The 71,728-nt window shown below is 47.7% G+C and overlaps 1 protein-coding gene and 1 pseudogene across 1 annotated transcript; one reads left to right on the top strand and one right to left on the bottom strand.

Moving 5' to 3' along the window:
• Positions 1-35,420: 35,420 nt before the first annotated feature.
• On the bottom strand, positions 35,421-41,801 carry LOC8051143 (monocarboxylate transporter 12). Its single transcript, XM_029981263.4, has 3 exons — positions 41,660-41,801; positions 39,950-40,795; positions 35,421-35,611 (listed from the first exon to the last, which is right to left on the bottom strand). The coding sequence occupies exons 1-3, from the start codon at positions 41,694-41,696 to the stop codon at positions 35,421-35,423; spliced, it is 1,074 nt and encodes a 357-aa protein (XP_029837123.4). The 5' UTR covers positions 41,697-41,801.
• A 17,215-nt stretch (positions 41,802-59,016) lies between these two features.
• Positions 59,017-59,792, top strand: LOC115321009 (annotated as a pseudogene).
• Positions 59,793-71,728: the final 11,936 nt, after the last annotated feature.

Below are 71,728 nucleotides of genomic sequence, written 5' to 3'. Positions count from 1 at the left end.
AAGACACGTGCTGATGATGTAGTGATCGCTGCCAAGTGTGTGTGGTGTTGTGGATGTGTGAAGGGTGAGTCGTCCGGTGCTAAAGGTGAGGTCGGGAGTGGTATCGCGCTGGGCACTGTTGCCAATGCGTGTGGGGGAGGAAGGGTTGGTGTGAAGGGTGAGGTTCAGGGAATGGGTGAGTTCAGAGAGTAGGCGGCCTTTGCGTGTGGTATAAGAGTAGCCCCACTCTATGTTAGGGTTCTTTGAAGTCACCTACAATTAGGAGAGGGTCACGTTTAGTGAAAGCGAGTGCCTGCTGGAAGATGTATTTGAAGGATATGTGTTTGGATTTAGGGGGGCTATAGATATTAAGAACATGCAGGCGTGTGACAAGGGATTTGGGAAGGTGGAGTGTGGTTAGTATATGTGGGATCGGTGAGGCGAAAGTTACGTGCTGGGTGGCAATATTGCGATGTACAAGGGTGGCTATCTGGGGGAAATCCGATGGGGAGTGAGATGCATAGTCTTTGAGCTTGGGTGAGTGGTATGTTTCCTGTAGTGCTATGAGGATGGGGGGGTTGGGTATGGATGCAATGTGTGCTTGGAGGTTGGCTCTTTTAGTTCGAAAACCGCGGCAGTTCCATTGCCAGATGTATTGTGTGTTAGAGGTCCGGGTCATTTTCGTGGGTTATAGGTAAGGGTGCGGTAGCTGGGGCGGCAAGGTGCATCCATTGTAGGACTTCTTGATGTAGGGAATGTACCGATTCCTGGATTGCATTGATTTGGGCAGAGGTGTGTTGGCGGTGGTTATCGAAAGCCGTTTCTATTTCGGCGCGTAGGGTGTCTATTTCTGCGTTGCCTGAGGATGTGGGGGGAGGGTCAGTATTGGGGGGCAGTGCCCGTTTCTTATTCGGGGGGCAGGTGGTTAGCTGATCGGGTGACGGGGCTGGAGGGTTGTGGGAGGTTTGGAGTTGCTGTTTAAGGAGACGGTTTTCCGCTTGTAGACGCTCATTTTCTGCGCGAAGGAGGGTAATAGTGTTACGCAGTTGCTGCATTTCCTGGCGCATTTCGCGCATTTCGTTTTGCCATGTGGAGGGCGGGGGTGGGGGTGGGTGAATTGGAGGATTTGGGAGCAGAGCTGCGCGCACCTGGCCCTGAGCGGCTTGGCTGTAGGTGAGTCCGGGTGTTGTGAAGGTCGTGGTGTTGCGGTCAGGTCCGGTCTCGGGGGTGAAGGGGGGTATGTTGGGTAGGGTTTTCGGTAGGGTGCGGCGAGGCTGGAAGCGTTTAGGGCATCCCGCTGCACCTGTCAGGTGATCTTGTCCACACAGGATGCAGCGAGGCTGGCATGGGTGATTTGGTGTGGGGCCCGGTGTACCACAAATTGTACATTGGGGTTTCGGTGAGGGTTTGGGGCAGACGTCTCGCCTGTGGCCAGCTGACCAACAGGCCATGCATGCTTCGGTTTTCCTCTTGTAGGGGTAGCAACGAAGAATAACCGCACGGTACCGCACCCAGAAGGGTACATGCGGCCCCAAAAAGAGGACTTGCACGATGCCCGTGTCTTTGATGCGACGGGCGTCGAGGACTGTTATGGTGGGGTTATGACGCGTGAGGCTTTCCATGATTAGTGGTTCGGAGTCTTCAGCTGGTATCTGGAATATTGCTCCTGGCGTGGTGGTGCTGGGTGGGGGTATGTGGCTTTGGACGGGGTAGTGGGTAGCGTTCTAAGTGATTGCATTGAGGTCCATGTATTGTTGGGCTCTGCGTTCATCGGGGGTACTTACTACGATGAAGTTTGAACGGGTGTTTATGCGTACTTGGTCTTGAGCAAAGTCTGTTATCTTGGCTTGGTGGAAGATGCAGTCGGCTAGCTGGGCTGCATTAGTTGTGCTGAGGTCCAGACCGCCCTGAGGACGAATGACAACCTTGAAGTCATCAGGGGGGAGCGGGTCTTCTGGGAGGGTGGTAGGTTTCTTGCGATGTTGCCGGCGTTTTTGTTGGGGCTTGGTGGGTTCAGCAGCGGGTGTGGTGGTGGCTGAAGTAGCGGTTGTTGCTGCGATGCGGGAGCGAATTGTCTTCCATCCAGGTTCACGTAGGATGTCGGGATCGATTTCGTCCCCTTCAACCATGTATTCGACACGCGTTGGCGTGATTAGAATGGCGGTGTTAGTCGGAGAAGTTGGGAGCTGCTGCGGCGGCGAGTTGGTGGTAGGCGGCGGCGGAGAGTTTGAAGTTCCCGCGTCGGCAGCTGGTTGGGAGGCGCTCATGTCGGTGCGTTGAGTGGAGCGAACCGCACGTGCGCAGGTGGTTGCTGCCTCTGTCGCTAAGGGCTGACGTCAAGCCGGCGGCCTCCTCGCCAAGCGAAGGCGACGTTAGGCTTAGCGAAGAGTGCCGGCGTGGCTGGTCATAATTCGGTGGTGATTCACGTACCCGGTATCGATGGGCGAAGTTGTTGGCACCGATGTGGTCCTGGTGACGTTAGGAACACTTTGGTATCAATTCGACTGGTGTGGTTGCGATGATACAAAGCTATAACCAGGTGGAAGCGGAGCCCATGCGGAGCACGTCCAGCCGGGGCGTGAATCTTTAATCCATCCCTTTACAGGAGGTGTGCGCACTGCATCCTCTCTCGAGAGAGGCAACAAAATGGAGCACCTGCTCTGAAGCTTATGTGGTGCTCCTGTAGTTTGTTCAGGTCTTCCCAGATTCGAAGATCATTCGAGAAACGTTAGCAATTCCTCAACGTGTTTACATAAAAATAATAACAAACAAGCAGTGTTGGGAAGTACTTTAAGTACAGGGTACTTAAAGTACTACTTTAAGAGTGTTTAGAAAACTTGTACTTTACTTGAAGTACATTTCCTAAGCATGTAGTACTTTACTAAACTTTTTCTCAGGTGCTTTCCGAGGAAAGTACAGCCCCCGACTTCAAACTACATTTCCCAAATTTGAAAGCAAATAAGAGGGCGTATCGTCATGTGAAAACGCGCTATCATCTTTCGAGATGTCATCTGGTCATTTCTCTGAGTTAAGTATTGGCGGCTATAACACCGACACAAATAAGTGCCTTATAAATTAATCGTGTTAAATAGTTCGTCAGCTACAGTAAAATAGCTTCTTTGCGGCAACTTGACTTTATGAAATATTTGCCGCCATTTCCGAAAAAGTTAATGCACCTCTGTTTGCCCCTCGAGCGAGGCATACCAGTTAAAAAAAGCACAAAAAAAACTTTATTTAGGTTATGTACTTAACTACATAACCTATAATTTACTTTGTACTTTACTTTAAGTACCTTTAAAATGTACTTTGCGTAACAATCTAAACAATCAATAACTGTCGGCAAAACCAAGCTCAGACAGTACTAAACCTCAAAGTATAAATGATGCATCCACATTGCATCATTGTCGAAAAAACAGTTCATAATTATTAGGCACACACAAGCAGAACCAGCTATTGAAGCATTTTTGTCAAAACACCAGCCACCTTATATTTGTGCACTTTCGTTTTACCACAAAGAAATATAAAAGTAACCTCAGAAGTAATGCGCTAATTTTTACTGTAATTAGTAATTTGCTCAGTTACTTTCAATTTCAGTAATTTCTACTCTACTCAAATTACTTTTAAAGCCAATGCTCAGTAACTTAACTTGATTACTTTTTGTTAGTAACTTGTACATGTCTGATTTAAAGTAAGATAAAAAACAAACATAAAAAACCGAATTAATCTATTTGTAGCAAGGAAGAATTTGTACTAGCTGTTTGTTCTCCAAAATGGATAAATATAGCTACAAAATAGCTAAATTGGCAACACTGCTCCAGCCACCCTGGAATCAAAAGTGTTTCATTGTATATAAAATCACGTGCGAGGTGCAGTTTAAATGGCTTATAATTAAAGAGTTTAAGTCGTCAAAACAGATATGTATCACTGCGACAATGAGCCTCTGGCCAGAGCTAGTAGAGTGCTCAGGGTGCCTACGGCGCGCACATTAGCTTAGCAAGTATCTATAACTATTGCCCCCCATGCATGATCCAACCAAAGCATCAACACGAGGAACTGATTACACCTCACTAAAGAAAAAAACCAACACTGTTAGACATTTGTGCTTAGACAGCGTAAGGTGCCCCTTTGAGGTATGGCGACACTGATTTACGCTGTAGATATCATATTTGACAAATGGAGATGACTCCAAGCCAAGGATTTGCAACGTGCATCACGCAGCTGCACGAAAGCACACCGGTACGACGCTCTTCTAGATCGAAGCACGGGCAGGGGTGGGGATGGGACACAGCTCCGGGGTCCTGCAGGGTGAGCTCTTTTTCCACGTGCTCCGAGCAGGGTGCACTGACACTCTTGGTCACTGATGATATTTTTGTTGTCATCATTGGGTTTGTCAGTAATCCCAAAATCACAGTTAAAGACACACACCACTTTGGCATATAAGCAAATATTGAGCGCCTCATTGAAGTTCTCTCCTTGCTGTGTGTTGTCTTGCGTCTCACCCAAGTGCTGTTTAATGTCTCACGTAGGGCGCATAGTTTCTGGTGCATGTCAGTCTATGCTTAAACGGATCCCAGTGTAGCAAGCCACCGGCGCCTGCCACGACAGGTACCGAACGCCGTCCCTGGTTGGTTAAGCGGCACTTTCTTTACTCACTCGTTTTACTGGGAAGAAGGGCCAAGAAAGAATGGACATGATAAGAAACATACAGGTCAATCGCTGTTCGTTTCTTCCAGTTGGTCGTTGCGTCCTGGTGGTCCTATCTTTTCCAAGTTCTTCTAGTCACACCAAATAGCCCTCTCTATTCCACCAGTTTCATACGCAGAGAACGTTGCTTGGATTGCACGGACGCGACGTATTTAAAATAAAGATCTTATAAAACGATTCAATATTTTTGTCGTCACCTAAAAGAAACAACAAGATATATGAAAATATCTGTTAATTTTGATTGATTTTCAGCCTAGCTTAGGGCCGTTAATATTTTTCTGTTGTCAGATCTATGTTGAGTGCCTTAGTTTATTGTCCGTTGGACCCGAAAAAAACAACAAAAAACAACAATATTTGGTTCCCCTCTGTCATACTTTATGCCGAAAACGTTAGTAATTGGGAGGATGAAGTTTGTCGATCATCTGGGCATTATAAGTAATAACTTACACGTTGTACCTTCAAAAAAGAATGTGAATCGAAAGACCGGCAAACACAGCGCAATAGGGCCTGTTGTCTGTATTGTGTGTACACTGACTCTGAATTGCCGATTAAACTTGCAGTTAAAATTCGTCCTGCACTTTAATTTATAGCAGAAATTACTCCTCGCGGACGCCGTGCGCGCTGTACGCATTTACATCATAAAGAAAATTCAGCTTTGAGATGTTAACAATTTATTTGTAAATATACGCTCCAAACCTAATTTGACATGGGTTACCGGTTAATTTTAAACGTTCCGCTTCCGGTTACGATTCATGACAAAAAAAATCGGTTTAATTCCGATTACGGTTTCCAAACAAGTGTATCTCCCATAGGCACTGGAGCTTGCAGGCCGGCGAGCAGCCAGAAAGGGAGAAACTCTCTCAATTAATATTTTTCGATTGAGAAAGATTGAGACCCTCCTCCTTTATGCGGGACCCGCGACTGTATGGAGAAGAAAGACGATTGCGAGGGAGAATGAAAATGAAGAAACTAGGAACCGGTTTTCTACCCGGCAGGAGACGATTATGTAGGCCGGCTTTTAAGGGAAGCATTGGCGTCTAATCGAACTTTTTCAGCTAGACATATTTTCTGAAAGAGCGCAAGAAACTAAGCCTAGAGCAGCAAGTAAATTTCCCCAAAACTTCCAAAATATTTTTTAATTGTAGAAACACGATAAAACCAAAACCGAAACCGAAACTACCCTCCAGATTTATTATAGTCGGTGACGGGTCAAGAAACCAGGACGAATGAAAGGTAGGCCGTGAAGGAGGAACCAGATAGAATTCTGGAGAGGAGAGGATCGATCAACATCTCCATTTTCCAGCATTTCGGCTGTTTCCTCCTCTTCATTCTGCCTTTCCGTTGCCCTGGGTTCTTGATCAGTTACCGACTATCCTCGCCATCTTGTTGCGAAGTGAAGTGCTGTGTGAACATGAACATAAAGTAAAGTTGCCTGATTACCTAAGTTCTGAGACTCCCACGAAAAAGGGTACCCCCCCCCCCCCTCACCCGCCCCTTCCCGCCTCCCGTAGTTTGATGCACCATTAAACGTCTAGTTTCAAAACTGGGATCCATAGAGCATGTTAAATTGCTATCGAGACGTTGCATTTTAGAACATACGTATTCTATAGAAAATACTGCAGCTTTCCCCCTTAAAACGTTGGCTTGTCGAAAGTCGGGACGTCAGCTGGGGGGTTGGGGGCGGGGGAGGGAAGGGGGGAGTACTGCTCCTGTTTTCTGCGTCTATGGGCAGTTCCGTAACTGAGCTAGTCTAGTAACCTTGGCACATAGACAATCTCTCTGACAATTGCTGGTTCGCGCTCCACCTTGCTAGTCACGTGGCATGCTGCTTCAGCAGGAACCGTGAGAGCCTGCATTCCAGCCTTCCAGCCAGATCCTTGGTCAGTGCCTTTTTTGTGTCGTACACCATCCACTGTGTTTGACCGTGTGTTGCTGGAAGGTACGGGGCGCTGGTGACATGTTTAATGACGTTGTTCCTAAAGAACTACTGTGTTTCCTGTGAAACAAAAAAAAGTCCCGTTATCCGTTACCACCTTCAGTGTCACTCGAAAGGTTGCAAAGATACTTCGCGGTTCTTGAATTAATGGAGACGACCATATGTTCGTTATTTGGCTATTTCGAGCCACTTGCTCTATGAGTCAACCATAATCAACAACATTATGCCTTCGAGTGGTCTAGCGAAGTCTAGGTGAATTACTCTCCATGGTCCTGCTGCTTGCTGTCATTCCGTAGAAGGTACGCTTGGTGCCGCTCCTTGGTGTTGTTGACACGGGGTGCAAGATTTTGCCGTATATATGTTCGAGGTATTTGTCCAATCCTGGCCGCCAGAAGTACCCGTGAGCTCGTGGCTTCATAGCAACAATGCCTCTGTGACCGGCATGCATAAGGGTCAAAGTTTCTGGCTGTGCTTCTCTGGGAATGATAACTCTAGAACCAAAAAATAGGCAACCTTGCCGTGTTGATAATTATGTGATCATCCTGGACTAGGGGGTAATTTTACCCCCTTTTAATTTTTGGAGTGTGCCTTGTTGAACAGCCTTGTAAATCTGCGCCAGCATTGAGTCCTGTTGCGTGAGTTAAGCAATTTGCTGTAACGACAGTTGCGGAACAGGGTTGCACGCCAACATCAGTACGTCTCCGGGTGAACGAGATTCATCCTCAGTTGACAGTAGTGGTAGCCTGCTGAGAGCGTCAACATTTTGATGACGTTGCCTTGTCTGGATAACAAATCGTAGTCATACACGGCCAGCTTGACGCACTAGCGTGTCATTTTTGGTGACAATACCGGAGGTATTGACTTGATGGCTCCGAGAATACCATGCAGTGTCCATGATGCGAATGCAATTGGCGCTTTTCGCCCCTAAGCGTCTTCCTGAGCCAATACATCTCCCCCACCATATGAAGAGGCTTCGCACAGCAGCAGGAGACGTTTGCTTTCATCGTAATCCGCCAAGACGGTTGATTCTCGAATCAAACTCCTGAGTCTCCTGGAAGCTTTGCTGTGCTCGTCCTCCCATTTACAGTGAACGTTATTTTCAAGAAGTTGTACAAGACCGAAACGACGGTCGCTCGGTTCCTGAAAGAGCAGTAACTGAAAACAAGAAGGCATCAGAACACTTGTAAATACTATTTGTCTTCCGACTCTGGTGCCTCAGGGATTGCCTGGACATTCTCCTATGTGGTGTGAACGCCAGATGCGTTGTTGAGATGTCTCAGAAATCTGACGTTGCTGACCCCAAACTTGCACTTTCTCATTTCAGTCGCAATCCTGCCTTGTCTAGCGTGGACAGTAGTTGTTTGAGGCGATTTGCGTTTTCGCGGCTGTCCTTTCCACTTACGATGATGTCATCTAAGTAGACGCTCACACCGGGAAGACCAGCCAAAGTGGTACCCATGACACGTTGAAAAATTGCCGGAGCAACAGAAATTCCAAAAAGACAAGCAATTTACTTTGTAAAAACCTTTGATCGCGTTGATGGTCAAGACCTTGGCAGCTGCTTCAGTGACATTCAGCTGTTGATAGGTCTGGTATAAATCCAGAGTGGCAATAACTGTTCTTCCCCGGAGATTTGCCATCACTTCACTTGTCGTGGGCAGCGGGCACGACGCTTTTTTTGAAGCTGCGTGCACCGTTGAACAGAAACCTCCGAAAATTCGGATTGTGCCATCTTACTTGCGCACTAACACAAGTAGGGTAGCCCAGCCCGGGTGCGAATCTGATTCGATTATGTCTTAAGTTTCCAGGCGATGTAATTCTACTGCTGCACGGAGCGCAAGCGGAATCGCTCCCTGGATCAGTTCCAAGTCAACTGGCTGTCGTATGTAGCCGGAAATATCATCGTCGAAGATTTCTCGGTGTTTTTCGAGGACCTATTGTATCTCCGGCGTCATGACTGCTGTTAAAGTTGGCTGCATTTGGTTTATGCCACATACGCGAATCCGGAGTTCTTGAAACCAATCTCTGCCGAGAAAGCTGCATGCAGCCCATTGCATGAAGGGTAGTGGCACAATAAATCTTTTGTCTTGAAGCTAACGCACACTTGCGCTGAACCCAGCAATCGCGGGCCTTTTGAAGCCCAGGTGCGCAACTTCAAGTTGTCCTGTAGAGCTGAGGAGGGTTGCGGGGCCACACCTTGCGGTGCGTTTCCTCGCCGGTCAGCATACTAGAGGCACAGGAATCCACCTCAAATTCTAGTGATATCCCTTTAATCTTCAATGTCGCAATAACATTTGGACATGGTCCATGCCGTGTAACCCTGTTCAGCTTATGGTAAAAATCTCCATGTTCCTGTTGCTGCCGGTCGAGTCCTGGGGGTATGAAGTTCACGTTATGCTGACTGCTTCTGTGATTTGCACTTTTCGTTTGGTTTCTCTTCGTGATGCAGGCTTTTTCGATGTGTCTACGCTTGTGACAGTAACGGCGCTCCTCGTTGCGGAATCTGGAAGTCAAAGGACTCTGCTGGCCTTCAAGTCGAAAACAAGGTCGAGTGTACGATCGCCGAGAGTTTTCAACTTTCCCCTTCGATGTCTTATAAACTAGGGAGAGGTCAGCCTTGAGCTTGATAATCTGTTGCTGTTGTGAAGCGCATTGGACTCTGCTCGCGAGCTCGAAAGTCTTGTCGAAAGTGGATCCATTTCCGCAAACAGTCGCTGCTGAAGGAACTCGTCCTTTATTCCACAAACAAACCTGCCATGTAGCATGACGTCCAGTGGGAGTTTGGTGGCACGTATGGACGTCGTCGTGGCTGCCGGACCCGACGAACCCGTTGTCGTTACGGCAGTCGTGGTCGCTGTTGTCAACATTCCAAAATTGCAGTTGGCTGCAAGTTTCTTTAGTGCCGCGACGTAGCTGCTAGTCGACTCGCCTTGCTGTTGATCTCGACTCAGGCATTTGTAGCGACTGTAGAGTTCAGACGGTCGATGATCTATGTGCGTTTTCAGGCTGAGATCCGTTCTTCAAAAGTGACATCTCCTTGTGTCCTTGCTGCAACTAGAGCACGATTCGCATCGAACGTCTCCGCGCCACACGAGGTTAGTAAAAGTGCGCGTTTCTTCACCGGATCGACGATCGAGTCGGCCACGAAGTAGAAGCTCAGCCGCTCGCTCCAGGATGCCCAGCACTTGTCCGTGAAGAAGTGAACAGTGAACATCCATAAAATGGGACAATCATATATTTCCCACGAAATAAATGGAAGAAGGGCGCGCCGTACGTCTGTCTCTGGGCCGCTCCAAGCATTAAGTGTACCGTGATCTCCTGAGCGTGCATCGCCAGAAGGGTACGTCTTAGGAGCCCGACGAGAGCGGATGTTATTCTTGCATCATACGGAAAAACAACCCTTGAACGTAACTCGTGCTACATCAGCCGTGTGCACACTCGTCCGTTGTAAATCAGCCGTGGGTACATCTCAGTTCTTCGACGGCTAAGCCTCGGCGTCCCAGAGGTGGGCAGCCCGTGTAAAATTCCTGTCGGTTCCACCTCGGCTGTACTGAGGCCCAATTTACGAAGATGGTGGCTTCATGGCGGAGAAACGTGTGCATGACCAACTTGGGCTCCCCATGTAAAACCCCCGCGGGTTCCACCTCGGCTCTGCGGGGGTCAATTGAGCAACGGTGTAGGCTCCACTTCGAGAAAGCGTGGCATACCCGACTTGGTCTGCGTAAGTAAAACCACCGCGGGACCCACCTCGGTTGCATAAAGGCCAAGTTCGCATTTCTGTGGTGTGGGCTTCACGGTTGCAAAGCGTGGAAATGACTAGCTTGGGGTGCCCGTGCAATGCCCTCGTGGGTCCCACCTCGGTTATGCGGGGGCAGGGTTAGCAACGACATAGGCGCCACAGGGACACAGCGTGGGTATACCCATCTTGGGTTGCCTATGCAATGCCCCCGTTGGTCCCATTTCGGCTATACAGGAGCAGAGATGTATAAAAGAGTGGGGCTTGGGGCGTGCCCATTTGCGCTGCCCATGCAATGCCCCCGTGGGTCTTCTTTCGGCTATACAGGAGCAGAGATGTGCAGGGTATCACAAAAGAAAATTTACACAGTCTTTTTTACCGCAAAAATAAACTAGGCATCGGCAAACGCTCATTCTCCTCCCAAAGGTAGAGCTGGAGGTCACAACCAGACGCCAAAGTTTCAGCCTGATCCGATAACTTAATCAAAAGTTATAAGTGATTTTCTGAAAATTTCAATGGGAAAATGGAACCTATTTTTGCCCGTTTTCGGTTTCTGGTGCCATAGAGCCCCATGTTTTTGAAAACTCTGTCGGCCGCCATTTTCCCATTGAAATTTTCAGAAAATCCCTCATAACTTTTGATTAAGTTATCAGATCGGGCTGAAACTTTGGCATCTGGTTGTGACCTCTAGCGCTACCTTCGGGCGGAGAATGAGCGTTCGGCGATGCCTAGTTTATTTTTGCGGTAAAAAAGACCGTGTAAATTTTCTTTTGTGACACCCTGTATAAGAGAGTGGGGTTTGGGGCATATCCCACTTAGGCTGCCCATGCAATCCCCCCGTGGGTTCCATTTTGGCTTTACAGGAGCAGAGATGTATAAGAGAGTGGGGCTTGGGGCATGCCCCATTTAGGCTGCCCATGCAATCCCCCAGTGGGTTCCGTTTTGGCTATAGACTGACACGCTGTTCGCAAACAAGCCAGCGTTTGCCTACACAGATTTGGACAGTGCGCAAGGGCAGAAACTAGAATCGCGTGAGGCAGTGTTGTACATGTTCCTCAACAAAATAAACGAAAGCTCATTCCTCGTTCCTTCTGACTTTTGGAACGCGTTCCCGTTACAAGTTACATCTGTGAAAAAGGAACTCGTTCTCGTTACAGTTTAAAAAATGGAACGTACCGTTACATATACGTTACATTCGTATTTTGCTAATTACCATATTTAGTTTAATCAAGCACAGTTTTTTTTAGAGCGCAGCTCTTAGGCGCCCGTTTCCGGCTTGAGCGGTATCGGCGTCGGCGTCGCCGTCGGCGTCGGCGTAACCGCAAGGTCACGTGACCCTCCAAGGTCATGTGACCCCCCCCCCCCTCTGCGCCTTCCCCCCTCCTCAAGAGCTGCGCTCTAATTCGGCGTTACAGGGAGTTGTAAACGGCTTTCATTTTTTTTATCTTTTTAGTAGTCAACATACGAGTTTGTATGTTGTAATGGAAGGGCAACAGGAGCAGAAACCAAGCGAAAGCAGGGTTTCATTTGTTGATATATTCAAGTTAACAATCTCAGCTTGTAACCATATTCATGTTTGTAGTGGAGGATTTAGATGAGCCGAATGTACTTTTACCCAACATTGTACGAGCGTTTTACAGCAACCTCACACGTTTCAATTGAGCAAAGTCCCGTGTTCGAACTTCACAACAGTTGCTTCTCGATGTTGCTGTCTGCAAGACGAGCAAGTCGAGGGGAGGGTACGGCTTTTGGAAGGTCAGTCTTAAAAACTACAAATACTTCTTTGTAAGGTTGGCTTTGTTGTTCCTTTTGAAGGTGGGGTTGACAAGAGAAGAAATAATGATCATTTTCTTTTGTGTATGTTTTAAGTGACCAATTTTCGGGATACAATGGCGCGATCGATCTCTGGCAATCTGTGATCTTGTTGTAACTGTAGGTCTCGTTACGGAAGTTCACAAGTGGCTGTAGTCGTCCTTAGATTTCTGGGTGTATGAGGATTCGTGGAACCAAAGAAAGTAGCTGAGCTTGAAACAACCCTCTTTCTTTGTCTTTTCCTACGACTAAAAGTCTTGCTTTCTGTACCGCAGTTTCGGGCACTCAAAAAAGAATCAATCTCCACCAGCTCTCCTGCACACGAAACTGTTAGCAAGCGAGAACCACACAAAATAATCCACAAGATTAGTAGCCAAAAAGGTAACAAGATTCTGCACTTCGTAAAGATATTGTTTTTGTACTTTCAAAATTTCCCTGTTCGAAACAAAATAAAAATTACCCCACTGGACGAAAAAAAGGAACGCCGTTACTCTTTCCGTTCCAGTAGAAATGTAACGCGTTCCCGTTCCAGTTCCAGCGATAGATAATGGAACGGCGGCGTTCCTTCGTTCCTCCGAAAAGGAACGCGTTCCAGGAACGCCGCTCCTTAGAACGCCGTTCCGTACAACACTGGCATGAGGTGAAGCTTCTGCGCATGCGCCGGGGCTAAAACAGCACCACAGCAGAGGCGTGACGTCACAGCCGCGTTTTGGCCTATACAGGAGCAGAGACGTATAAGAGAGTCGGGCTCGGGCCATGCCCAACTTGGGGTGCCCGTGCATTGCCCCCGTGGATTCCTCTACGGCTCTGCGGGGGCAGAGATTTATATTTATTTATTTATTAATACTATTATTTCCAATATAAAAGATAATAGGAGTGGCATAACATTCAAGCACAAATACAAAAGAAACTTGTATTCCAAAAAACAAAAAAAAAACATTGGACTCCAGTCAACCGGCAATTATTCACATAAAAAGCACCACAGCGATAACAAAACATGAAAAATACGGTTCATTGAGTGTTAAAAAGTTTCAAGCAAAACTTGCTCTGACAGTGATGCGCCGATTTTAAAAAGATTAACATATTTATACAGTTGATAAGTGTTGCCCAAGAAACCTGGAAACACTGTCCCATTCAACTGCCTTTCTTTAACTCTTTTCTTCCCTACGACGGGCTAAAGGCAAAAGCTACGGACCGCCAGATCCAATCACGAGCCACTTAGAAACTGCGTGATATCTTTCTTCGAGGCACGTACCGGTGCCCGCGTCTCAGACCACTGATGGGGGTAAGGGTCAGTGCTTTGAATCGAATAAGACTGGGCGACTCATAAGTTTGACATTGCAAAGAAAGCCATGACATACAGAGTTTTTGCAGTGTCGTGGTGGGACCTGCAGGGGATCAAGATGACTCCCTGCATGCCCCACGAGGGGGGCCTATGTGGGCTGCTCAAGTAGGCGCGCTGTGGCTCCCACGAGGGAAGCCCGGTGGACGGTTCAAGTCGGGCCGATTTGAGCCCGAGTTGCAACACCGACGTGGGACCCACGTAGGCTGCCCACGTGGAACCCGCTTTGGCTCCCTTTTTGGCTCCCACTTTGTGCTACTTGGGCGGTTATCAGCTCGGCCACTTGGCATCGTCACCCCTCCACAACCTTGCCGTTTTTTCAGTTACCCCTCCACGCTCGGCGCACGAGTTGAGTAGGCCTAGAGAGAAGCGAAATCCGGCTCGACAGGACTCGCGCGCACTCATGCTTGCCGCCGCATTTCCGCGGAGCTGCTCTGCTTTGAAGTGCAAAGTGACGGAACGGAATTCGGTTCATTTCTTTTAAACAATATCTCGGTGCCTTTTCGAACAAGAAAGTGGTGTCGCTGGGGTGTGGCCAGAACGTGGTTGGCATTTGTACGATAAAATGGGCAGTAGCATTTTGTTGCAGTATCTGTTTCAGACCATATTGCCGCGCGCCAAGTTGGCAGCGCGGCCGTGGCCTAACGGTTATCGCGCTTGCCTCCCGCGCGGAGAGCCCGGGTTCGATTCCCGGAAGTTACGCGTCCTTTTGTTTATTCTTGCAGTTTAATGTTCTGGTAAATTCGAGAACTCTGTCGCCAGTTCGAGGTGCGAATGTTCTAGTCGCCGAACCTTCCAGGTCGATTGTTCCAGTAGCCGAACGCGTGTACATAAGGGGCTCCGCGTTGCGATCTGCAGTCAGTCTCGTCCCAGCGCTCGAACCTGCTCTTACGCCGACTTTGACGCCCGCGACGCTTTGTTCTCAGCTTGTGTTTTTTCCTTTTTGTTTTGGACACAAGTTCGCCTCATTAAACGTTTAGTTTCTTCAGTTATTCTTCGCCTCAGAATTTGTCATTCGCGACGATATGGCGTCTCAAGTCTCCAGCATATCACTGTCGATTCGTGGTTAATTAGATTACAACACCAGTCGATGATAACTCTAAGCAACGAATCCCAAAGCAAGAAGCGATAGCATGATAGGCTACACCTTGCGTTTCCTAAACTATCAGTGCCCAGAATCGGATTTCGGTTCTGGTTATTGTTACGAGTGCCTGCTTTAAAGAACGCGCGTTAGGAGATAAAGATGTTGAAGTTCTGGAAGATAATAAAGTTTATTAATGTCACCGACAACTTAAGAAATGCGGGGCGCGCCGCGTAGAGTGCGTCTTTTTATCGCTTCCCAGCTGAGAAAGTTTGAGGCATCAGGTGATAAGAATTCAAAAAGACCAATCGCAATGTGAATTGGTAATTAATGAGAAAGATAGGAGAAGAAATAGAAAATAAAATGCTACGGAGAAAGGAACGCATAAGGGAGAAACTTATACAAGTTAGGAAAAAAGTAAAGAAATCAGCAATTACTTGTCCTGCAGTTGTGTTGATACGTGAACCGTTCTCTTTACTGCTAAATCTAGTGGAGAAGCTGAATTTTGTTATTGTTCACGTGACATGCTTGCACGCAACGTCAAATGTTTCGCTAAATTTAGCGGAAAACTGATTTTGTGTATAAGTCACTTATATGGACTAACCTGACAGAATTTCCCTGCTAAATAAACCGCGGAAAATGACTTGGCGTTAATGTCACGTGACGTCAATCGTGACGTCAATTTTCCCACAAAATCTAGCTCGGTAACTGAATTTGTGTAAATTTTAGGTGACACGAAGTCATGTGACGTCATTTTTCCCGTTAAATTTAACGGGGAAACTTAATTCGTGCTAGGTCACGTGACGTCCATTTTCCCTCTAAATCTAGCGGGGCACCTAAAGTAATCTGACATCACAGGCCACGGCTTCATGAAATGCGGCGTCAAGAAACGCGGCTTCACGAATTCCGCACGGCTAGTCAAAGAACGTTTCACGTCCAACAAGACAAAGAGATGAAAGTAGCACAGGGGGCATCTTGGATGCGGTGTTTTCCGTTCGCCTGGTTGACCTGTAAATTTAAACCTACCTTTTACGAAGGGGCTAACCTTTTCCCCAGAGCCGTTGAATCGCAGTTCAAATGTGCGTTTCGCTAAAACCAACCGTCAGGGACGAAAGTTCCCTTACCTCTGATGAGAACAGTTAAACAGAGTGCACACTTTTTAAAAATAATGCACGTGCAGCCGCAAAAACAAAAAGGAAACTATAAACACAGTACGTTGTTTTAATCTTTTTATCAGCTGTATATGTAGGACTGGTAGTGTTCAACGTAAACGAAGTGATTTTTTCTAAAATTATGAACTCTTCCAAAACAGCTTTTCCCAAAACGACTGTATCTTTAAAGGGGCGATGCAGCAATTTTTGTACTTTGCGCAAATAGCGCTTAAAACGGATCCCTGACGTTAATGACATATGAAATACGCCTTCGTTTTTCACCCTACACGATAGAAGTTCCGTAAAAATTTAAAGAAAAACAACTGCATCTCCACGTGGTGAACGATGTTGATCAGGGCGAAGCTCTGGTGGTGCTTGTCTGCGTAGACGCTGAGCCGCAGCATGCCGAGCCTTTCGTTCGTTTTCATCCATGTCACGCTGAGGTCAAATGCTCAAATGCGTATATAACCACGTTCCATACCACACATTCTCTTTCTGACTTGGATGAAACGAACATGCTGCGGCTCACCGTCTACGCAGACAAGCACCACCACCGCTTCGCCCCAATCAACATCGTTCACCAGATGGAGATGCGCTTTTTTTTTTGCCCTACACGAGTACGGGGGCACGTGCTCACGTGCTCGTGACCCGACGGCGGACGGACATACGGACATGGCTAGCCCCTAAGGAGCTTCGCCCCTAAAACGAGCACCGTTCACCCCCTCAACTCGCTGCCAGAACAAGCGGCCACGTGATCTGGAGCCAATTATATGCCGCCAATATTGATCATAGTCACGCGCTGGGGTTGGCAAAGCGCAGGACACGCGCTGAGTTCCAGACATTGTTATGGCTCGGCTATTGTCGTCATTGCAGCGATTGGACACGGGCCACTACCCGAATGCATGTAAAGGCATCGATTGTCACGAGCCCAGATCGAATGCGTACGCAGTCTTCGCGTCGACTGTGTGAGCAGCATTTGAATATCGTCACCGCAAAGCTCGATGACGCATTCCCGGGGATCGCACTGTTGCCATTGTCCGCACAGCTCCGTCATCAAATTTCGCGAAAGAGCAAAAGGCGGCTTTGGAAGGAGATACTGAAAGTGAGTGAGAATACGTTTATTTCAGAATGGGGACACCGGATATTTTGACGAAAGTCATCTTTTCCGGTGGGGGATATAGAGGGTAGGGGTTGGGATGTTGGGAAAAAGGGAAGTGGTTATATATATTGGGCTGGGCCCGCCTTCTTGACGAAGTCAAGAAGGGTGTCGAGGATTAGCTTCGTGTCTAGAGGACCTCTGTTGGGGGTAACCCAGTCTTCTTAGTTTTGTGGTGTGAGTTCGCCGGCAAGTCTTGAGATCGCTTCCTGTCGTTTTCTTGCTGTCGCTTGACATTACCAAATAAGGTGTCTGTAGGTACCCGGTACATGGCATACTGTGCAGTTAGGGTCAGGGCCCGGGTCGTCTTCTGATGTTGGTTTGTGAAAACGCTTTCGTAGAACTGGTGTAATAGCCGTGTTGGCAGCGAGGCGCCGGAGGCACACCCGGTCCCACCGTGAGTATTTTGATGGGAGCGGGTGTTCCTCCGTTGGCAGTAGAGCTGTCAGCCTCGCTTTCCGCTCTTGGCTTGCGAGTGTCTTTATTTCATCGGGATCGGGGTCCTCGGTGGGGATTGTGGCGGAGAAGTCCAGGAGGCCTTGTACGGAGCAGGTTGCTTGTAGCATGCTCCGCGCGGCCTCGTGGGTTCCTTCGTTTCCCGGGATATCTTGGTGTCCCGGGATCTATGCAATATTGAGGGTGATTCCTTTAGTTCGGAGATAGCGCGCTGCGGCTTTGATTTCATTCGCAGTCTTGTTACTGCTGCTAGATTTCCTGCGTTCTCTAACAGCCTCTTGGGAGTCAGTGTAGATGAAGATTTCTGTGGGGTGCTCATCCTCTTGGGCGTTTTCTAAGGTCTAAAAGATTGCTTGGAGTTCAGCGGTTTTGGCACTGGGGGTATAAGGGAGGATTTTAGCGCATGTTTCGCCGGAGCGGAAGGAACACCAAGCAATGGCTGTCCGTCCTGCCGTCCTCGTTTCGCGACGCGTCTGTATAAATGGCTCTATTGGTCTTACATTGAAGGAGATGTTCTATCTCTTTTATGTGTCTTTTAGCAACATTTGTTCTTCTATTACGGTGCTCTTTGCTCTGATTTTGGGGTATAGGCTTGATCGATCTCTGTTATGTATTCGTTTTCCCATAGAGGAGGAGAAGTGGCTATAGCTGGAATATCAAAGTCCGTCACTCCGAGGTACTTAAGGATGATTCTTCCCGGTTCGGTTCTCTTGAGGCAGTCTCTCTGACTGTTTTGTGCTTCTTTTGCTAGTTCTTTGATTGTGTTTATTTGAGCCACTTTGTGTAGGTCGGGAATGCGGGTTATCTTGGGCAAACCCGTGATAACTCTCATAGCTGCCTTGTTCAGGGTTTCAACTTGATCTTGCCGGGTCTTGGTAAGACGAAAATAGTTATAGCCGTAAATGGCTTTGGAGACGAGCAGTGATCGCACCAATAGTTTTAAAGGTTTTTCTTCTGCCCCCCATGCTTTGGCTGTTGTTATCTTGTTAAGGTTAAGGCCGCGTCTCCACTGTATTTTAATCTGGTTCAACCAGCTCCGTGCTCCCCCATCCTCGTCGATTGTGAGACCGAGGATCTTTTCACTTGGTTGTCTTTGAATTTTGGTGCCGTCAACATGCAAGTTAGTGGTGTCTCCAATGTTTTACTTCCTAGCCCTCTTTGAGGCGACGACTGTGTAGGTGGTCTTTTCGGCTGAGATTATCATATTTGTTTCCTGCATAAAGTTCTTGGTAACATTCAGGGATTCCTAAAGTCGCCTGTCTTGAATGTTGGGTGTGCCTTTGCTGATCCATAAGGTGACATCGTCAGCGTATCACTGTAACGTACGTCTCGAAATGCCTCCAGGTAGAATGCTAGGTCAGCCATGGCCATGTTAAATAATACTGGGGAGATGACAGCTCCTTGGAGAACTCCTGCCGAGTTTTTTGTGAGGGGGCTCGTGGTACCTCCAACGTGAACTTGGAATTGGCGTCAATGAAGGAAGGATTTGATGAAGTTTAGTATTCGTCTACGTAGGTCTCGATTTTTTGCTCCTCGAATGACTGTTTCATGTGGGATGGAGTCGAACGCTTTTTTGATGTCGATGGCCAATATTGTACGAGGCTGTACTGTAGGTTGAAATTCGGTTATGTCATTGTGAATCATGGCTAGACTGTCTTGTGTGGGCAGGTGTGGACGGAATCCAGATTGCATGGGGTGTAGTTTGTTGTGTAAATCTAGGATCCAGGTTATTCTGGCCAGGACCATACGTTCCATTACTTTACATAGGTTGGAGGTTAGCGAGATGGGTCTGAGGTTCTGAATGTCATTGTTGGGTTTGCCTGATTTTGGAATGGGAATTACCGGTGGATACCTTCCAGTCATTGGGAAGTTGACCGGATTCCCATATCTCGTTGTACTTGACTAGGAGCTCACGCATTTCTTCATCCGGAAGGTTTCGGAGTGCTGTGATGGTAATGTGCTCCAGGCCTGAAGCTGTGTTGCTTTTTGCTTTTGCTAGAGCATCCAAGAGCTCACCTATGGTGAAGGGGGAGTGTTTTGGGAGCAATGCGTTTATGGGTTCTGGCGCATAGCAAGTATCCGGTGGTTTTTTGACTGGCTCAGAGAAAAAACTCTCTCCCACTGCTTTTGCTAGCTCTTCTGTTATGCTTAGCCGTAATGCGAGGTTGTAGCCGGTGTTTTTTCTTTTGGTTTTGCAGCTCATTCCTCGATATGTGTTCCATACCTTCTTTATTCCAGTCTTTTCACCAAAGCAGCGGCAGTGTGCCCACCATATGTTTCGTCTAAGTTCGAGGTGTACCTTTCGGCCCTTGCCGTGGTTAAGTTAAGTTTGGTCCCAAGTGCTCGATTTTGTTTATTTTTTCGGTATCTCTGGAGCTCTTTGAGACGGCTAGCCCAGAGATTGAGGAGATGAAGGTCGGGTATAGGAGAATCTTCTTTAATCTGGTATATTGTCTTTGCAACCTTAAGGGCTCGCTGGATACGGGTGGCAAGGTGTCCTTCCTTGTTTGCGGCTATGGCGGTGCGGAAGACATCCCATTTAATGAATTTCGCCTGATGTTGGGCTGGAGTGGTTGTTTTAAGTCAAATTACTATGGGCAGATGGTCGCTGCCAATGGGATCCAGCAAGGTATGCCAGGAGGCTTTGAGTTCTTCGTGGCCCAGGTGAGGTCCGGGATTGTGTCGTTGTGCCTGGTGCTTGTCGCGATCCTTGTAGGGGTGTCAGGCTCGTTAAGAAGGACCAGCCTCAATTGCTTGCATTTGCTGGTTATATTCCGTCCTCGTTTGTTAGCTTTTTTGTACCCCCATTGTGGGTGTTGGGCGTTCATATACCCAGCGTTGAGTGTGGGTGTGGTGCCTTACACTGTGGCATCGAACCAGTCTGCGTCGTCTCCTCCTTTCTGTCCCGGTCTAATGTAGACTTTGTAGATGTCGAATTGTTTATTGCCTATGCGTAACTTAACTCCCACAACTTCTCTGGCTACGTTACATACTTGCGAGGTATCTATTTGTGATTGTGTTGTACTGTTCAAGACGAGGGTGGTTGCTTGGCCATAGGTTGTACCAGTGGATTGTTGGCTTTGGTAGTTGCGGGATCGTCGGACGATGATGAAATGAATGCATATAGTGTACCCTCGAATATTGAGGTTTTCGACGTTTGCTTCCTGAAGGAGGATGACGTGTGGTTTGTCTTCCCTCATTTTCTCTAATCTTTCTTTAAGTTCCGCTGCCTTGTTATTAAATCGCCTGCAGTTCCATTGTCGAATCCTAGGAAATATCGCCTTACGTTTTGGTTTGTTTTCTTTGTGGTGTTTGGGCAAGTTAATCATTTAGTCGTTTGAGCATATCTCATAGGGTTTGCGAGATGTTCTCGAGGGATTTTTTGACTCTGTCCACGCGTTGTTCCATTGCTCTTAGACGTTGCTCGCAGCAGGTGTGATTATGTGGTTGTTGCCAGTTTGAGTTTCCGCAATTTGTGACTGGAGAAATTTGCAGGTTTTGTACGGTTGATGTGGTGACATCTCATACTTTTCCGAACACCGTGGGTGGACCGTATGGATTGACATTGCAAGGTGTTGCCCATGCTGCTTGGGGGGGGGGGGGGGGGGGGAGGGGGGGGTTAGTCCATGACTGTGAAGAGTTTGATGCGGGGGGTACTAGGTTCATTTTTGTCATATTGAGAGGGGGTCTTTTTTCCTGGGGTGTCTGAGCCGGGAGTCTCTTTGAAGAAACTTTCCGCTTGAGGCAGTCTTTACTCGTGGCGAAGTGGGGACCACCGCAGCTTATGCATTTAGGCTGTAGTTCACATCCGGACTCGCTATCATGAGTGTGTCCGCATCGGTCACAGCGCTTGATGCCGCTAGGGCACACGTCCGATTTGTGGCCTATTTCATGAAATGAGTAACAGACGAGAGGTCTTGGTCGATAGTCGGTTGCTCTGAATATTTCACAGAGGAAACGAACGTGCTTTGCAATAGATTTCCCATCGAAAATGATCAAGATGGTCCTGCCCGACCGCCCAATGGGACGAGCTGCGACGATCGTGTGTGCTCTGCAGTCAAGACTTTCCATGAGGGTTTCTGGAGTTTCTTGCACGTCGTGTCCGGAAAGGTAGATAACTCCGCGGATTTGATCATTTGAAACTGCCATGTAGGGTTTCATCTTGTAGCTTTGTTCGCCCTTACGATTTGATTGATGTTGAGTAGTTTATTCGTAAGGAGGGGGTTATTTGTTGTGATCGCAATAGTCTTAGATTTCTGGTTGCGGTGGACGGAGAAGTCACCTTTGTCTTGAATTTCTGCCTTTTCCATGGCCCCAACAATATCTCTGCCGGTGAAGTTGTCTACGCGCTCTTTGCACGTTTGTTTCAGAACGACCATATGCCTGGGTGTTCTCTGTGTTGCTCGCGAGACTTTCTGTTGATGGTAAGTAAAGTTGGCACGTTGTCTTTTTTGTCTTTTTTGTGAACCTTGAAATTAAAATCCATCATCTTTCATATTCTCGACCTCTGTCAATGAATTACGATTCGAGGTGGTTGATGTGGAAGGCATGTTATGCCTTGCCGTCATGGTGGACCGAGTCAGCGATTCTTTCTCAACCGTTTCGCCTAGGTGAAATGGTGTCTGGGAATTTCGCGAGCTCGGAAAGTCTCGAATTCCTTCTTGTGCGTGAAGTACTCTGGAAAAGCGATACCATTCGTGATCGTTTCTTCGTAGGCTCCACTGTTGGAGCGGAGTGACTAAGTAAGTTCTTTAGTCCTTATGTAGAACTCGATAGGTACTTGATTCTGCATACATTCTTCGATCGCTTGGCGTTCTTGGGTACATGGCACTGAAAACTGGCTGTCCCGTGGTGAGAGTGTTGAAAAATCTAACTGGCCTTGTTGGGTAGGAGGGTGTCCTGTGACGTTGCTTGGAGCCGGGTAGGGGCTCGCGTTCGTCTGCAGCATGGAGAGGGCCTTCGTGCCAAAGCGTCTTTTGCCAGCTGGCGTCGTCAAAGTGGTCTCCAAAAAACGGATGGTTTGGTGTCCGGGCCCCCGGGCAGTGCGGGTTGGCTTTCTGGTGTCTTCTCCCGGGTGCAGAGTCCTGAAGGGCCCCTCGGGGCAAGGAGTGCCGGTAAAACTGACATGTAAGGCCAAATTTTTAGGTTTATCAGAGCGCTGAGAAAACACGTCCTTCATGGACGATCTTCGTCGTTGTCTCCAGAGACTGAAAGAAAAGGTCCGCTTTCATCCTTGGAATTCTGCCGCGACGAAGACGCTTCTTGGTCAGTGGTGTTGCGTTCGAGCATTCTTGGGTCCCAATAGTGCCAAGAAGCTGGTGTAAAGTAAGAAATATTCTTACCCAACGTCATTGCACAGCCCCTTTAAAAAGCCAGTGAAAAGCGGTTTAGGAGAAGAGCGTTCATGTGCTTTCAAGCTGTGTCTTTAAAAGAATGTCAGGCTGACCTGCGTGGCCTGCCCTCGTTTTCTAAACTATTTTCGATGTGATGTTACGATCTGTTAACGCAGACGAGAACGAAATACTACCACTTAACTGGTGATCCTCTATTTCGTAAGAGTATATTAGAACTAGGATCTAATTGTGTTATTCTCGCAGCGTAAGTTATTCTGTTAAACTATAAAGTATTTTGATACTGCCTTTAAATGCTGGCGCTAATTTGAAGGAGTACGTCCCACGACATGAGAGTCAAGACTTTAGCGAAGTGGACTATTTTTTTTGTTGTTGTCAGAACGTGTCCTTCGAGCGGTCGAAGCGATGTTAGAGTTCTGCCTTCATTTTGATGCTTTTTCGATTCAATGTTACTTTTCTTTGGCTTACAGATTTCCTTACTCTTGTCCGGTAAGCACACATCCGGGAGCCTCTATGATTGACGCGCCTGCTTTTAGTCGGCTCGCAGATTTTCTTACTGACAAAGAGTAAACAAATCTGGGGAGAGCGGCTAAAGGCTGAAGGCTAAAGGCGTGTAAATCATAAAGGCGTGTTTACCTAAGCCTCTGCCTTCCCTCCTCCTCTCCCACCGTAAGGAAGGCCATGTGTTTTCAGCGGAAAGGTGCTAATCAGAGTGCTGAGATTAACCTGTTGACTTGTTCTACAAGCTTTTAAACCTATACGTAACCGGGACGCGTCGTGGTGCCAACAGAAATGGCGGCCGTGTAACCGAACCAGCTCAAGGTTCCTTTGTCTAAGTCTACAGGCAGCGCGCTCATCAAGTATACTAATTTCGTGTCAAGCGCCTGGGGCCAAAATCGCTCCAGTCAATCACCGAAATCAATAAACACAAACGAAATTGTCGGCGAACAGCACACGGATCTTGCCCGTCGAACGAGTTGTAAATACTATATAGGGGTTGTGGAGGTGAACCCCTTTCTTTTTCTCGGGCTTCGGAAACAATGGTGTCGGATTGGTACGCCGATTTGTCTTACCATTCATGTGCTGATTTAATTTTGAGACGTTCTTCTAAATATAGTCAGCAGTTTTTGTTCTTTCAGGACCGTTATATGCCACACAGTGTGTGCAGTTGTGAGTGACATGGTAACTTAACGCTTTTAAGGAAACTAAAGGTGCAAAAATGTTTCACTTGAATGCTCAGAAGGCGAAAGAGACAGGTGCAACATTGTCGGAAACATTTAGGAAAAAAACCCGTTACAAGAACTTTGCGCGGGATTCCCATTGTGTACTTTCATACGCCAAAACTTAAAAAAAGCGAGGCTAATCTTACTAAAAGTTCAGAAATCGTGCAATGCGCGTTTGAAGATTTTATTTTTCTACTAATTAAAATCTACTTAAAATAAAATATGCAGACTATGAAGCGTCCACTAGAGCGAAAAATGGCACCCATGAGTGGAACCGCCGCCAAACCTGCAATCTTTTTTTTTTGTTATCAGTTTTATTGAACAAAAACTGAGCAGTTGTTCAAGATTAAAAAAATTGGAGTGGTTGTATATAGTAAAAAAAAAGAAAAAAAGGAGAAAAAACGAACTTGTAAGAAAGCTTTTAATGCCATGAAACGATGTCATGCGGAATCTTCAGAAGTTGCTCGGTTGAATTGCAGCGTCTAACTGTCCTATCTTGGTGCCCAGACATCATTTGAGGGGGGGGGGGGGGGGGGAGGGAAGGAAGGGGGCTTTTTTAACACAGAAAGGTCGGAGGAAAGCTCCAGAAATAAACCGCAGTATTGCTCTATATATCCTGTACAGGTTATCGTAACATTCTCCTCGAAATCTCGAAAGAACCCTGGAAGTCAAACAGAAACAATGACACAAGAACTACGGTTATTCAATCTGTTTAAGTTGTTCCACGGACAAGAACGACACATATTGCCTGCAGATATGGCAGCCGCACTGCACACACGAAGGTTTGATATATGGGTATTTACCGTAACATAGCAAACTTTTTATCTAGAACACCCGTGAGCCTATTCTCTCTCACTGGAGGCGTGGAGTGAGCCATCGCGGCACAAAAAGGTGACCAGAAAATCACATCATGCAGTTGCAGTCAAGAATACCACTTTCGCAGTGTTGCGAATAATTCAAACGCATACATGCTCACTTTCAAAGCGGAGCTTATGTCAGTTTGGTCCTTTCGCAAACCGTTCAATAACTGAATACGGCGCGCTGTGTGGGAATATAAACGCCCGGGCCATCTTCATCTCGAGGATATCCGTTTGAAGGATTCCTTAGTTCACTTAGATCAGATAGACAAATTAGGTCTTCATACGCGAGCAGTGCATCTCCCGACTGGTGTGATGAGGTGCCCTCCGGGGGTTCGTATTTGAGGTCCATCCCACGGCGTCGTGACCTTTCGAAGGCGGCGGGAGAGCCTCTCACTCAAGACTGAGTAGTCTGCTACGGTGTCTACGAGTGCTGATGCGTCGTGGCCATCGATGACGACGTTTAAGTTGTTGGACACCGTTTCAGGAGCGCCGTTTCGGTCTCCTGGTAGCGTTCGAGTGGGGGCCCTCCGACGTTCGTGGAGGATCTTGGCGTCGGTCGTCTTCGGCAACTCCACCTCCAGTGGTTGCCACACCTAGTTTCCCCGGCTTGGAGCGAGGGGCTACAGGCTTTCACGTCGGGGTCGGTGCATCGGCGAAGCTGGACGTCGTGGCGAAGGCGACCGGAACTCTCGGCGGGACGCAGGCTCGGGGGACTGAGGTCGTCGCAGGTAATCGTCGATCTTCCGAGGGCGTTCACCATACCGGGGGCGCAGGTCGTTTGGGTGGAATCCGCGCAGCCCGAGTCGTCGGTATGGGCATCGGCTGTACACGTGGTCAGCTTCCCCGCAGTGGTAACAAAGCAGGCGTCGGTCGGCCGTCCTCCAGACGTCGGTCTTCCTCGGCGTAGGTTGGTCTGGGTGAACGTGCGCCTGATCTTCTTGTCGTGGGGGCTACTGCGAGGTAGGGCGTCTCTTCGGGGTGGCGCCGTGGCTTGGCGGGGAGCTTGCGGCGGTCGTCGGGTTATGGCAGCGTAGCTCAACGTCGGTTTTTCCGGTGCCACCGTGGTGACGGGAACCTCTGGTTGGAGCGCCCGATGCACTTCTTCTCGGACAGCGTCGGCGATGGAAAGGGTTGGCGGACGGCTGGTGGTTGGCAGCAACCTTCGCAGTTCCTCCCGGACGACCTCCCGGATAATTTCGCGGATGTCCGTACCAGGAGCGTTTTGCCGCTAAGCAGCGCGGTTGCAGTGACGCTTGGATGCCGCTGGTAGTGGGAAGCGCGCGCTTGGAGGGCGCGCTCGATGTTTGTCGCCTCGGTGACGAAGGCGTCGACGGTTGCCGGCGCGTTGCGGACAAGGCCTCCGAAGATGTCGTGTCTCACCCCGCGCATGAGGATTCGTAGCTTCTTCTCGTCTCTAGCCCGAGGGTCGGCGCGGGCGCTCAGGCGAAGAACATCCTCTACGAAGCCGGTGACGCTCTCGTTGGGGCCCTGGGTCCTGGTTCGCAGTAGGTCCTCGGCTCGTTCTCGGCGGTGGTGGTTGACGAATGTAGCTTTCAGATCGGTCTTGAAAATGTCCCACGACGTCAAAGAGGACTCATGGTTCTCGTACCAGTGCTTGGCGGTCCCCTCAAGGGAGAAATTGACGTTGTGCAGGCACTGCTCGTCGGTCCAACCATTGTGGCGGGCAACGCGTTCATACTGGACAATCCAGTCCTCGACGTCTTCGTAGAGTTCACCGTGGAAGGGGCAGCCGTCCGCGGTGCGACGGGCATGTAGATTGCGGGCATCTTCTAGCTCCGATTCCCACAGACCCTGTCCCCGGATGAATATGACACTTCAATACTTCGCTCTCGGCAAAAGGGTTTATTCACTCACTCATTGCCGGGGGGGTTTCGGGATCGGGGGACGGTCAACAGCGAGGCCGGGGGAGAGTCCGCTGCCACAGCAGCTTCTCCGAGTCCCAGCGGTGGTCGTCCACACCGCGTCATGGGGACGTCGTCGTCCAGGGTCGCTGTCCGGTCCGCTTGTCGAGTCCGCTACTCGACGTAGTGCCCGCACTCCCTGCGCCAGCGTCCAGCGCCGTCCGAGCTCGCCTCCATGACCGGTCCCTTGTCTAGTCGGCAGCCCAAGCCTTCTTCCTTTGTCTCCGTTCCCCTTTTGAGACCTTCCCAAGTCCTTGTCCTGCCGACCGTCCAATCGGGAACCTTGCTGCGAGCCGACCCTCCGACGTCAGCGCTGGGTGAGGGGGCGCTTGCCCCGTTCCTCCCGGAGAGCTCGGACGTTCCGCGACCGGACGGCGACTGGAAACGGGAAGGTCACAGGGAACGAAGGAGCGCCCGACAATACGGCGGCGGGGACCGGCAAGGTCACGGAGAGCGGAGGAGCCAGGGAGAGGGTCCCCACACCTCCCCTCCCTCAAGGCTCGGACCCCGGGGGGCTTGAGGTTGCGTGGTCCCCAGGACCCTTGGCAGGGAGCTCGTTCAGCTGAGTGTCACCGATGACGACGAGCACCCTGGATGATGATGATGGCATCAAACCAAGCAGGTCAGCGGTGAACGTCCATTCGCTGGGAAGCTCGTCACCAACGGAGCACGGTCCACCAACTGGTACGGAGCACCACAGCTCACAACACGGACGGGCACTCAGGCACACACAACACGCCGGCTCTTAAAGTTCGCTTCCGTCCCTAATGTAACAGACAGCGAATCGCGCAAAAACGAATACCGGCGCGCTATATCAGACAGCGCGACGAAACCAAAATCTTTCGATCGTTGGACATGCCACGAGATAAAAACAAAACTCTTAATTTCAATACCAACAGGCAGGCAATCATCAAGAACGTCACGCTACACGTTCAAGAGGTACATAAGAGGAAATCTATTCCTGAACTAAAAAGCGTGAGCACTCATTGTATACTCAAATCGTACATACGCCCACTATACAACATTTGCTCCTATCAAACTCAACCGCATTCTTTTAAAACAGTAAGCAATCTACCAGAGCGTCAGAACCGCACACCTCCGACAAGATTATTAATCTCCAACACATTCGCGAAGAACGCACAAAACCTCAAAAACTAAGAATAACCTTCCGTAAAACAGGAACGGTCACAAATCCAGTCCCGTTCGCGAGGTGCGACTCGAAAAAACACGCTGCCAACAACCCATGACGGGCACTCATGCACTCGGCGTTCACGCTACCCGAGCTACAAACACGCTACAGCCAAGCTACGCAACACGCCTTCATCAGAAGGGGTAATCACCTTACTGAGAGGCCGTTGTTCCGTGGTACCGGCCACTTACACCAGTACAAAAGGAACAGTACCTGGATCGTGCGAACAGCAGATCTCATTGGACAGCCTATTAACAAAGCTATGTCCGTAACGTCTGGGCATCTACCAGACGTTACCGCTTCACCGCTCGGAGGTGACCACCCAACAGGAGCGACGAGCGCGTAACGGCGGTCCGCACCGAACCCCGCACGGGCTCGATAACCGCGACAAGCGCATCGACGCACGTTAGAGCTCTCCCTCGGCCAAACTCCGACACCGCATAACTAAAAAGTCTTCCAGCTGATGTCAAGGCCGGCCGGGATCGAGCAATGAAAGTACGCCGTTAACGCATCTCGCGACTCTTCGACGTTCTCGAATCGAGCAACGTGTACAGATACAAACGCAGTAGGTTACGCACAAAGCTCGCCCCCAGCCAAGTCAACATGCCGCATGACTGAAAAGTCTTCTTGCGACTGTAAGGACAGGCAGGGTTCGAACAATGTAAGTATCCCACACGCGCACCTCTCAACTTCCGCGCAACGAGCGCGATACCAAAATGCCAAATTATCTAACCGGCCAGTCTTGGAGATGGACGAGCTAATAAACTATATTTGCTCTGCATAAACAGTTTCCGCAGCGTCGAAGTGTCTACAGCATTTACCGCCGCATTCCAACACCCGCTACCCATTCATGCAAAGGCTGCAGTTAGTACAGCGACGGGCTGACCCAACGCACAACAGTTATAGGCCGCCGACGGCCATGCCACTGCCATAATTTCTAGGCTTCCCGGGCGCGTACCCGCCGACGTGAACCGTACGTTTTCCCGGGCCAACCGCGCATCTGTACAGGATAAAACTATGAACAACTCGTCACATCATCGCAAGACCGCCACTCCCCTCGTGCAGGTTTTGACTGCACGAGCCCAGCTCTATTCCCACCTAGCTGTCTCTTCTCCCCTAAATTTATAACTTATCTCTAATCCAGGCCTCTGCACGACCAATTACGCTCTCTACGCCCTCGCGTCCCAACGCGAACCCAACCACGGCCGAGAGCCGTACTGTATCCGGCGGCAGCGCAAAGCGCGCGCTTGCCGCCGCTCCTCCGGAGACGGAGAAAACGAAATGAAAGAGTAACTCCCGCCGCGAGGCTCAACCCTCGATATGGCGGTGTGAGGATCCGGAACCAACTGTGCGCACAATTAAACGGAATCAACCTCACGACTCTACAACCAGATACGCACGGGTCATGCCCATCGCGTCAGACTGGACTCCACGGAGCATTACACACGCACAGCCACTGATAAAGTGAAAACGAAAACTCTGTGGTTTTCGGGATTCCGATGCCCACGCACCGGACATCGCGTACCCGGCACGATTTAGTGGGCTTAGCCCCTAAATGTAGCCTCTGGCCACAAGGTACTCGTTCAAAGCGATCTTGGTCGGAACCACAAGAGCGCATCCGTACCTTGAGACGCTGTCAACTAACGAAGCTCAAAACCGCGCTGACAGCTCAAGCAAGGCCAACTGGGAGCTAGCATGCGGCCAAACCGAGACGCTAGTCTCCTCACGGACAAAATGCAATGCGGGAATAATTTCCAAACACAGTACATGCAACCGCCATCCGCAATGGGAGCCTTCTCCACCCAAAGCGATGCCTCTTTAACGCGTCCGATCAGTAACAAGCGTTACAAACCATTACATCGATACGCGAACAAAGGCGGTTAGGCGCGTCACATCCCCCAAACCGGGAGCTGGCATCTTTCCCAGCGGACGTGAACGGCCGGAGGCGTAGGTGGGGTGACGCCCGACGCTACTTGCCTCGGGAAGTGCGGTAATTTCGACGCACACAGCGCTCTTGCGTAGCAGGATCAACCTGCCAGCATCCAACGGTGCGCTGGACAGCAAATACTCATGGTGCTTCTCGTAACGGGGGATAAGTAAATTCCTGACAGGCTGGGCAAAAGGGTGAATCCCTTAAAACAGCGGTGAAAATCCGCGCCTCCTAGTCAGACAGGCGATAATGTCAGGGCCTCCGTGCGGCGTGCCCGCAACGAAACTTCGTGCGGCGCTCCCGCGACAAAGATGACCCCCAAAAAGAGCGCGAAACAGTGCCCCAATTCAACCGGAAACAGGTTAGAAATCGGAATGCCTGCCTGATCAAAAATCAGGCCTTACGTTGCGGCGCCAGTTTATGCGGGCATCTTCTAGCTCCGATTCCCACAGACCCTGTCCCCGGATGAATATGACACTTCAATACTTCGCTCTCGGCAAAAGGGTTTATTCACTCACTCATTAGGGAGTTTTCGTAGACCGCATTGCCCCCTCCGCTAAGCGTTCCGCAACGAAGAAGTTGCTACTGCGCCTGCGCGCCGATAGCCTTGACCGTGGAGTTCCCGCTATCGTAGCGAGTTGCGGAGGGCCTTGCGGGACGGCGAAAACGATCTACGAAAACTCCCTATTGCCTGGGGGGGTTTCGGGATCGGGGGACGGTCAACAGCGAGGCCGGGGGAGAGTCCGCTGCCACAGCAGCTTCTCCGAGTCCCAGCGGTGGTCGTCCACACCGCGTCATGGGGACGTCGTCGTCCAGGGTCGCTGTCCGGTCCGCTTGTCGAGTCCGCTACTCGACGTAGTGCCCGCACTCCCTGCGCCAGCGTCCAGCGCCGTCTGAGCTCGCCTCCATGACCGGTCCCTTGTCTAGTCGGCAGCCCAAGCCTTCTTCCTTTGTCTCCGTTCCCCTTTTGAGACCTTCCCAAGTCCTTGTCCCGCCGACCGTCCAATCGGGAACCTTGCTGCGAGCCGACCCTCCGACGTCAGCGCTGGGTGAGGGGGCGCTTGCCCCGTTCTTCCCGGAGAGCTCGGACGTTCCGCGACCGGACGGCGACTGGAAACGGGAAGGTCACAGGGAACGAAGGAGCGCCCGACAATACGGCGGCGGGGACCGGCAAGGTCACGGAGAGCGGAGGAGCCAGGGAGAGGGTCCCCACAAGATGACGGGAGAAGCGGCGGGGGCTTGCGACTGGTTGGCCATCGTCGTCTTCTTCGGCCTGGGCTTGTCCGGCAGCAGACCTCTGGTACGACGGCTTCTTCGGACTCCGGCATCTTCGGCGAAGGGTAGCCTTCCGGGGCTGAGCACGTCGCTTGGCCGGGATGTCCTTGGAGGGGTATACGAATAGAATGGAGTACCCCGCACCTCCACAAAAATATCAGGGGTGGTGACCAAAAGAACAATAAATAAACAGGAAGAAATAAACGTTTAATGTGGCGAACGTGTACCAAAAATGAAAGGGTACAAAGGATAATAACAGAGCGTCGCGGGCGTCGAAGTCGGCATAACAGTAGAGTCGAACGGTGGGGCGAGACTGACTGTGGCTCGCCACGCGGAGCCCCTTATGTACATGCGTGGGCTTCTGTAATAGTCGGCGTAGGCAGTTCGACGCGTAGAACATTCGGACCTCGAACATGCCCAACAGGATTCTCAAATTTACCAAAATACTAGTCTGCAGGAATAAACAAAAAGATGCGCCGCTGCCAGGAATCGAACCCTTGCTTTTCGCATGGGAGCCAGGTACGATAACATTCAATGGGCGTTGGGCGTAATTCACTGGCGGAGCCGTATAGTCGAAGAGTTCGGTCAATAATTGGTAAGAATAGGGCGAAAATAAAGGCGCGTAATTGGCCGAAATCGTTTTAATAAACTTGGGCGCCTTGATTGACAACTCTTGTGACCCAGCACCAACCACGAATGGGCCCCTAGCGGAAGATATGAGGTTAACTTATATCTTGCAATCACGATTTCTAGGTAAGGATGTATTCAAGTATCTTATTACAGCAGGCAAGAGTTCAAGGTTGCCTGCCTTAGTAACTGAAAAGGCCACGCGAGTGGCGTTGTCGTCACGGCTGCATTTAGAATGCACTCTATATTTCTTTTGATCGCAGTCGCAGTCGCGGTCAACACCGAGTGGACAGTAAGAACCGTGGACACGGCTCCGTCGGTATTTTGACCCTGACATCGAACACGCGCCCCAGGTTCGGAGTTTCGCCTCATGTTTCAGGAAACATTTCACGTCAATTGACCCCGTAAGTACGAAGTCACCGCTCGAAACAAACAGTTGCCAGTGGCGTTTCTTTGAGTACGAATACATGGGACTAGATTTCGCTCCGAAAGAACGAGCGGTCAAAAATGGAACGTGGAATTGAAACGCCTGAAAATAATAGATATGGCGAGCCTAGATTTCACACTTAGCACGAACGAATAAGTTTGCCGAGCGTCGGCTGTTTCTGAAATATTTGCGACGGCAACTTCGTGTCCTTCAGACGTCTCGAGATGCGTGCTACAGACGACAAACGCATGACGAACGCACACAGAATAATAGAAGTACACCGTCTGCAAGAGTTCCAATCGTTTGCACAATAGTACGATTTTAATTTTGTAGTTATATGATATTTACGAGGTTTATAAGACAAATTTTTTTTTTTTTTTTGCGTGCGATAGGATAATGTCTGGTTAAAATCATCACACAGATGGAGATCTGCTGAAAATACAGCAAGAAAAATTATGTATTAAGAACGTAATATCAAATTCGTTAGGTCCTTTTTTTATTTTGCGGGTGAGTTCGTTGTAATGAAGGTGCAATTATTTTGACTCTAATAGGAGCAGTTTGAGAACCCAAACTTTTTTTTTTTAGGATCGCAATATTCGCAATATAGGTGTGTGTCTTGTACCTGTTTGTAATTATCACACTGAGAAAAATATCCTACCGATTCTTCAGTTTTAAGTATGAACCTCAATAGCGAAAGAACTGGATAACAACATCAGGTAAGTTGTATTGCCGCGTGCGTGACCTAATAGGAACGCTATTCCTTGCGTCTAGAAGATTCGTGTTTACTTTTACCACGAGTGTAAAAGGTAAGGATGCAGAATAACCTTGCCTAGTCAGTCTCGAAAATTCTAGGTCGAATCTTCAAGATGTCAAGTGTAGTAGATAAGTGGGCAAGCGTCAGTCAATAGTGACAGATGGGCCAGTTGGTACATGATCTTTTTTGACAAAATGCGCCGCAAGGCAGGGACAGAATAAGGGAGACAACACGAAGTGCTTCTTTAAACTAAATGTTTATTGAAACAACGCACACTATTTATACAGCCAATCTGGCTTCTCAAGCAGGAATGCATATTCTTTGTGCGAGTGAGTCGGCCAAACTCAAGCGTGAGCTTTGCCGACTCACTCGGGTTCTCCTGACGACGAGGCACATTCACTCTCGCTCCAGCCAGCTATCACGGCGACGCCGCAACGTACGCTGCCGCTGTTTCAACATATTCCTTCTTTGGTTTCTGGCACAAGTTTGCCGATTAAACCTTTATTCTCAGTTTACGCTCCTCCAGCCTTTTTCCTCCGCGACATTTCTGCTGAGGTGCAAGGTAAAAGAAAAAAAAAGTTTTTTCTCGGTCTTGCACATGGCAATGTATATATGTTGCGGACAGTTCGTTTATCGCACAAATATTTGCTGAAGAACTGTGCTGGTCAGAAATCCTAGAAATGTGTGCTGTCCTGCACTTCGACCTTGATATCCCTCACGTTGCCGTCTTACGAGATTGGGCTTCACTGTGTTTTCAGCTTCTCAAATATTGCGGAAGCGAGCTCCACGGGAAGGCGCTCACGCGATCGCGTACTCCCTTAAAAATAAATAAATAAAAAATAAATTTACGAGGCTATTGTTTTCTCTGTTAGCAAGGTGAAATCGGTTGTAAAACTTTAGTACTGGCGTTTATCACCGCTTTATGGTACTGAGACGATAGAAAAATTGTTTATTATTAGATATTGAAAAGACACAATGCTTACAGAAAATTATTTACTTTTTTATCAGACAATTTTGAACCTCACGTTGAGCCCCTATGCGTTTGTCCATAACAACGGCCCTCGCAACGGTTTGTTTGGAGGGTGGCACCATGTTGTGACGTCATCACTTGCGCGGTAAATGTCACCTTTTCTGGATCAGTAAACACACTCAACACTTTGAAACTCCCTATTTCCATCAATCTCTTACAATTATCCATTCGTCTAAACTCAACCTCATCCAGAAAAAAAAAAAAAAAAAAAATTGCGACGTGGCATTGGACATTTTTAAGGTCATCCCAGATATCTTTACTTCGCAGTATCATCACGGGGGGATTATGCGGCGCTGGCGGCGGCGCCACTTTCGCCGCTCCATACCGGCTCCGTCCGGCTCCTCCCACTGACCAAACTTTCTCTATGTATTCCTATATTTACAAGTCCTCAACCCAGCGTGCGATCTCCACGGCCCTGCATGTGCACGTTCGTCGCTTCGCAAAGCGCGCAAATCACGCGCCGTTTGCAAGTGCACTACAAAAGGAACCGGCCAGGAGCCCTTTATAGGCCCGTAGCTCTCAAGTTTTGAGCAGCGCTCCAGGCGAGCAAAATAGAATATTTGGCTCGCGCTTCGAACGTACGTCATCACGCTTCCCCACTACAGTTTTTTATACTCCGTTCCATTATAAGTGTCAGCGTAGCAGAGGCTACGAGGGCGAGCTCCATGCTTTCACTGTCCCTGCCAAGCAGGCACGCGCGCTCGTGCAGTGCGAGCACCGTTCACGGGAACATGCTTTAGCAAGTATAGCTTCGGCTTCGCTATCAAGTAAAGTGAAACATTCGGGCTCGCGGAAGCTATGAAAGAGAGCAATAAAATAAAAAAAGCTGAAAGGAATGTTTAATGGGACGCTGAGGCCGCGAGCAGCATAATTCTTTTTTTTTTTTATTTTAGTTTCTTTTTAGACGTTTTGTGATCGCGCGTCTACAGATGCTGACAGATGCTTGCATTCGAACGTGGCCCGTGCAAAATCGAACGTTACAGCGTCGCCTGGATGGTGCTACCAGCATAACATGGTCGCGTCTTGCGGACGCGCTCGCGCCCCCTGCCCGAGAGCAACGGGTCACAGACGGTTGCAAGCGAGGGGACTGGCCGCCGCCTCTCCGTTCGTGCGGGAAAGCCCATGCAATTTCAAGCTTGAAAAAGTTATCTTGACGCGCACGCCGCACGTGCATGCACGCATGGGGCACCAGTCGGGTCGCCATACTTGCAATTGTCTATATACGACTCTCGTGACCGGGCGCGTTTTAACCTAATTACGACAAAAATTTACATTTAAGTGAACATGGTACCATGGTGCATCCCGAATCGAGGGGGCTTGCTCGCGTAAAAGGAAGCGGTAAAAGTGAGCCTTACAGGTGTGCTTTATTTTTGAAGCCAGCTTGCGCTTTTGTATGAGATAAAATGCCACTCGGTCTTCTATAATAACCATACATTATCAGTTTTATGAAATTTATTCAAATCATAAAACAGTGCCGTTTCAGGTATTCCTGGTTTGCTCAGTTGAACTGCGCTGGCTCCCTTCCTGCGCATTTTGTCCTGGCGCCCAAACATGGTGGCGCTTTCTTTCAACACAGGTAACAAAAAGAAAGAAGCCAAAAAGAAGCAGCAGTATTGCTCCGTACATTCTGTACAGGTCATCGTAGCTTCCTCCGAAGTCTCTAAAGAATCCTGGAGGACAAACGAAAACAATGACCAACGAAATACAATTAGCACTTTTCCTTTACTTCACTCTAATATACGGGCAGCAACTAAGGGAGAGAAGGAGACAAGAGCGCACAGGGACTTGAGAACAACGTGTTCTGAGTGGAGTGATTAGAGTGCAGACGCAAGGCTGGCTGGTTGCCTTTGTCTGGACTGCACTGTTCGAACGCCAAACGCCGGACGCCAGAGTTCTGCAGTCTAACGGGTCTGACGACTGCAGCGGAGACAAAGGCAGCTATGCGGAGGGCAAGTTCGTCTGCTTTTTGCGGAAAGGTTGCAATGACGTCAAAGACTCCGACCTCTGATTGAATCTGAGTGGAAGGCTAGTGGGTAGAGCTCGATGCTAGCTCCTTTGATGTCTACCCACTGCCCTTCCAATCAGAGCCAATCAAAGCTCAATGTTCTGCCGCCCTCGTGCTTTGTCGCCTCCTCCTCTCCCTCAGTTTCTGCCCGCATAGTCACTGACAGCTGGTGAAACGCAGGGCGTGGGGTTTTAACACGCTACGTGTTAAAACCCCACGCCCCTATACTTCTTCGCACTGCAGCAACGAGCTTGAGTGAGCCTAGAGCAGTAAACTCGAGAACTTACGCCCCCCCCCCCCCCCCCCCCACACACACACACACACACCAACCCCGGCCGCCACCATCTCGCTCGTTTGCAATATTAGTGATCAGGTGACGTCAAGGTGGCTGGCGGTCCGATCACGGCGGTGCGAGTCGCGTTGAACCGCTAAGATCATGCTGTGGGAGCTGGTTATTAGAGGGTTTTAGAAGATCGTTTGGGCACCCCCGCTGCGCTATACGCTAGAGCGACAAAGCTACTGCACTCTTAGAAATAGGGGTTGCATAGGGGTACACCCCTTGTCTCATATGTAACTCCCTAAAACAACATTAGGACGTTCAGTCCACTGACGTTGAGTTGGCGATACCAACTTTTTCGAGCGTATTGATAGCTGTTGGATATAACGTACTAAATAGCTAATGTGCGTATGATATGCTAGAGAAAAAAAAAAAACACAGGTTTTTCAGCAGGGTCAAAGAAAACCTTGATTGTCTTACTGTAGCATTTAATGCGTACATTAACTATTTTAAAAAGTTGTAACGGTGGACTATCAAGCCGCTCTTGAAAGTCTGTATCCACGGATCGATATCTGTAGACTGAGCGTTGAATTATTGTTTTGGGGTGTTACATATGGAAATAGGCGGTGTACTTCTATACACCCCCTATTTCTTAGAGTGTTCGGATGCGCGATGCTAGCGGAGAATGAGCGGATCTGAAGACGTTAGCGGAGGCGCGCTGTTTTTCGAGTGTAGCGAGAAACGTAGTGCGCGTTGCGCGGCACACTAGCGTGGGTCTCGCGAGAACGAGTCTTGGCGAGACTAGGGAGAGCCAGCGAGGGACGCAATTCAGGATGACCGTCACGCCGCGCCTTTACGCTCTGTCCCCCTCACAATCGCGGTCCTGAGGAGCGGATATTATATTGCTGCTGCCAGAAGTAGCCGCGACATAGCCGTGCCAGGACTGCAACAGGTAGAGATTTATGGCGGACATGCTAAATACAGCCACGGGGAGGAAAACAAGCTTCACACTTCGTGATGCTGTGAGCAAAGGGTGCGGCCTCCTGTTCGGCTGCTTTCGTCGTGAGGACAGAACCGACCAATGGAGCGAGCGAGCAGGCGGACCTGAAGGACTTCTGTGGCGTTTACTTGTTGGTGAAAATTGAGAAAGATGAAAGAAAGGCGGATCGCAACGGCAGAACATAAGAGCTTCTTCGTTGTCAATTATGTTTGAAAATTTCTCTCGATGGCTTTGTCGTTTGACTCATATCGAATTGGATTGGACAGCTTGGCCGTCAGTTGTGTTCAATTACAAACATATTAATCATTTAGTTAAAAAAAACAATAAAACAAGCAAAGATTAGCACTTTCTTCGGTAAAGACAAAATATTATACTACGATGGAAACGTTAATAAAAAAATGCAAAGACTTGCTTTACGAGCTTTTATTTTACTCAAGTCTTAGTGTCTAAGAGACCGCTAGTGGCGTTGCGTTAGCTCTCATAGCGCTGTAATGTGTAGCGGTTTACGAACGTTCTATTAAAACCTGAACTGGCGGTTCCGCTCGCCGGATGCAGCGGAGGACGTAGCGGATTGCGAATCGCGTAACGGGAGGGACTGGACGATATATCAAAACACCCTAATTGTAACATAATTGTGACATATGTAACATAATTGTAACATAATTGTGACATATGCGTCAAACATGTCACAAGACTTGTTGGGCACGTGTGGCACGTGAGAGAATTATATCTTGGCACCTACAGGATAGAATCGGCCATGTCATTGCGCGCTATAGCAGTGCTCGAACATCGCGGGGATAATGTTCGCATGACATTTTTTTATTATTTTATTTTGTTCCGTTTGAACGTAAGAATGTTGAGGACTGTTAAGAATGTTAAGACGCTTACAAATCGCTGTAATCCGAAACTAGAGCGCAGCTCTTGACGATGAGTAAGGGAGGGTACGGAGGAGAGGTATGCCCGTCCTTCTCCTCCGTACCCTCCCCTCCTATTTCCCCGCTAAACTTAACGGGTTAAGTTTCCGCTAAATTTAGCGGATTAAGTTTTCCCGCTAGATTTATCGGGGCAATTGACGTCACGTGACCGCAACACCAATTCAGTTTCCCCGCTAAATTTGGCGGGAAAACTGCAATGTCGCATAATGGAACGCGCGCGGCTACGCCTACGCCGACGGCGACGCCGTTCGACTCGGAAACGGGCGCGTAACTTTTCTCAAATAAAATTTACGCGACGCTTATGGAGCATCTGCGAGTGGAAGTCAAGAAGTAATGTGTGAGGCCTTTCGATGGCTTTGTCGGACTGTGACGCAAGCTCGAGGGTACTTTGATGGCAACGCTTCCTTAGAATTTCTGTAGGGAGCTGTGGTATAGCGGCCTCAAGACCTTGATAGCCCTATGGAGGTCTTGATGTGAAAAGATCATCCGGTTGTCGTACCCACAAGGAGTGCTCCTGTGAAGAGGTCGCTGACGTCACATCCGGCGCGAAAAAAGAGCGAGAAAAATAAATGATTTTAGCTGCGTCTAAGACGTTTCTCTTCGTTGTCTGTCCTTGTACTCGGAAGTTTCTTCATTTTTCCGTACCAGGGTCTCAGGGGTTACATTATTTGTAATTATCACGAGCTCGCCGGCACAATAACTGTTTTTTTCGTGCAATATTTATGTCCCGACACGCATTTTAAGTTGGAACCGGCTTCGCAAAAGTGGCTGTGCCGTTAAAAAAAGAAATACAAAATTATACAGAAGCCAATATTGCAGTATCATCGAACCAAAGGCATTTTGTGAGAATTCCATCCTTTGCAAGGAGATTTGAAGAGAGACGCTCCCGTCCCATCGCGTACCTCTTCACCACGCTTTTGCCTTCAACTCTTTTTCTCTCTCCCTCTCTCCGCGCCGAGAAAATTTCCAAGAGAAGAAAATAGGGAAGATAATTATCCATCAATTGCACTCACGGCTTCGTTTAATTAGCGTTTCGCGACGAAAATGTGGCGTAAAAAACCTTGTTTTCAGGTCAAATAGTTTGTCATATGGGTGGGTTTAGGCTATTCTTTAGCGCTATGTCCTCATACGATGGTAAATAAGATGAACGTTTAACATCAATAGTAGGTTCAAATAAAGAGACTGAACTTTGTAACAAAAAAACAAAAAAATAAATGTGCTTGCTTGTTGGTGTCTGTGTCGCGCTTTGTACACTTCAGTTGAAAAATGACAATGACACAAATAAACCTCTTTCAAAATTGCGCACAATCTAGCAGGTTATGAGCCAATTATCCGTATCCGCCATTGTTCGGGCACGTTCTCTGATTCCTTGTTGGATACGAGGGCAGCGTCAGCGCTCGGCGTGACCTCGGCCCAGTTTCTATCGAAACAAAGTACTGCGTCAGCGCTTCGTGAGGGCTCTGATCCAATCATGCATTACGCGCCCAAAAAATGGGCGCCGCGAATGTCGCTTTGTGGTCTTCAGGAGGGTCTATGAGGAGAACAAGTCCTCTGCTTCGCGTGCGAGGGTTGCGGTGACGTCAGAATGACGCCGAGTTCTGATTGGCCTTGATTGGAAGGATAGTGGGTAGATCGCAATGCTAGATGTCTTAAGGTCTACTCACTATTTTTATTGAATTAGTCAATAAGAGCATTCTGAATGATCGCAACCTCTGTACAATGATCGCAACCCCTGAGAACACGCAAAGTACTATTCCCCTTGGGTTATTCTTCTCATTTGAGACAACTTACCAATTATGGTGGGAGTAGTGAATGTCAGAGGCAACAAGACCACTCCCGCGACACCGTAGATTGCCGAGATCCATTCGATTCCAAGGTAATCCGCTATCAGGACGCTCTTCATGGAAGTAAGGAACCCTAAAGAAATATATACGCACAAACAGACGAAAAGGACGTGTGCATGGAGTATCATGTTTGACATCAATATCATAGAACCACCTCCTATTATGATGTTAATCATCACAAGATTACTGCGTTGGATCAACTTTGCATCGGCTAAAAGTGGAACGAGCAGTCGCCCGGCGATTTGAGCACATGATCCGTAAATGATCAGAAACTCTGCATCTGAAAGTGACAGTCCTTTGTCTAACCCATAGTCGACCATGGTAGATACGAACACGGAGAATATCATATCCCCGATCGCGGCACACGAGACGATCACATAGAACATAGGTTTGCGCAGTAGCAACAACAGGGAAGGCAGGTTTCTCGAGTGTTCATGGTTGCCATTTGCTTTAGAGCCTTTATTCTGATCCAGGTTCGCCAGTTGGGATTGGATACCCCTGGTGCCTTCTAGGATTGGGTGTCTTTCTTTTGTAACACACTGCTTGAGACACATCCAGGGCGGTTCTTTCAACAAGAGACCGAATGCCGTGACGTGAGTGATGATTCCCCCGTAGATGAGAAGTGTGCCACGGAATCCGTACTTGTCTTGTAAATAGGCGAGAAACTTTGGAAAGGCCAGACCAGAACAGGACATTCCGGAATAATAAATGCCTGAAGTTAAGGCTCTGTACCGGTCGAAGTACATATTAAGAAGGACACTCAATGTCATCATGGAGAGCCCGTAACCCAGACCTGCAAAAAAAAAAAAAAAAAAATACAAGGAAACATTTAATTTTTCTTTTTGAGTTTTTACCAAACATTTTAGGCTACAAATAGAGTAACTTTTATAGAATAATGTCCAATGGACCGAAACAGAGTTATAAAATTTGCATAATTTTTGGAGCTCAAGGTATTTGCCCTCTCTCAAATTATTGTGCATAAGACGTTCAAAAATTTAGCTTTCAAAAATAATCTATGCTCTTCCGGTGGAATCAATTGGTTTGCATATATATGTGTGCTTTTCTGTCAAGATTCCATAGTTCTCCCTCTCCAGTCCCACTGGGAAACACATTTTTCGAATGGTAATTGCCAATTTGTAGGGACTGAAACACTTAGAAACAAGAGCATCCATGTTCAATCTGGAATATAGTTTTTCTCCTCATAATATCATCGTTTACAATCATGTCATATTGGCATAGAACATTAAATTAAGGTAAGAAAAAAAAAGGGAATTTTCTAACCTTTCAAAAGCATCACTCAGGGAACTCCACATTGCTGATTTCTCGCAGATAGATACAGTAAACGACTTCTTTTTCGCGGGCTCAATAATTCGCAATTTAGGTCAAAGCTGAAGTTTTAGAATAATTCGCGAGTTTTTAATTTCACGACGCAGTGGGATCTCAGTATTTATTTAAATATGTTTACAGTTTACCGGAATGTTTCGCGGGACCTATTTTTCGCGAATTGCAGGCCATTTGCGAAATCCGCGAAAATGAGGTCCTCGCGAAAATTTGGTCGTTTACAGTATGTTATTTTTAAATTCGACATATCAAAGCAATATATGAAGAAAAAAAACAACCGAGAAAAGAAAATAATAGTGGAGATGGGTTGCCTTACCGTGAATGATACCGAACGTGATTGTCATGTACGTCATGTTGGACACAAACGCCGATGCCAGAATTCCTGTCCACAGCAGGACTCCTCCCACGAAAAATATTTGAAATAATGTTATGCGGTGCTGCAGGACGGCTAAGAAAATACCTGTACAAAAAGTCAGTTTGTTACTTTCTTCAATATAGCATAGATAGTTTCGAAACCTTCGTCTTTTTTATTATTTCCGTGACTCCAAAGCCTGACTGGAACGCAAAAGAGGAACATCTAAAACCGGAATCTTGTATTTTTTCGGTAACCGAAAATAAACTGCTATCAGATTGGTCAATGAACCGAAGCCGAATGCGAAACCGTAATAGATCGTTCCGTAATTCATATAGACCTTTTCATTTTAGTAGTTGCCTCACCGGCGGATAGAGGGCGCTGACGCACTCGGCGCCATTAGGTTGCTTCAATTTGGTGGGTTTCGGTTTCAACGTGAACGCGGCTACATTGCTGTTTTACGTTGTTGCTGCTTAATTTTGTGATACGATTATTTCGCTTGTAGCACACAACCATTGAAACAGCGGTATTGAGCTACTTTGAGGAATACGAAGTGTATTTGAGCCTGAATTGCGGGCTTTTTTTACCAACTCCTTTGATGTATCTGATTCTGGTCGGTTGCGAAACGGCTGACTGATGTACAGGGAAGGTTACCATCGCCTACGGCCGTACCCGATGACACCAGCTTCCAGAAAAACAAACTAATGAAGAGGCTAACACGTGAATATAAAGGAGCATATTGGCAGCTTCATTAGCAATGTGCTGAATCGGCCAGAACAGATGAACTCGCGAGTTTACTACTCACTGTTTGGTTTTCGTAGACACCCAACCATTAGTGAACTTAGCAGCCTAAGAACGTATCGTGTAATGACGCAGATAATTGATATAAACAAGTAGTGTCGTCTCGGCCTCTTTTTTTGTTTGTTTTTAATTCAGTACTCGAGTATGTTTTGACATGCCGAGTAGGAAATTCCTTAAATTATCAACCCTGCTAAAATACTCGTAAGCAGCATTTCGCGATATTGGCTATAGAAAATAAATTATTGTCATATGAACCTTTGCTTAGTCAAAATATGATATAAGTGACAGGCCCGTCAAATTAAATCTGGCATTTGTCTTCCGTAAAATTGGCCAAATAAAATTAGAGGGCGCAGGAGGAGAAATACCTCGGAAAGTTTGGCCGAATTCTAGCGCTAGGCACCACTTCACGGAGCTGTGTGAACAAATATCTATTGGTTTGAACAGATTCGCTTTGTAAATCTCGGCGCCACCAGCTACCAAAGGTAAACCTCTATTCGCTATCGGCAATTCTAAACTCAAGTGATTGTTATGCAGATTTTTTTTTTCGGCGTTAAATATTGCGGATTTCAGATACTGGCAAAAGCTAAACAGCGTACGAAAAAAGAAAAGCGTCGTTATTATAGCGCATGCGGCGAACAGAAACCGCGTTTTGGATTTGCAAATAGAAACGACGTTATTTCTTTGTGCACGCATTCTAAAACTCGCTACTGTTAAGTGTCTGTGGCAGTTTCTTACACGGGAAGTCCCAACCTTTGTGTTAAAATAAATTATGTGGATGGGACTGGTTATCTGAATATAATCAATAAATCACTTAAATGACTGTCGATATGGGAGAGAGCACAATATATAATAAACCGACCAACCGAATGTTGACGTCGCAAAAAAAGATTGAGAACCTTACACATGTAGGTGTGTGATGAACAAACAAATCACCTAATGTTGACGTACCATTATTCCTAGCCTCAGATAAAATACAAGTTAAACGTTCGTTGTCTATATGCTCTGCGAGTTTACTCACATAATGAACAGAAACTGTTTTCGATAAATTATGAATACAAAAAACGATACTTTCAGGAAATGCAGATATATTCTCCTTGCGCTCACTATTCTTGACGCCTTCCTATCCTAAATGCCCGATATAAATATACGCGCTTCTTACTGAGAATGTTCCTCCATTATTAGTGAACAAACCTCAGTTGTCATAAAAACCTTTAAACCCTCGTGATGTCTTAGTCGTCAAGTAGACGTAACGGACTACAGTTTCTGAAGTAAGGCAAGAAAGCGCGGTGAAACGCGTCGAAAAACACGAATACAACGCATCCGCCAAGGCGCGGTAGGGAAAGTGACTGCCGCGTCACGTGATTTCAATAAGGCAGCGCTCATGCGGAGGAGGATGAAAAGGTCTATACTGTAACGCGACTCTGCGCGCAGGAGAGCTTAGCTAATAAAGGCAGGTCCAACCATTTGAATTTCAATGTGCAGTGTGCCGAGTGTGCTGTGATCTCCTGTAACTGCTGCCGCACTGACGTCATTCGTGGGCTAGACCTGAAATACTCCCAACCTGTGGGCAAAGAGACTGAAGCTATTTACACTGATTGCGAGATCAAATTAACGCACAATTCAAGAGAAGTAATCGGTTTTAAGATTGCTGGTACGATTTCGCGCCCACAGTACAATAATTATGAATGAAATATATAAACATCCATATGTAGGTGAACTGTTCTTGAACTACATACGAGCGTATCAGTGGCTACAAGACGTCATAGCACGCCTGACACCCTTGGCACGGTCAAAGATCGCAAATTTGTGAACGTAGCCTCACAGTCATTTCATGGAACCGACGTAACGGAAATGCTTGACGGAGGGACGTTCTTACTGACTCCCAGACGGCCATTCGACGTTTGAGAGCTGGTCGCATCTCATCCCAAGCCTTTCATGCTCTCCAAATGAAAGGCTTCGCCCTCCCCAAGGTGGCTCTGGTCTGGACCCCAGGTCACGAATTCATCGAAGGCATTCGGCACGCCCACGGCGCCTCCCGAGCTGGCGCCATTCGGGCACCCTAAGCGGACACGGAACAATTCACTGAAGATTTCTCGCCTCTCGCAATCACCTTCCCCAAAGTCCTGGCGTTTCAACGCGGCCAGTGTTTCAAGTATCCACCACCTCATCACTCTCTATCCCGCGAGGGGGCCTCGACCTGGCGTCCGATACAGATGACAACATTCAAACATTTGGCACTCCTGCATAGATTCTATCCACACAAATATCCAGACACTTGTCCACATTGCAGCGAGTATCCATCCCTTTACCACGTCAGATGGGCGTGTCTCTCCAACCGCTCGATCCCCCTTCCCCTTCCCTTTCCTACGAGACCGGGGAAGCTGCGCTGTTCAGCCCCTCCCCGATGACCAGCAAATGCTTGTACAAAGGGCGAAGGCTGCGGCAAGGGCACTGGAGCCCTGGACTAAGGGCCCCACTTAGACGAGAACACTCGTTTTCAGTCAATAAAAGTTTACTCCCCCTCTTCCTCTCTGTAGACGGCTGTCATCATACATAATGGTAGCTACAGTTACACAGGTGTCGAAACACATGCGTTTTGATGGCGCTTCGCGTAGTGGCTCCGAAGACCGCAGTTTAAAAACGTCATTGAATCACCCGTAATTTTAAACACCATCTATAATTCTAGAGCTTAGATGGTGCGTCAAATGACGGGTGGCACGTTTGAGGGAGAAGGTGATGTCAATTCTCTCCGCTGGAGTGCCACAACTGAGGTGATATAATAACGTTGGTATAAAATGATGACGTCGCATTCTTTTCAGATTTTCAGCGAAAAGTACAAGGTAACCGAGGCGAGTATGAAGTTATTCTATGAAATTGTCTAGAAGCTCTGAAGTGCGCTCGACTTGGGCACACCCAGGAACGCACCCTTACAACAATTATGATTGAGTTTCAATTGAGATTCTGATGCATTGTTATAGAGTCAATTGCAACTCAATATGAACTCAACATCTAATGAGTTTGATAATAAAAACTCAATATCCATTCTATTAAATTATATTTCGAATTTGCTGATTAGAGATGTAAATAAGTTTTATCATTAAGAACTCAACACCCAATAATTTGAGCGCACTCGTTAGGCACGCATTTGAATTCTCTCACTCGACAAGTATTTCGTTGTCTCCTCAGAAATTTAAAAGAGTTTTTATAGTTGAGTAATACGCATAACCTGATTTGCACCTATGCAGTTTTTTTATTTACTGAAAAACCTGCATTTCCGTGAGGCATTATGTGAGGGGTTGGGTTACATCATATGTCTTTGAGGGCTACATGTAACACAAAGTTGCCCTATAATTCTATGAAGACTGTAATATAATATGAAAAACACCACTGAGCTCCAGAGAACATCTAAAAAATCCTGAGCCAGCTTGTGGCGCATCGCGTCTGCACGCGCCTAGCCTTCGCCTCCGCCTTCTCGGGTTCAATCCCCGTCGCCGAGAACGAGCAGACGTAGATGTTGCATCCGCATTCGTAGAAGACGACAACTCCTTGGAGCGCCCGGCACTGGTAGACAGCACCGCATTCATCGCGCACGTGTTCTCTCCCGGCGGCCTAGCTGCTCCTGGAAGCCAGAGTTGCGCGTTCATCCCCGTAGCGCCGTCTTTCCTGCATGGCATGTTGATCCTACTTCTCACATGACTGAATTCGGCAAATAGCGGCGTCGCGCGTTCGAGGCGCGTGGCGGGCTCAAAAGGAGGGGAACGTACGCTGGGACACGTGCAACGTCGACTTTCCTGCTTGGCATTTGATCCCGCTTCTCACGTGATCAGATCTCGGTGATTAGTGGCGCGGCGGCACGTGGAAAACAGACGCGCAACTCTTGCTCCCGTAGGAAACCTATACAGGAACTCTAATGACCGCAGGATAGTAGCGCCACTGGGCGGACTCGGCGACGGACGGAAACGTTCCGCTCCACCGCGATGGATGGAAACTGTACGCGCCTCCAGAGAGACGAGCCTAGGTCGTGTGGATGTGACGTCATAGCCCTCTCGACCAATCAGGATTTTGCGTCACGCCTGCGTTTCTAGACGTTACCGAGTACGGCGCGCCACGAGTTCCTTAAAGGGTAACTGTAAAGAAAAAAAAGTGATTTTTAAACAGCCTAATTGGGACAAGCATGTCACTCAACCAATATTCCGCGAAAAAACAAACTTTTTCTAGCAATATTTAAGCCACAGGACGTAATTTAGTCGGGGTCACAACTTCTCCACATTTGAAACTCCCGCTCTTTCGACGCGCGCGGCGTGGCTCTTATACGTCACTCCGCGACGTCTAATACCAACTTTGTGGCGCGCGATTTAAAACGGACGAAATAGCCGCAAAGTAAAATCAGTCTCGCGCAAGAAATATTGCTGTGAAAAACATTTGTCTTTGGCGGAAAAATTGTTTTGTGCCATGCTTGTCCCAATTAGGCTGTTTAAAAATACACTTTTTTTTCTTTGCAGCTACCATTTAACACTGTAGCGTTAATGTTTGCATTTTGCGCATCTATCGGCCACCTAGTCCACTCTTCCACGGTTTTTGGAAAAAAAGAATACGCGAAAAAGGGGGGGGGGGGGGGGGTATCAGTGAGACAGGGGTGTGGTTTGATTTTGTGCGAGTTATCTGTTCTTCCTGATACATAAAAAGGTTATTGTAAACCGCTTTCTGTCGAAAGGCAGCAAACTTTGTGTTGACTTCCTATTGAACATATCTCCGACTTAGAGTCCAAAGTCAAAAGGATACATACGTTGCACACAGAAAAGAGAGAAAATAAAACAGGTAACAGATACCCCAAAAGCACGAAAACAACACTTTTCACACCATTAAAAAAATGAGAAGAAACAAAACGTCAACTACCTTGGGAGGGTAGTATAAAAGCTTAGCATGAAATGAATTTTGTAGTTGAGGATGAGACCCTGTATATTAACTTTTCTTGTATCGATTATTTTTTCGTTTTCAAGAGTCCTTCAAAGTCTCAGTGTTTAAACATCATGAATAGTACGCGCCAGCTCGCTTGCATTTTGACTATTTTTTCACAAGCTTCGTCTCTCTGAAGTTACCTGGGAATGTAAATTAGATTTTTAGAATAAATTACGGTATGCGAGCCCGATTCTGGTTACGCACGGCATTGTGAAATGCGTTGCTGATGCTGTCGTGAGGTCGCGGTGTCGTTACACCGGAACAATGTAGAAACCCTGTTTCACATACCTGATAAGTGAGCCAGTGCCGCTATTCCATTGCTGGGCCACGATGCAGATTCGCGGTTGACGCCAAATTCTTCCATGAAGCCCACGTAAAAAAAACCCGACGCCGACTGTGGCGCTGAAGAAAGGAAAGCAACACAACCTGCCAGTATGGCAACGTGCCAGCAGGAGTCAACACCATGGCTCTTGGGGCAGTCTTTTTCCTCAGGCGTCGTCGGATGCCCTGTAGTGCTGCACAATGCCACTGCCATTCTCACTGCCAGTAGACATGAGAAAAAACAAACTTCTTGAAGGGAAATTACAACGAAATTTCGGCACTTATTTCTTGGTCTTTTGAGGTTAAAGGGAGCAGTATCACATCAAGTACACCGATCTCTTGTTGAAAAGACACAAAAAGAAATTTTATAGCAAATTAAACGATTAGCAAAGAGCACGTGGTGGATGTTGCTGAAGCCTAGTTTGTAATGCCCGTCTAGGAACCTTGACAGGTAGTGGCGATGCCTCTCTCGCCTAGAACTATACATGCTTTGAACGTGACGTCATCCCGCAAGCTCTCAGTGTACCACGAGAGAAGAGGGGTAGGAGGAATTCTCTCTTCAACTGGACTCTCTCTTGTGGGTCCCAGACATCGCTATTGTCCCCCTACAATATTATAGAAGATTAACCCGTGTCACAAAAACCGACCTAGTCCCGCCGGGCCACCCGTATTGTAAAGGGCGCCCCGTCGGCTGCCTGCGGGGCCATGTGGTCACCGCGGGTGGTGTGACACTCCCTGGTTGGCGCTAGTTAGCACCTCGCCGGTCCCGACTGGGACCCTTACTTGACTTGTTTATGGCCTCTTCGACTCCCGTTCGGGGGACGCTTTTGCCCGATGCTTGGGCGCGGTACCACTTCGTGCAACTCGGTAATGAGTTTGCCAGATGCCCCAGTTGAGCGTTTTTGGTATTGACTTTGGAGCTGGGGGCAACGAGTGTCTTAGCCACTGTGATGGACATTTTTTTTTTTTTTTTTTGTGAGGTATTGCGATTGTAAAGCGGGTGTGTTTTGTTTACTTTATTAGGGAAGAGCGCCGTTCGGTTGAAACTGGGAAACGGCGCGGCAGTCGACTTGGGAGGTTCGAGCGCGCAACCCGCTCTTCCTGTCGGTTCCGGGCGCAGCCTCGGGCCCCGCGGTAAAGGGGAAGGCCCGTCTGGACACTGTACGTCAGCTACGTCTGTGCTCCTACCCTGTGCGGCCTTCCTCTGCCGGACTGCCCCAGTGCGTCGACCGTCCGTGATGCGACAGCGACTAAAGCCAACGACCACCACCTCTGGCGCACCGCAACCACGGGAACCCATTGCAAGCGACAGACTTCAGGTGCTCCCACGCCTCTGCGAGCCTCGTCGTGCAGGATTGCGTCAAAGTGCCGTATCGTTTTTATTCTTCTTGTTGTGTATTTTCTGTCTTGCCCATACCCATTAAGTATCCCTTGTGTGCTTCCGCCTGATTGAGACTGTGTCTGCGTTATCCTTTTACTTTTCTCACCACCTTACTATAGCCTTTTATTAAATGTTTCTAGTGCTCTGTTATTCACGTGCCTTGTCTTTGTCCCCCCGTCCCTGGAGCCCACGTACTGTGGGATAGCGGGCGTCCGAACCCCCGTTGCGGTCTGCGGCGAGGGCGCTTCCCCTCTCGCTCCGCACCGGACCGTGACAACCCGTCACTCAAAATTCGTACAAAAGTAGCTTTGTGGTTAGTTGCAGTGGACCGATTGCTGGCGTTTTGCGGCAGTTTCGGTGGCTGAAACGGCTAGGACATCCTAACTACGTCAGTCTCGCCGCAGCTTTGCTGGTCTCGAGACAAGCTACGTCACGATTGCCCCGGATGTCACGTGCTCTCCGACGGCTGCTCTCCGAGCGCTTTCCAAGGTGGGCCGTTTAAAAGGAAAATACAGCCGTCAGGCTCAAAACACGAACGAGCGATTGTCCTTTACGAATATTGTGGATCATATATCTACTATTTTTGAACACGACGTGTAAATTTCAAGTTTCGTTAAGGTATCCTTTTTAGGGTTTGGTTGAGATTCAGTAGAATCGTTCAAAGTAGGGACTCAAGCCGAAAATAATAGGGAGTCCTAGAATAGCGTAAAGACGCTCGCATCTGCAGTGCGCACCACGGAAGATAAGCTCTCAGCGGGATTCTTCGCATCGGGAGCACGCCAAACAGGGGATCTTTGTACAGTGGAAAGTAAATGTACATCCAAGCAGACGTGTCGCCTTGTAGATTTCTAGATGTGGCCATGCAAACTGCCCCGAGCAATTAAAGGCAGGTATTCGGTCAGCCAATGCGAGTCTCGCGCTGTTCCGTAAGCACGCAAACTTGTATAGCGAGCGTACGAACGCATAGCTGATTGGGTGGCACGCGTATGGAGTGCGCGGAGTGTGGAGCACGCAACGCTAACGCAAACGCAAAGTGTTTGCGTTTGCTTCTGTAAGCAATACTAAAACTCTCTAATAATACTTCAAGGTTATGGTTACGGTCTGTATTTTTTAGGCTTGACAGACGAAAAGAAACACAGTGAAAGCTGCACGAATTTGGTTTATGTAGTTATGCTGTAATGGGGATATAATACTGCGGGTTGATAGCGACTATACGCCGACTAATTCAGTGAGATACCTTAATTGCCTTTTTAATTAGTTAAAATAAACGAATTAGAAATTCGCTGAGCCTCATCGAAAACCACTCCAGCCCACTAAGGCCAAATTTTGAAGGGAGAAGATAAGTAAAAGGCGACGCCCGAATAGATAAAAAATAGCTCGACTATCAGTAAAAGGTTTAAAAGTAGCCAAGTGTTTTAAGCATTCATTTGTGCATATTGAAGCATCTAATAGTTACGCGGGTTGATTTATAAAGCACTGACAGAGAGGACGTCAACGGTGACCTAAGCACTCGTTTTGTGCCATTATCAATGAGTTCCTGATTCACCGCAGGTGGCATAGACCCCGCCGTTTACCTCTAATCTGACAGCAGGATGGAACCTACGTGCTGGACGGACGAGTCATACATCATCCTTTCTTCCCGTAATCACGCTCCCACTCGTGCTCCTTGCCATATCCCAAGGGGTGGGGCTAGTAGTTAAAAAAAGGCAGTTGATGAATGGATCCGGCCACTGAGCGTCGGACTATTCACCCGTGGACTCGCCAGCATGATGGCCGCAAGCCCGCGGGCACGCAACGAATCCTCGCACGAAACTGCCTTTCCTTGATTCTATTTTTTATTTTGGCACTTTTTCTTCAACGGTTTCAACGCCGTTGCCTCCTCGCAAATTTCGCGGCAAGCAAGCAAATGCTGCATTTTGTATGGTTGAACATGTTCTAATTGCAGCATACTCGGTTTATTACGAGTCACGAGTGACAAACTACCAACGGAAAATTCACCAGATAGAACCTAGAATAGGCAAAACTAGTTGAATTTGAAGTAAGATAAAAAAAAAAGCGAATTTATGTACTTGTAGTTAGGAGAAATTTATAGTAGCTGTTTGTTCTCAAAAATAGATAATTAGAGCTGCAAAATACCTCAACTGGCAGCATTGCTCCAGTCACCCTAGAATTAAAAGCGTTCCACTGCATATAAAATCACGGCGAGGTGCAATTGATATGACTTATAATTAAAGAATTCAAGTTGTCAAAACACATATGCACTGTAATTTAAAAAATTAAAAAGCGCAAATAAAAAAAAAAAAAAAACGGACGAAGATGAGACACATAAAACACGGACTGGCGCTAACTTTCAACTGATTTAATCAAGGCAAACAACCCAGCACACATGCGTAAACACTCTTTCCCATGACGCCAACCACATCTGATAAAAACAACCCATATGCACAAACAACAGATGACAAGGATTCGTATCAGTGCAACGTGATTACACAAAATCATCTAGAAAGAAACTTCTTCGTTGTTCAGTCAAGTCAAAGGCGTGCTGACGCAGTTGTAACCCGATGGCTTTATAAGATAAGCTTCAACTATTTCCCTCTCAGTCTTGCTATTTTCGCTTTTAATAAATTTTGTTAATTATAACATTGAATAACACCAAAATCGCATAAAATGTACTGCAGGGTGTCCCCCCGCCTTGTTACGAACCGCTAGACGATGTTCACGCGCCCTTTCGTTCGCAGTATAGACTTTTCGAAAAAAGAGCGTGTGGCAGGTGCCATTTTGAGCGTTCGTGCGTATGGCGCGTGCTTTGCTCGCTTTCCTAAGCGTCAAACACGCACGTGCTGGGCTGTGAAGATCGCACACTGGACTGTGATTTTGTAAACATTGGAAAGGTCTATACTACATAGAGCCTCTGGACAGAGCTAGTAGAGTGCTCAGGGTGCCTAAAGCGCGCGCATAAGCTTAGCTAGTATCTAGAGCTATTTCCCTACAGGATCCAGCCAAAGCATCAAAACAAGGAACGGATTACACCTCACTAAAGAAAAAAAAACACTATTTAGGGTTTTGTGCTAAGACTGTGTAAGGTCGGTGTGCCTTTCGAGTATGGCGACACTGATTTGCGCTGTAGATATCATATTTGACAAATGGAGATGACTCCAAGCCCAGGATTTGCAACTTGCATGAGGCAGCTGCACAACGCACACCAGTACGATGCTCTTCCAGATCGAAACACGGGCAGGGGTAGGGTTTGGACACAGCTCCGGGGTCCTGCGGGGCGAGCTCTGTTTCCGCGTGCTCCGAGCAGAGTGCACTGATGCACTCGAGCACTGATGATTTTTTGTTTGTCTTCATTGCCAGGATTTGTCAGTGATCCCAAAATCACAGTGCAAGACACACACCGCTTAGGTACATAAGCAGAAAGTGAGCGCCTCATTCAAGTTCCCGCCCTGCTGCGTGTTGTCTTGCGTCTCACACAGGTGCTGTTAATGGCTCACATAGGGCACGTAGCATCTGGCGTTTGTCAGTCTGTTGTAAAACGGAGCCCGGTGTGGAGCAAGCCACCGGCGCCTGCCACAGCAGGTAACGAACGCCGTCCCTGGTTGGTTAAGCGGCACTTGCTTTCCTGACCTGGTCCTCCTATCTTTTCCAAGTTCTTGTAGTCTCACAAAATAGCCCTATCTATTACACCAGTTTCATACTCAAGGTACGTCGTGTGAATTGCACGGACGCGATGTATTTAAAGTGAAGAGCGTATAAAAATATTAAACATTTTTGTCGTCTTTCAAAAGAAACAATAAAAATTGTGAAAAGATCTGTTAAATTTGATTGATTTTCAGTTTAATTTGAGGCCGTTATTATTTTCTTTTTTTTTCAGATCGATGTTGAGTGGCTTAGTATATCATCCGTTAGACGTGTAAGAAGAATATTTTATTTATTTATTTACCTCCAAAGGCCCACAGGGGCATTACCTAGATTACATTTACATTACTCTGTCATTCTTTATGTCGAAAATGTTGGTAATTGGGAGGACGAAGTTTGTTAAACATCTGGGGATTATAAGTAATAACTTACAAGGTATACTTGAAGTTAAAGACTTTAAATGAAACGATCGGCGAGCACAGCGCAATAGGGCCTTTCGTGTGAATTGTGTGCTCACTGAAACTGAATTGCCGATTAAACTTGCAGTGAACATTCATCCTCTACTTCAATTTATAGCAAACTACTCCTCGGCGACGCCTTGCGCGTTGTACGCATGCTTATATTAAGAAAAAGAAAATTCAGCCTTGAGGTTTTAATATATTTTTTTTTAAATATACGCACATAACCTAATTCGATATGAGTTTCCGGTTAGTTTTAAATGGTTCTGCTTTCGGTTAGGATTCATGACAAATAAAAATGCCGGTTTGATTTCGATTACGTTTGCCGCACAAATTTATCTCACATAGACACTAATAGCTTGCGGGCCAGCGAGCAGCCTGAAAGGGGGAAACTCTCTGAATTTATTATTTTCGACTGAGAAAGGTTGAGACCCTCCTCCTCCTATTCTTTTCTTTTTCCATCAATGAGTTTCCTTCTGTTTTATGTCACTCTGAAGTACTCATGTATGCTGATAATACAGCATTAGTTATTTAGGGGGCACATTAAGTGAACTACAAGGTAAAGTAAATGAATAACTTACTAGGGTCTTAACGCAGTTAACTAGTAACCAACTCACAGTTAAAATTAAAAAAAATCTAATTACACTGTGTTTCCCTCCAGGAGAAAGCAAACAAATTCTGAAGAACTAGCTATATACTTAGATAACGCGCCGTTGCTGCATGTTTCCAGTTACAAATATTTAGGTGTCTTGCTTGAAACCGATACGCACTGAAATAATCAAATTAAAAACACATGTACATAACTTGCACACGGTTGCTACACACTGCTAAAGGCTCGGGAGTTCCTTAATTCGTCTATACTGGGCATTCTATACTTTTCATTTGTACGTCGTCACTTGAGCTACTGTATAAAGTCTTGGGGCGGAGCATATACCACGTATTTAGAGTCACTCAGTCGATTACAGTAAAGGGCTTTGAGACTCATCACTTACCCTAGGTATACTGAACCAAGTAGTCCTCTATTTAAATGAGTTGGCGGGCTGCGACTAGACTTCCTATACAAATTAAAAATAGCTGAAACAGTCTTTAAAATAATAACAACCAACGACCCACTTCCGTTACATGTATTTAAATTACAGTTACGTAATACGAGAGCTGCAACAAATAATCTGTTTAGTTTGCCATTTTGTAGAAAGGTTTCTTTAGGAGGAATTCAACGGTGCCCTAGTATCGAATGATATCCCTACCGACATAAAATGTAAACCCTACCTTTTTCCATGCTTAAAGAAGTATCTAATTAATTTGAGAGCCAATGAATAAGTTCAATTTCATATGTCCTGTCTTTACTTTGAAATTAGCATGTATATTGTTTCGTGTATACCTTTACGTGTGCGTACATTTGTTTTGTATAGCTGTCACATTGTAATGGTTTTTTCTAATGTTGGACCCGCGACTAGCCTTCACGGCTATGGGTTTAACCAAAGATTGTGTATTTAAATAGAATAACAACGGAATAATAAAGAAAGAAAGAAAGAAAGAACGAAGAAAGCAAGAGAGAAAGAAAGGAAGAAATAAAGAAAGAAAGAGCAAAAAAAGAAAGAAAGAAAGAAAGAAAGTAAGAAAGTAAGAGGGTTGCTGCCAGCTGGAAGTTTGTGTTTGTTCCTCCCTTCTCGCTTTTTTTCCTCAAGTTTAAATAAAACGCGTTGTCGATACGGCAGCCGTGGTCGCTGTTGTCACTATTCCAAAATTGCAGTCTGCTACAAGTATCTTTAGTGCCGCGACGTAGCTGCTAATCGACTCGCCTTGCTGTTTATCTCGACGCTGGAATTTGTAGCGACTGTAGAGGTCAGACGGTCAAGGATCGAACTGGGTTCTCAGGGTTGAGACCAGTTCTTCAAAACTGACATCTCCTGGTGTCTTTAGTGAAAGTAGAGCACGAACGGTCTCGAACGTCCCAGCGCCACGCAAAAGTAAAGCAAAGGTGCTCGTTTCTTCACCTGATCGATGATCGAGTTGGCCACAAAGTAGAAGCTCAGCCATTCGCTCCAGGAAGATCAGCACTTGCCCATGAAGACTTCGATTGACCGCTCCGTTGTCGTGACTTGTGGCCCGCTGTCTCATCGTAGACGTCAGGCTTCGCAAGTTCGGATCTAGCTCCTTGTCGCCAATGTTACGTTCAAAGTTATGTTGTCAGTGAACATCCATGAAATGGGGCAATATTATATATGCCAGGAAATACAAGGAAGAAGAGCGCGCCATGCGCCTGTGTCCGCGCACTGCCGTGGAGGAGGGAGCGCCGTGTGCTCTCGTATACAACACTTGACGTTATGAGCGACCCTGCTTGTTGTTGCCACTAAAGCGGCATGCCAACGCCTCGGAGGTTTACGCGTAAACTCAAAATTTTATTTTCTAGAAAATATAATTACTTAGATGAAATATTATGTAGGCATACTCATGGGTGGATGTTGAGTGCATAGAAAACATTTTAAATGATGACCATCATCATTTCGATGATGATGGTCTCACGTTGAGATATAAGTAAAATATGGTCAACTCTATCTGCTGATAATTATCACACGCTTGTGTTTATAACGGATAAATATATTTTTCCTTCCAAAAGACTGATTCTATCGAGCCCTCGAAGATGAGGAATCGAACAGCACGATGCACCACGGGGGCTGAACCAATTACGTCACAGGTGACGTTAATTGGTCCAATACAGCCAAAAGTGCTAGGGTGCTGGGCTACCCATGTAACGCAAGTAATGGGGCCTATGTAGGGCCCGCGTGGTCAATGGATCGGGCAGCCGCTGCAAAACCCAGGTTGGCCCCACGTGGGCGCAGCGCGGGCATGCCCAACGTAGGCTGCCCATGTAATACCCTCGTGGGTCCCACTTCGGCTACGCGAGGGCACGCCCGATTTGGGCTGCTTGTGCAATACCGCCGTGGGTCCCACCTCGGGCCTGCATGGGCCAATTTTGTGAAGAAAGGGACTCCACAGCGGCAAAGCGCGGCCATGCCCAACTTGGGCTGCACACGTGAGACCGCAGTGGGTCCCACCTTGGCTGTGCGGGGCCAAATGCGGTATGATGGCTCCACGGTGGCGATGCGGGGACGTGCCCAACTTGGACTACCCACGTAACACCCCAATGTGTCTCATTTTTCGGCTTTGCTGAGGCCAAGCAGGGTTTTAAAAGCTACTTGAAAAATGTACCTGAGATACAGTTACAGTTAGTCATACGAGAAGGTACCTAGGTACATGCAGTGCACTTCAAACTTAATGCAGCACGGCATTTGCCGTTTCTGACAGGGTCTGTGGCGGCCGATTGAACTATCTGAAGAATGTTTGGGTTCCTGATATTCTGACCAGACCAGAAGAATGTCTGGGTTCCTGACTGGCGGAAAAGCGGGTGCAGGAGGTTAACAGAATTCTTAAGATAACGACCGAAGAAAAAAACGAGTTCCGGTTTGGACTGCTCAGTTACAGGGCCAGTCCTTTGGAAGACGGCAAGTTTGCACGAGAGCTGCTTCAAGGTCGAAAACTCCGGATGCCAATAGCAGACTTCAACGAAACACCACGCACAGTGGTAGAAAAGCATCATCAGACGCAGCCGAAGAGGACTCATCTTCCACCTTTGCGAGCAGGACAAGTGGTCCGCATCAAGGGTGACACATGGGAAATGAAGGCGAATATAGTGAAGAGGACGCGGCCCAGGTCTTATCAGGTCGCCACAGAAAATGGGAACGTTCTACGACATAATCGCCAACATCTGCTCGCAACGAAAGAACTGTTCAGGCTTTCCGAAGAATACCCGTCAGATGAAGAAAACTCAACGACGAGACACCGGAACAACTTCAACGACCCTCAGGCAGCGCGGCCACGACAGCACCAGAGCCGAGGGGGTTCACACGCTACAGAAGACCTCTAGAGCGGCCAGGCTATGGCGAGAACTTTGTTCAAGGCTCATAACACGTATTCTCGTACCGAGTGTCGAGTTACTATGCTGTCCATATGCTGTACTTTTTTTTTGCTTTTCATTCCTGTAAAGAAAGGAAGATGGATCGGTTTGCTATGTCACGGTACACGCGCGGAACTTGTTATCGGGACGCACACTCTTTTATCGCGGCGCACGCTCTGTAGCCACTTCCTCCTTTCCCTCTTTTTTAACTTCTTTCCATTACACCCGACAAATACGATAACTGAATAAACAACGTGTTCTTATTCTGTCCGGAACTGGCTCGTTCGTGTCTTCCATAGAAATTCCACAAAACGCCAACATGGGCTGCCCATGTAAATCACCCGTGGGTCCCTCGTGGGCTTTTCGAGGGCCAAGTTTACTAATTGATTCCACAACGGCTAAGCGTGGGCGTCCCAGAGGTGGGCTACCCGTGTAAAATTCCCGTCGGCTCCACCTAGGCTCTACGGAGGTAAAATTCATGAAGATGGGGGCTCCATAACGGCTAAGCGTGGGCGTGCCAGACATGGGCTGCCCATGTAAAACTCCCATGAGTCCCCACTCGGCTGAGCGGGAGCCAATTTAACAGCGGTGTAGTTTATACTGTGGTAAAGCGTGGGCATGGCCGACCAGGGTGTAATGTGGGAGGTGCAGAAAAAGGAAAGGATTCCCTTGGATTAAAACAACAACGTACTGGTATTTATTCATTGGTTAGGAGCCATTTTGCAGAGTGTTCCAGTTGCCAGATCAAGCCAGATTTATGGCTAGATTACACTACGGTAGACACTACATTTATCGCCTTGAGAAAATAGTTTCGGCAAGACTGCAACACTAAAAGTATGCTAAAAATGTCCGACTGGCAGTGGAGTTCTCTTTTACACCAGTTATCCCCCTGAAAAAATAAGACTCAAAGATTTGGTTTGCTCCGATGCATTTCGTTAACTTGGAATGTTTCTGTGAAAAAAAAAAAAAAAATTCCTCACCAACCTTTTGTTAGAAAAGAAAAGATTTCTACGCTGCAAAGTCCGAAAGATGACAAGGAGCACGACGAACTCTTGTCAGATAACGGCGCTCGGCACAGTTTGGTTGGGTCGCTGGCGGTGCAGATGGACCCAAAGATGAGGGATGGTCTAAAGAGATGCGATTGCCAGGGTTGGCTGGAGGGGGCTCTGGGTCTTCGATGTCCAGTTCTTCTCGTCCAGGCGTGATGATCACTTGCGACGCATCCTTGAAGAAGGCGACGTTTCGCGTTATGACTTTCCCATTGCAAGAGGCCTTGACGCGAGATCCATGAAATTCAATGACTCTGTGGGGCTTGGGGTCGTAGAATGGAGTGAACTTGTTACGCCGCTCCTGTCAGCAGATTACACGTTTACCAGGAACAATCTTGTGATACTGAGTGTGTCACCTTGCATCAGCAAATTCTTTGTTGTATCTTTTCCTGGATTCGTCGTTTCCTTGTGCCTTGATGTGAGTAGGGCTACTGTTGTCTGGGTCGGGGATTACCGGAAGTAGGTTGCGCACTGTGCGCTTAAACACGAGCTCAAACGGTGAAATTCCTGTAGACCCATGTGGGGTGGAGCGGTAGGCTAGCAAGAAGGATTGTAACTCGTCCGTCCAGTGCTTGCCTCCGATTCTGCTAGTCAAGGCTAGCTTGTTGAGCGTTCTCATAAATCTCTCTACCTCACCGTTTGCCTCGGGCCAAAGTGGCGTGACACGGTGGTGTTTGAATCCGAATTCTTCAGCAAATCTTGAGAAGTCTCCGCTGTGAAATGGAGGACCATTGTTAGTCTTCAGCACCGTTGGAATGCCGAACTGTGCGAAAATGGTACGTAGTTTGCTGATGACAACTGATGCGGCAAGTGTCCGCAGGATGTTTACTGCTGGGTGTTTTGAGTGGTTGTCGATGAGGATAATTGCGTACTTGCCATCAGGAAATGGTCCAGCGAAGTCTAGAGACCACTCAGTCCAAGGACACTCCGGTAGTTTGGACGCCGGCAGGGGATCGCGGTGGTGTTCAGGTGTTGCCGCCTGGCAGGCAATGCAGCCCTTCACAATAATGTCCACGAGCTTACCTACCCCAGGGAACCAGAATTTGCTTCGCAGTAGTTGTTTTGTTTTGACGATCCCTTGGTGCCCCTGGTGTGCAAGATGGACTGCCTTATCCCGTAGGTTGGCAGGTATCCTAATCCGCGTCCCTCGCAGGATCAGCCCTTCTCTGGACACGCTGAGTTCACTCATTGCTCGGGAAAGTAAACGGAGAAGTTCAACCGTCCAGGCATTTTTGTCGAGTTGCGGCAGTTGCAAGGGGCTCTGGTCACCTTGGTCAGCTGGGGGTCTGCCTTGGTGTCATTTAAGACATTTTCCAGGGTCATGGTGCATGGTAAGCTGTGCCGTATCATGCAGGCCACAGTCTTCTGGCATCTCTACAAGAGCGCGAAGCCTGTTTTTCTTTTCTGGTGGGGTCTGTGGTGGATGTCTAGACAAGTAATCGCTGGTATTAGTTTACCCCTTGGTGTGTGCGAAATCGAAGCTGTATATATATGGCTGAAGTCGAAGTGCCAGACGTTCGATCCTCGTTGACGGAGAAGAACCTGGGTTAGGCAGGATGTTGACGAGCGGTTTGTGGTCGGTGAGCACTCAAAAGTTGGTGCGGAACAAGTAGTTCTGGAATTACTCGACGGCCCAGACCACATGCCAACATCTCTCGTTCTATCTCAGAGTACCGCGTTTCCACAGCCGTCAAGGTTCGGCTTCTGTAGGAAACCCCCTAGTTCCAGTTGCGGAGGATTGGGCGAGAATTGCACCGAGTCCATGTGGTGCATCATCAACAATGAGATCTGCGCTCTTCTCGGGGTTGAAATAGGCTAGAGTAGTAGAGTTAGAGACCATGCCTTTGAGCTCGTCAAATGCTCTTTGTTCAACGCTGGTCCAAGTCCATGGAGTTCCTTTGATGGTCAGCTGGCGCAACGGTTGAGTCGGGTTTGCGAGGTTGGGGAGGAAACGTCCGTAGTAGTTGAACATCCCTAGGAGACTCCGGCTTTTATTTGCATTTGTTCGTGGGGCAGCTTTCTGGAGAGCCGACACCTTCATCGGATCTGGTTGTACTCCAACACCCAAAAAACGTGTTAAAAAATATGCTGCCCTTGAAAAAAGCTACACTTCTTATGATTTAGCGTGAGCCCACCCTTACTCAGACGTTCCAACGCTGCCTCAAGGGCTTTGTCGTGGTCTTCCTTGGTCGCGCCGTAAACCAGGATACCATCATTGACGTTAAGCACGTTGGGAATGCTGCCGAGGACTTGTCGTATGGTGTCTTGAAATACTTCTGCTGCTGAGGTGATACCGAAATTCAGACGTTTGTACCTGAAGAGTCCGCCGTGTGTCGAGAAAGTTGTGATTGGCCAGGAGTCTTCGTGCAACTCAAGCTGGTGGTACCCTTCCTTGAGCTCGAGTTTGGAAACACTGCTGCTCCATTGAGTGCTGTGAGGATGTCGTCAACTGTTGGCGTGACGTGCCGCTCGCGGCAGATCGCCTTGGTGGCGCATCGCATGTCTACTCACATCGCAAAGCTTCATGGTCGTGTGGCTTGGGCACTGGAACAACTGGAAACACCCACGGTGTTGGCCCTTCTGTTTTTTCAATGATGTCCAGTGCTAGCAGTCTAGTCAGTTTGGCCTCTAATGGTTTCCTCATGGCAAAAGGGATGCGACGGTGTGATTGTGCGACTGGTGGCACACTGTCGTCCACATTGCAGGCGCATTTGTTGGTCTCGAAAGCATCCAACTCTCCTGAAAAGCTGGGGGTACTGTTGCTGAATATTGTTTTCCGTCAGGGTGTCTTCGACGTTGTAGGTGATGTGGACTAAACACAGACGTGATGCCGCAGAAAAACGCAGAAGGGATGGATGGTCACCATTGACAACGAAGATTGCATCTTTGGCTTGCTGAACTTTGTGTTTCATGGTCACGGAAACTTTGCCAAGCGCTGGCAGTGGGAACGTTGCACCGTATGCGAAAAGGTTTACACCTGTTTGCTCCAAGCTGTGGCGGAGCCCGAGTTTCGTCAGGTCGCTTGATCCCACGGTTGACACAGTAGCTCCTGTATCGAGGGTGAATTTTACTGGCGTGGCCGTTAATCCTCCGCGATCACTCGCGGTGACCTCGAGATGTCGCGTGAAGTGTAGGTTGTGAAAGTGTTTTCGTCACTGTCCGACCCAGCGTTCTTGCATACAGCACGGGCGGTGACTGGAGCCGACCGACATACTTTGGAGAGGTGGCCAACCTTCTGGCATAACCAGCAGGACTTGCCTCTGGCTGGGCAGCTGGATCGAGCACCGTCGTGCGGCCACGATCCTCCACAGTTGTAGCATGTTGCATCCGGGTGTTGACGACGTGAATTATTACGAGACTCTGATGGGGTTTTCTGGTGGCGCTTGGACGGGTGGTGGTGCGAAGACGGCTTGGCGTTCACTGCTATTGCTGCCACTGTGTTCTTGTTGAGCTGGTGCTGGCTACCTTGTTCCATCAAGGTGACGTTGGGCTCCACTTCTTCAAATAACCTGCCCTGTTTGAGGATTCGCTCCAAATCGAGGTCATGCTGCATGGCATAGCGGCAAAGGCGTGAAGATGTTGTAGACAGCAGAATCTGATTTTTGATATCTGTGTCTGGATCGGCGAAGGCGCAGTGTCGCGCCAGCTGTCCTAGTTTGGCATAAAATGAGTCAAGAGAATCTCCTTCTACTTGCTTGGCTTGCCGGAAACGGTAGATCTCGAAGGTTGTGGAGACCCTTGGAGCGAAGTAGGCGTCCAGCTTCTTGCGTGCTGCGGTGTAGAGCGGGCTTTCGCCAGCGGTGCTCGAGAGAGTTGACGCTGTTGCCGCAGGTGCGGTCGCAGAAGGTTCGGGGAGCGTGCGTGCAGTAGGTGTCATGGACTTCCTCCCCGATGTAGTGTAGCAGCAAAGTGGTCTTACGGGCGTCGCTTGTGATGCCGCAGGCCACCACGAAGTTCTCGAAGTGTCTCACCCACTTCAACCACTCGGTGCCGACGTTATTGGCGTCAGTGGCACGCGCGTTGAAGAGGGAAAACGTGGGGCGCGTGCTGTGCTCTAACCCGTCAAACAAGATGTCCGTCGTTGGGTGTGGAGGGGTCCGTGCGGTTCAAGATTGCTGTTGGGCGATTCTTGCGTTGTCCTAACGCATCCTTCTCGCCATTGTAATGTGGGAGATGTAGAAAAAGGGAAGGATTTCCTTGGATTAAAACAACAACGTACTGGCGTTTATTGGCTAGTTGGTAGCCTTCATGTGTAGTGTTCCATTTGCCACACCAAGCCAGATTTATAGCTAGATTCCACTACAGTGGACACTACACCGGGTTTCCCACGTAACCCCCCCCCCCCCCCCCCTCGGGTCCCACCTCGGCTCTGCGGGTCCAAGATAGCTACTGTGCAGGCTCCAGGGTGACAAAGCATGAGCATGCCCTCTTAGGCTGCCTAAGTAAACTCTCAATGGATTCCACCTCGGTTGTGCAGGGGCCAAGTTGGGATTGATCTGGGCTCCTTAGTGAAAAAGCATGGGCATGCCCAACCTGGGTTGACTATATAAAACCCCAGTGGGTCCTACTTCAGTTGTGCAGAGGTCAAGTTCACATTGCTGTACTGTGGGCTTCACGGTGGCCTGGCGTGGGCATGATCAACTTGGGCCGCCCGTGCAATGCCCCCGTGAGTCCCACTTCGGTTATGAGGGGGCCGAGTGGTCGCCACGGGGACACAGCGTGGGCATACCCAACTTGGGCTGCCTATGCAATGCCCACGTGGATCCCATTTCGGCTATACAGGATCAGAGATGTACAAGGGAGTGGAGCTCGGGGCATGCCCAACTTGGGCTACCCATGGAATGGCTCCGTGGGTCCCATTTCGGCTATACAGGAGAATAGTTGTATAAGAGAGTGGGGCTCGGTGCATGCCCAATTTGGGCTGCCCATGCAATGCCCCCATGGATCCCATTTCGGCTATACAGGATCAGAGATGTACAAGGGAGTGGGGCTCGGGGCATGCCCAACTTGGGCTGCACATGCAATGTCTCTGTGAGTTCCTTCGGGACTATCTGGAGACAGAGTTTTTAAAATTTATTTATCAATTCTATTATTTCAAACATGAAAAATAATGGGAGTGTAACAAAATGGAAGGACGAGATGAAAAAGAAGCTTGCAATACAAAAAAAAAAAGCTCTGAGCTACAATGGATCCCAGTGAGCTGGCAACTATTTACATAAAAAGCAGTACAGCAAGAACAATACATGAAAAATATTGTCCAATGGATGGTGACAAATTTGAAGCAAAGGCAGCCTTTACAGTGATGCGCCGATTATTAAAAAAAATTACATATTGATAAAGTTCATAAGTGTTGCTCAAGATACGTTGAAACAGTGTCGCATTCAACTGTTATTTCTCTACTTCTTTTCTTCCTACGACGGACTAAAGGCAAAAGCTATGGACCGCCAGATCCAATCACGAGCCGCTCAGAAATTGGGTGGTATTTTTTTTCGAGGCACGTACTGGTGCCCGCGTCTCGGATCACTGATGGGGAAGGGGGTGGGTTCTCCGAATCAAATAGCACTGAGTTACTCATAAGTTTGACATTGCAAAAAAAGCCACGACGTACAGGCTCTTTGCAGTGTCCTGGTAAGATCTGCAGGGGACCAAATAGACTCCCTGCATGTCCCACGAGGGGGACTTATGTGTGCTGCCCAAGTAGGCCGCCTGTAGGTCCCGCGACGGAAGACCAGGTGGGCTGCCCAAGTGGCCAGCTGTGGGTCCCGCGAGGGAACCCCGGTAGGCGGTCGAAGTCGGGCCGATTTGGGCCCGAGTTACAGCACCGACGTGGGACCCACGTGGGTTGCCCACATGAGACTTCCTTCCGCCCCCGCTTTGGAGGCCGCTTTGTGCTACTTGGGGGGTTATCAGCACGGCTACTTGGCGTCGTCACCGCGTTACAACCTTGCCGTATCCTTAGTTACCCCTCCCCGCTCCCCGCAGGAGTTGAGAAGGCCGAAAGAGAAGGGAAATCCGGTTCGACAGGGCTCGCGCGCACGCAGCTTGCCGCCATACTTCCACGGAGAGGCTCTGCTTTTTAGTGCAAAATGACAAAACGAAATTCGGTTTTTTCCTTCCTTTTAAAGAATGTCTCAGTGCCTTTCGAGCAAGAAATTTGTGTCTCCGAGGTTCGGCCAGAACGTGGTTGGCATTTATACAATGAAATAGGCGGTAGCATCTGGTTGCAGTATCTCTTTAGAAGACATGGCGTGTCAAGTCTCGAGCATACCACTGTCGATTCGAGGTTAATGCGATTAGGGTATTAGTCGAACGATAAGGAACGAAACCTAAGCAAGAAGCGATAGCATGATAGGCTACACCTTGCGTTTCCTAAACTATCAGTGGCTAGGATGGGATTTCGGTTTCGGCTATTGTTACCAGTGCCTGGTTTAAAGAACGCTCTTTACTAGATAAACGTGTTCAGTTCAATGTTGCAGTTCTGGAAGGTAATCAATAAAGTTGGTGAATGTCACCGATAACTTAAGGAACGCGGGGCGCGGCGAGTGCTGTGCACCTTTTTTATCGCTTCCCGACTGAGAAAGCTTGAGGCGTCAGCTGATAAGAATGCAAGAGAAACAAATCTCAATGTGAATTGGCAATTAGCGAGAGAGGCGACAGAACAAATAAAAAAAAGAAAAGCAACGAACAAAAAACAGAGAAAGGGGAAATTTATTAAATTAAAAAAAAAAGTAAAAAAAATGCAGAGTAAAATAATTGCCCTGCAATTGTGTTGCTACGCGAAACGTTCTTTTCCTCGCTAAATATAGAGAGGAAACTGAATTTTATTATAAGTCACGTGACATGATGGCACGTAACGTCCAATATTTCGATACATTTAGCGGGAAACTAATTTTGTGTAAAAGTAACTTCCATGAAATCACCCGATATAATTTTCCCCGCTAAATATGCCGCGGAACCCGTAGTGGCGTTAATGTCTCGTGACGTCAAGCGTGACGTAAATTGTTCTGCTAAATCTAGCGGCGTAATTGAACTTATGTAAAGCTGACGTGCCACGAAGTCATGTGACGTTATTTTTCCACTAAATATGTCGGGGAAACTTAATTGGTGTCTAGGTCACGTGACGTCAATTTTTCCGCTAAATCTAGTGGTACAACTGAAGTCATCTGACATCACAGGCCACGGCGCCATAAAATGCGGCTTCACGAAGTCCGGAATGACTAGTCGGAAAACGCTTCATGCTAAAGAAAAAAAAAGATTAAAGTAGCAAAAGGGGCATCTAAAATGAGATGTTTTCCGTTTGCCTGGTTGATCTGTAAATTTATACCTACCTTTTACGATGGGGCTAGCCTTTTCCCCCGGAGCCGTGGAACCGCAGTTCCACTGAGCGTTTCGCTAAAACCAACCGTCAGGGACGAAGTGTGCCTCTCTGCTGACGTGAATAGTTAAACAGAGATTCTACAGTCTTTTGACATTGTACAAGTGCAATCGAAAACAAAAAGAAAACAAAAACTATAAGGACTGTACGCAGCTTTTATTTTTGTTTAACAGCTGTATCTGCGGGGCTGTTTGTTTTTTACGTAAGCGAGCTGAAGGCTTGTTTTTAATATGAAGCTTTTCAAAACAGCTTTTCCCAAAACGATTGCACCTTTGAAAATCATATACAAAACGATCTAGGCGAGGAGCGTTCGCGTGTTTTCATACTGTCTCGTTTGAGCAATTTTAAGCTAACCCGCGTTACCTACCCTTTGTTTTGTAAACTCTTTTCAATGTGAGGTTACGATATCTTAACGCAGACGATAACCAAATAGAATAAGTTAACTGGTCATCCTTTATTTCGTGAGTGTATGTTAGAACCTGAATCCACTTGTGTTATTGTACCAGCGTAAGTTATTATGTAAAACTTGTGGGGATCGTGATCCCTCAACATTCTGTCCGGTCAGCGTTTTGGCGCGCCGTGGCGGCCGCGCTGACGCAGCGAGAGGTGGCGCAGCTTACCACTGTGAGCGGCTTCCTCCTCTCCCCATTTGGGGCGAATTTCGTTACGAACCCCCGCAGAAAGGAGATCGATGTGTCGCTCCTTGATTGGCCCCTTCGCCCCCGCGGATATCTTAAAACCAGCGGTCAGCGGGATCTCCGGTCTCTTCTTCCTGGGATTCGGCGGCGGCGACAACAAGAAACCGTCCGGCGCACCTGCGGGCTTTTACCCCGTCCTTTGTATCTTTGTGAATGACCGTTCGGCCGTGGGCGATCTCCCCGTCCGACGGCGTTCACCAGCTGATAGCCGCTGTGTTCTTGTTATTTGTTTCGTTGTCAATAAACAGAGTTTATCACCGTGACCAACGTGACTGGTGTCTGATTGCGCTCAACGAGCAGCATGCCACGCGAGTACGAGCCCGCTTCGCGGTAGAGCGTCTCGCCGCGAGCGTGGTACTCCCAAAGGCAGTGGCCATAATGAGAACCACAAACTATAAAGTATTTCGATACTGGCACTAATTTGAAAGAGTCCCACGACATGAGAGCTGAGACATTAGCGAAGTATGCCATTTTTGTTGACAGAACGTGTCCTTTGAGCGGTCGAAGCGATGTTAGAGTTCTGCCCTCATTTTGACGCCTTTTCGATTCAACGCCACTTTTATCCGGCCTATAGATTTCCTTACCCTTATCCGGAAAACAGAAAACTGGGAGCCTTTATTACAGACGCGCTTGCCTTTAGCCGGCTCCCGGATTTTCTTACCGACAAAGAGTAAGCAAATCTGGGGAGAAAAGCAAAAGCTATAGCGCGTGTATCATAAGGCGTGTTCGCCTAAGCCTGTGCCTCCCCTCCTCTTCTCTCACCGTAAACAAGGCCATATGTTGTTCCTTGAAAACGCGCCAGTCAGAAAGCCGACATTAGCCTGTTGACTTGTTCTATAAGCTTTTAAAAATATATTTAACCGGGGCGCCGTCTTGGTGCCAGCGGAAATGGCGGCCATGTAGCCAAACACGCTCAAGGTGCCTTTCTCTATGTCCACAAGCAGCACGCTCCATGGGAATCGTTGCGTTTTGGCATACAGAGATATCGATCCATCTTGAACAAAACCCAACACTTATTTTTTACTACACACACTCGTCGCAAACAGAAGGGCCACTGTCTCGTATTCCGCTCGCTTTCATTGCAGTTTTCGTTAGTCTCTCGACTGCCCCGGCTGCTGATCTCCTCGGCTGCATCCGGCCGCTGTGGTACAAAGTTCGGCTCGCACGCAGAGGCCAGCCGATGCCGTTGTTGAAAGTTCCAACACGCCATGCTTTGGTAGTAATTCAATTACAGACATTGAATTACTGTAATTGAATTACTTTTCTTGGTAATTTGTAATTTTAATTAGGATACTTTCGGTCAAAAGGAATTGTACTTGTAATTCATTAACTTTCTAGCGTCAGTGATTGCAAAAATTTCAGGCGCAATTACAATTATTTTTGCCGAACGTTGCGGCGCCGACGGAACCTCTGTGAAAGCCCCAGCTCTTGCACAAGCGGCCTAGCTCTCGGTGAAACACACGCACAAAAACACGCACTCACACACACGCACAACATAAATAGAGTCGCATTGTTTGTTGTGTTGCTTACACTGCGGGCTGAGAGACAATCCTCTTTGGAGCCTACCTCAACGGCGCCGTGTGGCGCCATCTGCTCTGCGAGCAGAAAACAATAGCGTAAACATGCCGAAGAATTGAAGAAAATTGAGCTTCAGCTATTAGTTGAGCGAGGGAATTTCAATTGTCTATGAAGTCCTTTTCTTGTTTTTTGCCAGTTTTTTACGTCCCTCTTCCAGTACTGTCGCATATTTGTATCTTTGTATTATTTTCTAGTTTATTTCCTGCTAGTTTTACTTTGTATATTTTTTGCATAACCATTTTGGAGACTGACCTCGCTCCTGTGAATATTGCTACCAATAATTCCTGAGCCCCAGATTCGGTTCTGATATATTTCTGAGCCAGTATAATTTCAACTCAATGTAAATAATTTACAATACCATGATGTTTGTATGTGAATACGGTCGTGTTAGCGCGCGTGGATTTTAGTTTTATATTGACAATTGTAAAATATTCACATGTGACTAATCCTCGCATTTTTATTTGCCGGGGTAACAAAAGTCTGTCAACCCAATTTTTTCTCTAGCGATCTGGCTTCTTCCAGCATATGAACTAATTTATCATTATTTATAAAAACTATAAGAACGTAGTACTTCTTTTCCTCGAACTGTCAAGTTCCATCATGAATTTAACAAAATTCATAAAAAGGAAGTACAATACCTGCCATTTATGCAGCGATGCTTAAGCCTCTTCATACATAGGGGCAAGGAATGATCGAAAACGTTGCATTCTTTACAACTCGTTTAAAGCTATATGACCCAAGTCGGGTCGCACTCGGAAATAAGTAATTGTAAAGTAATTGCATTACTTTTTAAAAGTAATTTAGAATTGTAATGAATTACTTTTCACATCGTAGCAATTGTAATTGTAGTTAAACTACTTTTGAAGCAAAATAATTGTAATTAAATTACATTTTGAAAGTAATTTACCTATGTATGACACGCTCATCAAGTAGCTGCTTCCATGTCAAGCCCCAAAGGCCCGAAATCGCTCCAGTGAATCACCGAAAGCAATAAACACAAACATATTGCCGGCAGAAAGCACGCGGTTCTTGCCTGCCACGCGAGTTGTAAATACTATATAGGGGCTGTGGAGGTGACCCGCTATCTTTTTCTCGGGCTACCGAAAACAATGGTGTCGTATTGGTACGCCGAGTTGTCGGAACATTTTGATGCTGATTTAATTCTGAGAAGTTCTTATAAATATACTCAGCAGTTTTTGTTCCTGCAGTACCGCTATATGCCACACAGTGTTTGCAGTCGTGCGTGACACGGTAACTTAGCGCTTTTAAGGAAACTTAAGGTCCAAAAATATTTCGCTGGAATGCTTAGAAGGCGAGAGTTTCGTGCAACTTTGTCGGAAACATTTAGGGAAAACTCATTTTCGAGAACATTGCGCGGGAGTCACAGTGTGTACCAAAACTTAAAAAAGCCAGGCTAATCTTGTACTAAAAATTCGAAAATCATGCATTGCGCGTTTGAAGATTTTATTTTTTCTACTAACTAAAACCTACGTAAAATAAAAGATGCAGACTATGAAGCGTCGAATGGAGTGCAATATTGCACGCGTGGGTGGTACCACCACCAAACCTGCGATCGTTTTTTTATCCAGTCTTTTTTTTTTACAAATACGGAGCAGATGTTTGAGGCTAGAAAAAAAAAAACTTGTAAGAAAGGCTTTAGAGCCATTAAACGATGTAATTTTGAATGTTCTGAATTTGCTCGGTTGAATAGCGGCGTCTAACCGTTCTATCATGGTGCCCAGACATCGTTGGGGCCTTTCAACACAGACAAGTCGGAGGACAATCCCAGAGAGAAACCGCAGTATTATTTCCATACATGCTGTACAGGTTATCGTGACATTTTTCGGAGTCTCGAAAGAACCTTGGAAGCCAAACAGAAACAATAGGAAGTTTTAGAATAACGTACGCTATATTAGCGCATGCTAGCGCTAAATTTACGGCTTGCGTTAGCGCTCGCGACGCGAGAGTTTTAGAATAGCGTTTCTCCGCCGCGACGCAAAAGCCCAAACAGCTCGCCTTGCAACGCCACCTAGAAAAGTCACGATTTTATTTCACTGACGAAATGCTGTAACTTAAGAAAAAAACAAGAATTTTGGTTCAGAGTAACATTTTACATTTGTTTAAACGTGAGAATGCGACTCGAGCGGTCGACCGGTCGTGTCCGCATGCGTCGCCTCGGTAAGAGTGTACTGAGCTTCGCCGATAAACGTCCGCTCGTCGCAAGCATCAAGTTGCCGGTGATTGTTGCCCACCTTACCGGGTTTTCCAAACCGAGTGCAATGTTGTCCCGTATTGAAAATCGCAGTCGCGAGGATGCCGCCGACGTCGCGCTCTCGATGTTGCCAATGCGACCGCAGCCATAATCCTGGTGGCCTTTATTTTTTTAACTGTGCTCTTCTTGGCCTTAGCCAAGTCCTCATAACGAATCTTCTATGTAGGAGCGCAAAGACCCTTTGCGGACGCACGCAATTTCCGAAAAATAGCGCACGCAAAGCGCCAAACGTGGTTAGTACGGAGTTTTCGTAGACCGCGCTGCCCCCTCCGCTAACGTTCCGCAACGAAGAAGTTGCTACTGCGCCTGCGCGCCGATAGCCTTGACTGTGGAGTTCCCGGAGTTCCCGCTATCCTAGCGGGTTGCGGAGGGCCTTGCGGGACGGCGAAAACGATCTACGAAAACAAGAATAGTGTCGTCGCCGCTGCGCGGCGACGACGCTATTCTTTGCGGTCCTGGAAACTGCTGCCGCGCTCGTCAGTTTCCGGGACCGCTCACCCCATGGCGCTGCGTGTCCATCAGCGCGCCGTTGCTCCACTAGGCACGCGGGCACGGAGCGTCCAAGGTCACCATGCCCAGGGAAGCACACGCGCTGGCCGGTGACGAAAAGTACGCAGCAGACGAAAAAGGGAGCGGACGAGCGGCTTACATGCTTTCGCATTCACAACTCATAAGAAATGCTTAGGTGTACCTCAGTACTTTTTTCGAGAAGGGGTACGTATGGCCTACAGCGGATCTACAACGAGCCTTATAGTAAATCATTCTGTCTGAAGTGGACCGGTCCGTTCAACAGGAGTGCCCTTTGTCACCGCTTCCTTTTTGCATCTACATTGAAACACTATGTTTAAGTATTATCAAAAATTATATTGTTAGCGGGTTTAAAATTTTTTAACTGAGATACGTGTCTCAGCTTATGCTAACGATATTGCTGTGTTCTGTACGGATCACCAGAGCATAGTCCAAGTCGTTACCATAGTCAAACAGCTTTGCTGCGTTAGTGGAAGTGCTGTGAACTGAGATAAGTGCCTGGGTTTTTGGCATGGTGACTGGTATTCGACTTCGAGCGTGTTTGCTAATTTTAAGTGGAAAACAACACCGACAAGGTATATGGGCGTGCCCTTTGAGTATTACAGTGACAGCGAGCATTACTGGCGTAATCAAGTGGTGGAGATCAGAGATAAAGCAGAAAAATGGAGTGATAACGGTTTTTCAATTTCAGCACGTTCCACAGTTTGAAATTTGTTTCTTCAGAGCAAGTTGTGGTACGTGCTACAAGCGTTGCACTGTTCTCGAGTTAATGTGCAAAAGTTGCATCGAATTTTCGCAGTGTTTATTTGGGGCTCTTCTTGGGAGCGTACGAGCAGAATGACTCTCTTTCGGCGAGTCCGCGAGTGGGGACTAAGTTTGTCACACCTGTTTTGCGTCCATTAGTCAATTGTTTTATGCTTTTTTCGCGACGTTAGTGATCCCTTTCTGCGTACGGTGTGTCAAGTGATACTGGGTCGGGTAATGCACGAGTTGGTTGTTTCTTCGTCTTATATGTC

This window comes from Ixodes scapularis, unplaced genomic scaffold, assembly GCF_016920785.2.
Source record: "Ixodes scapularis isolate PalLabHiFi unplaced genomic scaffold, ASM1692078v2 PGA_scaffold1__304_contigs__length_218370807, whole genome shotgun sequence".
Taxonomy (NCBI): Eukaryota; Metazoa; Arthropoda; class Arachnida; order Ixodida; family Ixodidae; genus Ixodes; species Ixodes scapularis.
Note: the sequence above shows the minus strand (reverse complement) of the source record. Positions and strands in the feature narration are given on the sequence as shown.

Excerpts from the sequence above, each read along its gene's own strand:
- LOC8051143 (XM_029981263.4), bottom strand. The coding sequence starts at position 41,696 with ATGACGTACATGACAATCACGTTCGGTATCATTCACG. Across the intron at positions 40,796-41,659 it reads CACGTTCGGTATCATTCACG|GTCTGGGTTACGGGCTCTCC; the intron begins GTAAGGCAACCC and ends TTTTTTTTGCAG. Across the intron at positions 35,612-39,949 it reads CACTACTCCCACCATAATTG|GATTCTTTAGAGACTTCGGA; the intron begins GTAAGTTGTCTC and ends TTTGTCCTCCAG.